Source organism: Callionymus lyra, chromosome 2, assembly GCF_982586985.1.
Source record: "Callionymus lyra chromosome 2, fCalLyr1.hap1.1, whole genome shotgun sequence".
Taxonomy (NCBI): domain Eukaryota; kingdom Metazoa; phylum Chordata; class Actinopteri; order Syngnathiformes; family Callionymidae; genus Callionymus; species Callionymus lyra.
In genome coordinates, this window is record NC_141819.1 from 15,690,725 (window position 1) to 15,760,441 (window position 69,717).

The 69,717-nt window shown below is 39.0% G+C and overlaps 6 protein-coding genes across 11 annotated transcripts in view; 4 read left to right on the forward strand and 2 right to left on the reverse strand.

Annotated features, from left to right (window-relative positions):
• Positions 1-504: 504 nt before the first annotated feature.
• LOC148085466 (nicotinamide riboside kinase 2-like) lies at positions 505-4,405 on the reverse strand. The gene is made up of 7 exons (XM_087782595.1): positions 4,180-4,405; positions 3,555-3,642; positions 3,427-3,472; positions 3,170-3,341; positions 2,508-2,579; positions 1,351-1,457; positions 505-1,264 (listed from the first exon to the last, which is right to left on the reverse strand). The coding sequence occupies exons 1-7, from the start codon at positions 4,383-4,385 to the stop codon at positions 1,179-1,181; spliced, it is 777 nt and encodes a 258-aa protein (XP_087638721.1). The 5' UTR covers positions 4,386-4,405; the 3' UTR covers positions 505-1,178.
• Positions 4,406-6,100: 1,695 nt separating this feature from the next.
• On the reverse strand, positions 6,101-15,242 carry atcaya (ATCAY kinesin light chain interacting caytaxin a). 4 transcript variants are annotated; one of them, XM_087783681.1, is made up of 13 exons: positions 14,762-15,242; positions 13,894-13,993; positions 12,048-12,106; positions 11,749-11,982; positions 10,369-10,542; positions 10,204-10,306; positions 10,008-10,139; positions 9,852-9,938; positions 8,687-8,785; positions 8,565-8,600; positions 8,262-8,333; positions 8,008-8,061; positions 6,101-7,135 (listed from the first exon to the last, which is right to left on the reverse strand). In XM_087783681.1, exons 2-12 carry the CDS (start codon positions 13,968-13,970, stop codon positions 8,028-8,030), a joined length of 1,107 nt encoding a protein of 368 aa, XP_087639807.1. In that variant the 5' UTR covers positions 13,971-13,993; positions 14,762-15,242; the 3' UTR covers positions 6,101-7,135; positions 8,008-8,027. The 4 variants fall into 4 exon arrangements, with proteins under 4 accessions (XP_087639807.1, XP_087639805.1, XP_087639808.1 ...); XM_087783679.1 differs by having other exon boundaries at positions 8,003-8,061; XM_087783682.1 differs by lacking the exon at positions 8,008-8,061.
• Positions 15,243-16,014: 772 nt separating this feature from the next.
• zfr2 (zinc finger RNA binding protein 2) lies at positions 16,015-30,319 on the forward strand. Of its 2 annotated transcripts, none has more exons than XM_087783684.1 (19): positions 16,015-16,120; positions 17,068-17,323; positions 17,432-17,552; positions 17,811-18,038; positions 19,061-19,380; positions 19,444-19,632; positions 19,732-19,942; positions 20,015-20,202; positions 20,445-20,564; positions 20,664-20,809; positions 20,930-21,056; positions 22,046-22,254; positions 22,483-22,651; positions 23,819-23,993; positions 26,583-26,671; positions 26,777-26,872; positions 27,932-28,043; positions 28,131-28,228; positions 28,304-30,319. In XM_087783684.1, exons 1-19 carry the CDS (start codon positions 16,068-16,070, stop codon positions 28,469-28,471), a joined length of 3,075 nt encoding a protein of 1,024 aa, XP_087639810.1. In that variant the 5' UTR covers positions 16,015-16,067; the 3' UTR covers positions 28,472-30,319. The 2 variants fall into 2 exon arrangements, with proteins under 2 accessions (XP_087639810.1, XP_087639811.1); XM_087783685.1 differs by having other exon boundaries at positions 17,435-17,552.
• A 12,122-nt stretch (positions 30,320-42,441) lies between these two features.
• rx1 (retinal homeobox gene 1) lies at positions 42,442-46,841 on the forward strand. The gene is made up of 3 exons (XM_087782596.1): positions 42,442-42,737; positions 45,723-45,976; positions 46,363-46,841. Exons 1-3 carry the CDS (start codon positions 42,452-42,454, stop codon positions 46,816-46,818), a joined length of 996 nt encoding a protein of 331 aa, XP_087638722.1. The 5' UTR covers positions 42,442-42,451; the 3' UTR covers positions 46,819-46,841.
• A 7,693-nt stretch (positions 46,842-54,534) lies between these two features.
• On the forward strand, positions 54,535-59,608 carry haus5 (HAUS augmin-like complex, subunit 5). Of its 2 annotated transcripts, none has more exons than XM_087782598.1 (20): positions 54,535-54,628; positions 54,736-54,834; positions 54,913-54,975; positions 55,471-55,503; positions 55,631-55,655; positions 55,722-55,854; positions 55,982-56,141; positions 56,219-56,318; positions 56,440-56,528; positions 56,599-56,653; positions 56,748-56,875; positions 56,941-57,019; positions 57,094-57,245; positions 57,385-57,550; positions 57,627-57,707; positions 57,771-57,916; positions 58,074-58,170; positions 58,539-58,677; positions 58,742-58,874; positions 59,432-59,608. In XM_087782598.1, the coding sequence occupies exons 2-20, from the start codon at positions 54,737-54,739 to the stop codon at positions 59,532-59,534; spliced, it is 1,980 nt and encodes a 659-aa protein (XP_087638724.1). In that variant the 5' UTR covers positions 54,535-54,628; position 54,736; the 3' UTR covers positions 59,535-59,608. The 2 variants fall into 2 exon arrangements, with proteins under 2 accessions (XP_087638724.1, XP_087638725.1); XM_087782599.1 differs by having other exon boundaries at positions 57,388-57,550.
• Positions 59,609-60,148: 540 nt separating this feature from the next.
• The window catches only part of sin3b (SIN3 transcription regulator family member B), a 15,799-nt gene continuing 6,230 nt past the window's right edge, over positions 60,149-69,717 (forward strand). Inside the window, exons 1-13 of the mRNA XM_087783691.1 lie at positions 60,149-60,436; positions 61,860-61,966; positions 62,027-62,180; positions 63,580-63,945; positions 64,533-64,688; positions 64,793-64,921; positions 65,458-65,547; positions 65,628-65,746; positions 65,902-66,115; positions 66,722-66,838; positions 66,922-67,160; positions 68,101-68,284; positions 69,715-69,717. The exon at positions 69,715-69,717 is cut by the window's right edge and continues 850 nt beyond it. Of these exons, the coding sequence (XP_087639817.1) occupies positions 60,326-60,436; positions 61,860-61,966; positions 62,027-62,180; positions 63,580-63,945; positions 64,533-64,688; positions 64,793-64,921; positions 65,458-65,547; positions 65,628-65,746; positions 65,902-66,115; positions 66,722-66,838; positions 66,922-67,160; positions 68,101-68,284; positions 69,715-69,717 (1,989 nt within the window). The 5' untranslated portion in view covers positions 60,149-60,325. The remainder of the gene's footprint in view (positions 60,437-61,859; positions 61,967-62,026; positions 62,181-63,579; positions 63,946-64,532; positions 64,689-64,792; positions 64,922-65,457; positions 65,548-65,627; positions 65,747-65,901; positions 66,116-66,721; positions 66,839-66,921; positions 67,161-68,100; positions 68,285-69,714) is intronic.

The window sequence follows — 69,717 nt, forward strand, 5'->3', positions numbered from 1 at the left end:
CCCGCAGCTCTTACCCAATTATGTGAGCATTCTATTTCCATATATTAGTATTTGGTCCCTGGTGTCAGGTGCATGAGGGGACACTCATATGACCACCTGGTTGATCTCGTGATGTCACACAGGTCAACCAAGAAAAGCCTGTCACGTCCCATGTTGCCAGAAGCCAAACATGGACACTTTGCTCAGTGGGTGAGTGTCTTTTCTAGTTGTGTCTGGTTTGTAGTCAGTTAGTTTTAAGTCTATTATTTTATATTCTTTCATTATATTAAAGCTGATAACGTTATTGTGTTAAGAATGTTTTAGCACCAATGGTGCCCCACATATTTCCTAAAGTTAAATATTCATACAAAATAATTCTAAATAATCATATATAATCCATGGTAAAATTCCAAATCACTGTTTTAAAAAAAACATTGCGAAATATACAATCTTTGATTATGTGACTATATGTTTTTACAACCATATACTGAAAATAAATGCAGTAAACAAATAAAATACAGAAACTATAAAAAGCAAGAATTTTATTAACAAGCTTCGGTTGACAACAGAAAATAGTTGGTGAAGGTGATGTTCGGAGTCAAACGTTAATGGTTTGAGAACAGGTGAGATTGAAGAATGGCTGATTTTGATGTATTGAGAATCTAATGATGAAACATAAGACTTTGATGTGGAAAACTGACTAAGAAATAATTTGCACAGATAATAAAATAATGAGTACAAATCAAAAAGGTTTTTGTTTCCAAGTTACATTCAGTTGGATAATTCCCCAAATCCAGATAACTAAATAAAACTGTTATCAAAAATATTAAATGTAAATATTTCAGATTAATGATACTAAGGTATATTTTTTATTTAACAATATCCTCATTATCCACATTCAGTTTTTTAACATTAGCATGTGTTTATATAAACACAATGAAATCAGCGAATAGAGTCCATTTTAGAAGCTGAATCCCTTACTTTAGATTCAACAAAACACTGTCAAAAGATATAATTTGGAAGTTTCACATACCTCTGCTGTTATTTGAGTTAAGAAATAACCATCATTTTTAAACATGGCATGTAGCTGTATGATAAAGGTCAACCATTAATGTTGAAATGTATTTTCTTAGCAAAAATGTATTTTGTGGCTGAAATCTTTCAATGTTCCACTGTGGAAAGCAATAACCTAAAAGTATTTATAACCGATTAAGCAATGTGTTCTGAATGTCTTCAAAAACTTGATTGTAGAGCTCGTCTTTCGGTTTCATCCCATCCAGGTGTTCTGCAGCAGACGTAAGAATACATGATGATCATTTTTGAATTCAACTTGATAAACGACCAAAAAGTATAAAAACAGTAAAAACCTACCCAACTCCAAGTTGCTGTCTTCCAACTTTTTTCTGTATTTTAAATACATTGGCCAAACATGTCCATCGAACAGGCCTGGGGGGTCCGGGACGATGTACTGTCTTAAACTGAAAGCATACGGATGATTTTATATGAGATACAAGTAGTAGAGCAGCCAGACAAGTCAATTCCACTCTCCTATTTATACATGAGAATGCGTCACATGGTCACAACTTTTCCCTGATTAATTCTCTTCATGGATCTCCAGATATGTATAAATCATGTTATCCAGGAGACAAAACACGAGCTTACTCTTAGGCCATAGATCCCACCTGTGTTCTTCTCTTAAAACTGGGCTTTAAGTGTCGATACATAGCTTGTCGAAAGGACAGCGATGGTCAGTCACAGCTTGAATAGTTTCTCCTAAAGTAGTCTTGCCTTCTCAATATGAAACTTGGCTCGTAGACAACACATCTCTGCCGCCTGACAACCTTGAATAATCACTATACCTTCATTGAGAGGGGTTTTAAAACAGGGGGTGACAAACTCAATCACACAAGGGGTCAAAAACTTACATCAGTCAAGGTCATAGGCTTGGAAAAAAAGGTCTGATCTAGCTTACATCTGTATTTGTCCTTTTAAAAAAATAAACAATTGTTCCTATAAAATTCCTTTCTTCTACAGTTTTATTGGTAGTCTCTGAAGGTCTTTCTTTTATGGCATCTTTATATACTATAACCTCAAAGTGAACGTTAATCTACTTTGATTGTGAGCCAACCTTCCCATGGACCACATAAGATCACCTGTCAGGCCATATTTGACCCTGAAGCATTGAGTTTGAAACATTTGCCTCAAAGATGTCATACTTTATTACCTGTGTCAAGGAGGTAATGCTTTTTGTGTGTTCAATTAATAATTTCGAACAAGTTCCTTGGCAGAGGTATGCCTTGCTCCTGTGCTTTTCTGGTTTTACTACACTTTGTTTTATAAAATAACTTCTAGGAAACACAGACTAGATTGTAACTAGTAATTTGCAATTTCAAGAAACGTGTATTATGTGTAGTACACAAAGCCAGAGATCTAAAAAGGTCTAAATTGAACTTGTTTTTTGGCTCACGATAAAGCCAAACAAAAGTGACGAGGGACAATATCAGCTGATTAAACTTTCATTTACCCACCTTCTTCTTATCAGGCACCCGTCATAGGGAATAGAGATGTAGTAGCGCTTGTCAAACAAATCCCTCAGGCCACTTCCAAGGGGTACATGAAAAATATTGACCCAATTTAACATGGATACAAACAAGTTCTCGCTTTAGGGTGAACTGAGAGACCCGCTTTCTGCTAAATCTCTTATCTTTAGTGGCAGAACAAGCCCATGTGCTACTTCTGTGTCAATGAATAGGTTTTAAAACACACATCAAAACCCATAGAAAGGCCTATTGAAAGTACCTTTAATGTGCTACCAGGAATAAATCCTTTGATTTAAATGATAGATTATAGATTATATTATTATTATTATTATAATTGAATAACTGGGGTCCAAAGGTATTCATTATTAATCATGTGGCTTTTACCATCATCCTGCATTTGAAAAAAGCTATAGATGACTATTATTTAGGAAACTTTCACAAGCAATATAAGTACAAATGTAATGTTAAAGTTTTTATATCCATACCTTTAATATATTTTCATGTCTGATGTTTTTATTTAAAGTCAAGTCCCTACAACTACAGTTTTATACAACTACAATTTAAAAATTGACCAAAATTAAATGTAAATGGTCTTTGCCTCGTTACCGTTTTGAGCAAAGTTGTAGAATTATCATACAATATATACTCACGGGTAATTGTAGATTAGGAATCCATCCACAATCAGGATGTGAAACCGCTGATGTTTGAATTTATTAAAACCAGTAGATTGGGTGACGCCCTGTGAACGGGCGAATTCCACTGGGTCGTTGATCCATCGCTTTATTGTGTTAGTCATGGCCTCCATATCTAGAGCTGATATTACTGAAGATCAAGGTTTTTAGAGAGAAGTCAGGATCAATATGTTATTCTTAAGCACTTGTAGATTCAACTTATCACCGTCACATACCGTCCCATTGTTTGAAGCCATCTGCTCCAACTTCTTCCTCTGGTTTCTAAAACGAATCGGACAATGACTCAGCACAGCACCACAGAAAATATATTTTCAGTGTATTAGAAACGAGACTCAAACTTTACCTTGTAGTAGTCATCTTGCACAACGCAGCAGTTTGGGAGCGTCTTTTTCAACCTTTTTGCAAGGGTTGTTTTACCCCCATTGGTTACCCTTTCAGTACAACAAGAAATGATTATTTGAAGAACATTTTAATAGCCATGATTTGATCTAAACTTCAGGTAAACTGTACAAGCTGATCGAGGATAATTTATTCAAACGCTTGAGCTAAATAAGTATTAAAATGTCAACTAATGCCATTCTCAAACTCTCCTGACTCACTCCCATGTTTAAAAAGTCTTCCTCTCCAAGATGGAGTAAGTCTCTCATCATGACCATGTTTTGAACTTAATAAAGTTCTCCCCTGTCTGAAATCTGGGCGAACGAGAGGTTACGAGAGCGGAGTCCATTCTGACGCAATAATGGCAGCTGGAATCACACCCCGCTCTGTTTATTCACACGTCCCTCATAAGTGAAGACTTCCTGGATTGATTACGCGAAGTGACGAACCTCAACGTTTGACCACTAACAGCAGAGTGGGTGAAGTTATTTTAAATTGGCTTTTATCTCCAGAAATATTAATAAATAAACCAACACATTAGTTGCCCTTTAAATATATTCTCACACGCTCACAAGTATTGGAACGCTCACCCTCCAATCCCTATGATGTAGTTCTTCTCGTATCTTCTTGCCCGTTGGTCGCTCATGAAGATACGGCGGAGAAGGTTGAGGGTCCAGGATGTGAATGCAGCGCAGAGTTTGAAAAGAAGTAAGTGAAGACCACTTGTTGACGACTGTCTACAAGAGGGGACTTTTCTCTCTGCATTCCTGCCTACAACCTTTTGGGTTGTCCACATCAGCTTTGAATCCTTTGCACCAGGAGCAGAGTCGAAGCTGTTTATATTAAAATAGTTGCTTTGTTGGGTCGTGGCTGTCCTTGGTTTGCTGTCACACAACAGCCAATCAGATCCAAGCGGCCTTTTTTGTGGAGGGTTCCAATTCAGTTTAAAGCTTGAACTTAAGCTACATGTTAGCATTAACTAAGGAGTGATTCCATTTCTTAGTAAAGAGGTGTGGTTGACCCTGTTGCTATGGCATGACCCTTCTTTTCAGAAGCTCAGTTTATCCTAAATTCCACTTTAGAAAAATATATACTTTGGGTGATTATAAGGTAAGGTAAGGTAAGGTAAGGTAAGGTAAGTTAAAACTTTATTGATCCCTCAGGAGGTCTCCTTTGGGAAATTGTTTTTTTCCAATAGCCAGCAATTTTTCATAAACAATTAAAAAATAATAAATAAAAAACAAAATAAGAAGAAGAACATAAAGAGAAAGAACAAGATGACACAATCTAAGTCTAAAGATAAAGATAAAGAACATAGGTCAAAGAAAAACAACAAAGACAAAGGATACAAAGACTAACAGAACAGAACATCCAGATACTCTCACTCCACTCCTGCCCCCGAACTCAGAATTGTACAATTTAATAGCCCGAGGAATGAATGAGTCCCTGAGTCTATTTGTTTTGCACCTGGGTAGGAGCATTCGTGCTTCATCTGCTTCTCTGTTCACTGATGACAGTGTTCAGAGGATGACTGTCATCATCCATGATGGACAGTAGTTTGTTCAATGATCTCCTCTCAGCAACTGTCACCAGTGAGTCCAGCTTCATTCCAACCACAGAGCCAGACCTCCTGATCAACCTGTCCAACCTGTTGACACTCCTCTTGGACACATTTCCACCCCAACACACCACAGCATAGAACAGGACACTGGCCACCACAGACTGGTAGAACATGCAGAGGAGCTTCTTGCAGATGTTAAATGATCGAAGCCTCCTTAGAAAGTACAGTCTACTCTGAACCTTCTTATATACATGGTCTGTGTTGCAGGACCAGTCCAGTTTACTGTCCATCCACACACCGAGGTACTTTGGTAGTTGTCAACTATCTCCACCTCGTCGCCTCTGATGGACACTGGACGTGGCTTTGTCCTAGGCATAGGATGGACTCTTAAATCAATCAAGTGAAACATAGAATCTAACTTTGTGAAGATGATTGTAAATAATATTTGATATACCTACAAAGAAAGGTTCCGGTGTCATCAATGGTTCGTAGAATATCTCACCTGGCTCTTCCGTCTGCCATTTTCTCTTCAGCTTACTGTCCTCCGCGAGTCCTATCGAGCGATCTCAGCTTAGGAGTAATAAGAACGAGGATTCTTTAGGAATAGTTTTGGTCTATACTAGCATCTACTTTTCACTTTAAGGGAAAATGTAAGAATTTTATTTGAATTATGCCTCTAGGAGCAACTCTTCGCAATGAGAATCTTTAGGAATATTATCTCTACTAACTGTCTTGAAGCTACGTTGAATAACCAATGACAACACATTTGTCAAAAGCTGAGAGAAAAACAAGTTGTTCCTCAGTCTTGTGGTTCTGCTCTGAATGTCACGTAGACTCTCTTCACTGGGAAGACGGCAAAGAGTGCATCTGTGGTTGGAGTCTGACATAGTTACGTTCCCTTTATAGGTGTTTAACAGTTGGAGTTGTAGATGATTAAGTCAAGAGAAACATTTGTATGAGTCATGTTTTATTTACAAGGCAGCCACGGACGTCAGCCATTTAAAGTCAACAACCTAAACAATGTTGCAACAATGCTCTCAGTCATAATTGCTTCTTGTGCTTGAGTCGAATTAATCATCATGTTTTTTAACTACTTTTTTTTCCAGATTTGACTTGATATACATATTTAACAACAGTGTGAGCAATTATTCCCTTTTTGCTGATATCACATTTTAAATGCCAATAAAACCATCATGGAACGTGTAAGATGTGATTAAGTTTTGTATTTTGATAAAGTAAATACAAGTTATTTACCTTGAAAAAGTACATTCTCCTGTAAACTCTTAGCTTAAGGCCACACATGAGCCAAACTATACATGAAACAGGCATCTTTTGTTCATTCAACATATTCTAGTGCGAGGCAACCAAACCGAATACTCATGCTGAACATGGGGAAAATAAATCATCCTTACCTTAAATATAAGAAATATAATGCAGGCTCTACCAAAGACAAACTTACAATTTTATCAATAATTGCAATTAACAATTTAAATGTAGACAATTGAGCACTTTATGTAAGAAAAACCTTATAAGGATTTGCAATTCAATAAAGATGAGACCTAACATTTTATTTGCTACATTAAACTGTTAAACAAATCGATTCAACAAAAGAAAAAATGCTCATCAAGTATATACAGCTGAGGTCTTGCTACATAATATATCTCTGTAAACTTTTTTCAGGAGATTCAGTTTGATTTATTCTGCCATCTACTTGATTGAATCCGATATAAATAAATTCAGATGAAGCGTCCTCAGCTACGTGCCCCGGAGATTGGCGTCAACAGTTCCATGTACAACAGCAACATATTAAAATAGGGCCTCTGGAAACTTCTGCTTCCTTCAAATGCACGTCTTTGCAGCACGAAACTCTCCATGGAGGTTTTTAAGGTGATTAGTTTCAGCATCGTGACTAGATGAGATGGCGTCGGATGCTTATGATACAAGCCCTCTCTGTCCCTCGGGGTCATCCAGCTTCTTATGTCACACTGCAGAAAGAAAAGAATAAAGATGCCGTAGTTAAGTGACTACACACTGTTGAGTTTGTATTATTCGTGTCAACAGCTTACTTGATATCAACATATTTTATTGTCAAAAGAGAGCAACATGTTTGTCTAAAATTAAACTGAGGATGGTAGGATTCTAACAGACCAATATCGAAATGTCCTTTGTCATACAATTCTTAATAAATAACTGCAAATTCACATATAGGAGTAGATTTACAAGTAAGTAAGTAAGTAAGTAAGTAATTTTTATTTGTATAGTGCTTTTCCAGACCAGGGTCACAAAGCGCTTAAACAATCAAAACAATATTCAATAAAGTATATATTTTAAAGATCAAGATAAAACTGATAATACAACAGGAGTTCCAGAAAATCAAGGAAAAGCCTGAACAAATAGAAACGTCTTAAGATGTTTCTTAAAGGAGTCAGTAGATCATCAAGCGCAAAGAGAGAGGAAGATCGTTCCAAAGCTTATCTGTAAAAAGTTTTGAAATACGGGTTCTATCTTCATGTTCTATTCATACGAAGTAGCTAAATGAATCCAAAACAAGTGTTGTAGGTAAACAAACTTGATGACTTCACAGATGAAGGTGCTTTTATAGCCCCAAACATGTGCTGTACACACAGTAATCAATGAAAATAGCCAGAAAAAGGTCACCAGCACACATGGCCTGTCTAGTGTCCATTTAAATATGAAATACTGGGCACATTATTATTTTGCTGTAGTACAAATATGAATTCCTTTTAATTATTAAGAAAATCTATTTATGCATTTATTTTAGTAAATAAAATGGTCCAAACAAAATTTCACAGTTTGTATGTGCACAATAGAAATCCTAAGAAAATCATTACCTCACATTTGAATCTTCTTTTGTTTTCATAATCCTCTATTTTCTATCATGGACTTTGGCCTGTAATGAAGAAAAAATGTATAGATTAACTGAAAATCGTTTTTTGTTTTTAAACATTAAGTCTAAAATGAATCCCTGTAGAATGATTCTACTAAAACATAAACATAGATAAATCAGAAGAAACCTGTTATACAAAATGAAAACTTGAACAAAGAACATTAATTTTAAGATGAACTTCCAGTTCAGACATAAATACTTACCTTTCTGATTTCTTTGTTTGATCCGGAGCGACGGACTCTTGTTGCTCCTGCTGTTTCTGCTCCTGCTCCATCCTTCCAACGCACAATACACTTGATCAATAACACCTTTGTAAATACACATCTTGAGCTTAGAGCCGTCAGAAAATGTTTCTCGTAATAGTATTTGTCACAAGGGAAGGTTCCTTGCTTCTGTTTTTCTTTTGCTTATTTTATTTGTTATCTTATTTCATTATTTTATATTTTTGTTTACAAAAGAATGAAAACAAATACACATTAATATGGAATTACAGTAACATACGATACCTCTCCCTCCTAGCTTTAATCCTTTCCTCGTCAAATCTGAAAGAGGAAAATGAATGTCAGTTTTCTACTGACAGTAAAAGAGTCTTCGGTAGAGGATCCGAAAACCTTCTGCTAGCACTTACTGGGCCACGCATTCAGGGACATGGACGTGCTCCATGGGGACCATCTCTGCAAGCTCGTCCAGACTATGAACATACTGGATCTTATTCATGAACTTCACACTGTAGGGCAGAGATACAACTGAATTATTCATCATCACAAACACAGCCGTCGTAGAAACTCAAAAGGAAATATGAACAGCTCAGCTTTATCAGGGCAGCAAACCAGCGTTTTTAGATCCCTCAACCCCTGCAACCTTAGGGTGTTGCCAAGTTGGTACCAGTAGGATTATCATTTATTATTTTCTATTGTACTTTTACATGTTTCCATCAGCATGTCACCAACTTTGAATTGAATCATGTCTTTTCATTCGCCTATATCCTTGCTCTAGAAATCCTGAATTTTGTGTTGTAGACAAAACTCTTCACATACAAACCGTAAAAACATTTTTACGTGTTAGTATTTAGGAATATGCGTCAAAACTTTTGTGGTGTTTTAACTTGACCAAGAGGGTTTTGTTACAAATAACTTGACATTTAAAACGTTTCAAAGTAAAAAAAAAATAAAAAATGAATGTTTTGTACTTTACATTCTCTGGTTGTATAATAAAGTTTATGATTTTAATATATTAATTTATAAATAATAATGGCGACCAAGGGCTACATGAAATCTGGGCCAGGCTCTGGACAAACTACACTAAAATGGTCATAATGTTATTCCCGATTATGGTAATAATGGTCATATTATATTAATCTGGCGGATCATAATTGCCTTTATTGGTTGATGACAGAGTTTTCTGGGTATCTAAAGCATACAAGAAATAAATAAATGTAACACAATTCTACAATGACTCTTGACTGGAACAGAGTTTAATACGAGTCTTTATTTGAACAACACAGGCTCCGCCTCTATAACGACTAACCACTCCCCCTTTTTCTCCTCAAAGCACAACCCTTGACCTTTCTTCCATCAGAAATACTTTTCTTTGTCTTTGAAAGACTCCAGTTTCTTGTAATCATTTAACACTGCTAAGGTCATGACTTTAACGTACATCAGAGGATCTAGATTTTTGGAAATCAAAAGCTTTTAGCACCTCATTTTGAGCCGACTATTCCACTTATCTTACGTGTTATTTTGTAGTAACGTGTGCAGATGTTGTATAGTTCATACTCGTGTGTTCATAGTCACCTGATGAAGGGTCTGGAGATGGCAAGGACCGTCCGTATGAACCAGGTGGGATGAGCGATAACCAACGATTTCAGGTTCTTTCTCAACCTGCGGTGACAAAAAAAAGAAGAATAAAACCAAATCCAGATGATTGACAGCCGTTTTCCGTCTTCCCACCGTCTGTCAATCATTTGGTAGCATTTCTTGAGCCAGCTGATCCCGGGCATCTTGTTGCGAGGAGTGGCTCCGTTCATGTAGATGATCAGGTAGTCTTCTGCCACCAGCATCTCAAGGCTGCTCACCACGTACCTGGAGGATCATGGGAGCGTCATGTGATGATTATGATCAACCATGTCAGAGAACCATCACTCACAAGAAGAGGTTCTCCATGATGTAGTGGTACTCGGAGCAGCTGCTGTCCGGCAGGTAGCAGGCCGAGAACACGATGATGGCGTTCAGTCCTTCACCGTAATAACCTGAGTTGGAGGAATGATGTGGATGAGAAGACCGTCGAGTGACGTAGGAGTGCGTTTCTGACCTCCATGAGTGATGACCCGGAGGTAGGGTCTGATGACTTGCATGTCGATACGATGCTCCCGCTCCCCGATGATCACGGTTCTCCAGAGGCGGCCATTGTTGGCGTTCCCATCCTCCTCCACCTCCGCACAACCAGCTGCCGGACCGGCTTTGGCCGAGGCCACCGGCGTGTCATCTGTGCACACGAGTCACATTCCAATCCTTATTAGACATTTCAAACATGAATGGTATGAACATTTTTCAGTAACTGGACGAATATAATTGTGTCAAAAATGTTGACAGAATGCAAGACAAGAGCTTGTGAAGCAATGACTTTATTGTTGTGATTTATAATGTAATGTTTTCTTAAATGATGAACACAAGATTCAAACATTTTTGTCCAATAGTCTGCTTTATTAATACACTGAGCTACCAAAGGACATCCAATGGAAGGCAAAATATAATTCCTTGGACTGCAGATGGCCCTTTATTTCATTTATAATCAATAGATAATTATGAATTAAATATTTATTTTAGAAAATGTGGAAAAAAATAATAAGAAATCTTCTCTCTCTTGAAAATCTTCTTTTCAATCTCTTAAAAAAGATCTTAAAGGTTAGTTAAAATAGTTTGAGTACAGTTAAAATTGTTTGTTAAAAGATCTTTGATGTATAACATTTGATTATAGTTTGATAATTGTTTGATTTCAGTTGAAAATAGTTTATTACAGTTGAAAATAGTTTATTACAGTTGAAATTTGTTTGATTACAGTTGAAAATGGTTTTATTTCAGTTGAAAATGGTTTTATTTCAGTTGAAAATTGTCTGATTACAGTTGACAAGTTTTGTTTTTGGTTGAAAATAGTTTGATTACAGTTCAAAAGTGTTTGATTACATTGAAAATGGTTTGATTTCAGTTGAAAATGGTTCGATTTCAGTTGAAAATGGTTTGATTTCAGCTGGAAGTTGTTTGATTTCATTTAAAAATTAATTGATTGCAGTTGAGAATTGTTTGATTTCGAGAGAAAATGATTTGATTATTGCTTAAAATTGTTTGATTGCGGTTAAAAATGGTTTTAATTTCAATAGAAAATGATTGGATTATAGAGAATGAATGAGGTGACTGATGTTAATTATTCATTGATTACAGTTGAAAATGTTTAACTGGTATTTCTAATTGATTAAAGAGTGTTTGTTCATAATTGGTCGAATACTATTGAAAATGTTTGACTGTAGATTAAAATTGGTGGATTATATGTGAATGATACACAAAACAAAAATCAAAAAGTGTACGATTCAAAGTGTACGATTGTATAACACGTTCAAATATACTGTTAATGATATTGAAATAAATAGATAATATATTATTTCAGGCATCTTGCAAAGGAAGCTTGACCTCTGACCTTCCCACTCCAGGTCGTTGCCGTTAGTGATGAACTCCAGCGAGTCGGTCTCGTCCGGCGTGTCGATGTCGTCCACATTGATGTCCAGGTCGTCCGGCGTGTCCAGGAAGTCGTCCGACAACAAAGAACCCTCGCTGTGATCCAGGGACAGGTTCATCTCCGGGGCGACCAGAGTTCTGCGTTTGTGGGCGGCCCCCCCGCCTGCAGGGTTGACATTCAGGGAGGCAGGGGGTGCTGGAAGGAAAGCAGAGAGTGAATCTGTCTTATAAAGTCTCCAGAGATTATTCGGGGTGACTTACAGGTCCTGTCGTCCGTGAGACCGCAGGATGGATCCATGTCTCCGTATTCTGGTAGAGGTCTGAGAGAAGAGAACGCACTTGTTTTGATGCCACATTCACGTGGATGTAGATGGTGAGAGAGAGACGTGAGTCACTGGTGTCAGGGGGGAGAGGAGGGTCGTAAACACAGACCCGGATCAGTCTCTAGAATAATGCTGCAGTGTGAAACCAACACATTCCTCTGAAATCCATCTGCGTCCTCCAGACATCTGCAGCAGAACTCTTTCCTCTAAACGCTCCATTAACCCCCTTTTTGTTGTTTCAAACATCTTGCTTTTGAATCCCGTCCTTTGAAATCTGAATTCTTACCTTGTGCGGAGTTTAGTTCAAGAATCACGTGTGACTTCTTAAATCCTGCAGCTATGAATCTGCGTATCTAACATGACGGTCGAGGGTTAAACGAGTCGATCCTTCGCTGCTGCGTCGATCCTGCTTGATCTTTGTCCTGCTCTGTGTTTTGATAAATCTGCCACCATTTTCCTGGCGATGCCTTGTTGTTGATGTGCAGCTTCTGTGGCGTCACATGACGTGGCTGATGGAGTGTGCTGCACCTGCTCTCGGCTCTCCTGCCTTCTCATTTGTCGGAGGAGGGAAGAGGAGGGGAGGAAGAGGAGGAGGAGGAGGAGGAGGAGGAGGAGGAGGAGGAGGGAGCTCCGCACTGTCATCACACTTCTCTTCTGCTCACTTTCTGCCTGTCATGCTCTTCATCGAACTTGAAGCCACAGAGGCAGTTGGATTAAAAACAGAGGAATTCATTGAGGCTATAAATGTGTTAATCTGCCACAATAGACTCACATTAATCCTATTTACTTATGTTTTCACTTTAAAGAATAATATTGCAGTCATCCCTCCATCTCTTTCATTAAATCATTTTTTAATTATTCTCTTCATAACCTTTGAATATTCACCTCATAAAACAATAAATACATATTTTATATGTATTCACGTACAGTGAGTTTAGATAAAGGTGTCGGCAAAGTATAAAGTCTGATCTGTACAATTGTTTCTATTGTCACGTAACTATTATTCTACATATATTTAGAATATTAATTGCATACAATATATATATATCCAATTGCACGTCTAACATTTTTTAGCGTTTGCTTTTCTATTCTTATTTTTTTTACCAGGTTTGTGTGCATTTTATCCAACTTTGTCACAAGTAACATTTGATTAAATGATACTTATTTCTTTGATAATTATTTTATTTATGAAATATTTAATGTCCTTCAAATGTAATCATCACTATAGATATTTTAATTTTTCTTAGAGATAATTACTAAATATATCTTCCTTTTTAATTGTATTCATCATTGAAATTGAGTTTCCCAATAATAAACTAACAATTTTGGTTTAAAAATATATTTATTTATGGGAATATTTTACAACTTAAAAGATCAACTAAATGGTACTATTTTGAAATGTAGCTGCTTTGACTGTCCCTTAGAACAAATTCTAATTTAACATTTTTCATTTAAAATTATGCTTTTTGAAGACCATCGTTCATCAACGATCAATTTAAATATTGTCTGAGGGAGTTGAAGATTGTGAAGAGACTTCTAACAAGCAGATACAATTCATCACAAGTACTGTAGGATAGTAATATTTGCAAGTGACGTCATGACCTTTTAACAACCTTTTTGTTTCAGTAAAGCATCCACTCTAGTGCTCCATGTAAAAAACACCTTTCTATCTCAAGTTGGTGTTGTTGTCAGTCAGAGCAAGTAAAGCCAGCGATCAGAACGGTTTGTTGTTCACGGCAAGGGCCAGACTCTCCATGTCAGTCAGTGTACATTCGTAGCCTCACCTGGGAAAGTCTTCATCTTGCCACTCATCTTTCACCTCCATGTTCTCCAGCCTAAGAGTTGCCTCGGTGGTTCCCATCCCTCAAACAAGACGGCATGTGCCTGAACATGAAACAATGTCCGTGAACGTCAGGATCTATTTGTCAGTTTGTTTCAACACTTTACTTCTATATGATGCACATTTCTTTGGGGGGGCTTAAACCCTTGTAAGTCACATGGCTTTCACCCTCAGCGCTCTACAAAGGCACATGTGAGAAACATGTGACTCCCTCAGAACCCATTTTCTCATCTGAGCGGTGCTCGAAGTGAAATATCAAAGACAAACGTTCATCGGAGGTGACACTTAAGAGGCCACTGAGGAGGGCCGGCCAACAGATCAAATCCCTCTTCTTTCCTCAAACTACTGTGTTGCTGCTGCGGCTGATTTAGATGCTGATGATTTTGTAACAATTAACCCGTAAACGACTGATGTGAAGCTTCATCTTCAAGCCTGTCTGACTTCGATTGAGCAAAGGAATCTCAACCAATGAACTTTTGTGTTTGCCATCGACTGTCCAAAAATCTTAGTGACAGTAAACAAATCTATACATCAATTATATCAAAAGATTGGGTCGTATATAGAACTTTTTAAATGGGGCACAAACTCAACACATTCTTGTTGGAAAGATCCACAACACAATGTCGAACCTGACTTCTAATTGTGACAAATGATGGAAATAAAAATGAGCATAACATGTGCTAGATTTAAAAATACAATCCACATCTCTTCAACACATGTTGTCATGCGATGCAGCATTCTGCATGACATCATCACAGCGCATTGATCCGAACCAAAACAATCAAATAAAAACAAAACAGATCAGGTCTTACATGAGATGAGCAGTGTGTCCCACTTAAGCGGCTCCTCCAGCTGCTCCGTTCCTGGTTTAATCTCCCTGGTGTGTCTCAGTTTCAGGGTCGTGATGGTCCACAAGTGCATCAGTCCCGCTGCAGATTTTTCCTCCCTCGCCCCAATTGACATGCATCGGCACACACTTTATCAGCAGACAGTCGTACTGTGTCCCTCCATGTCAGCTGCAAGTAAGCAGCAGGTGTCTGAAGACAGGGGGCACCTCTGTGCCGAACACCCTCCCTCTCCTTTCCCTTCGTCTCGGTCCACCTTTGTGAAGAAGAAGACCGCCTCCCTCGTTCTTGTACACCCCGCAATAACACTATGTCGCTTTATTAGAATGCATCTGCGTCGGCACCCTTGCGCTCTAGGAGAAGTAATTGCCTCAAAAATACAGAAGTGGGAGAGAAAAAAAAGGGCATCAGTGTGTGTCTTCAGTCCGTCAAATAATCCTACTGCTCCTTCTTCCACTGGTGCTCCTCTGTTCCCTGGCAACAGCCTCCCTCCCAGTCCAGAGCATCCCCACTCACACTGTATCCCAACCCCCCCCCCCCCTGGTTGTATCACAATACTTGATAATATTCTGATTCTTATGATGATGACAAACCGTTTTTATCAATTACTCCATATTATGGCACCTTTGTGATTGATTCTGTTTATCTATTGCTTATTTTGTGTTTTATCTTACTTCATTATTTTGTTCTGTACTGACACCACATTTAATATATTATATATATATTGTGTTGGCAATAAAAGCAATATAAAAGTTTCTAATTCTGATTAGTTCACTTCAAGACTTCTGCTTCAGCAAAAAATATTGCTTATACATTACGATTACACGCAGTACGAAATACAAAAATAATTTTGATTGTCAGTTTTAACAGAATAATAATAATAAAATAAAATGTTCCTGCTATTTAAATGCGTCGTTCAAATCATGTTTGTTATCGTTGTATTACTAACATGAAATCCGCTGTGTTTCATCACGATGGCATCGCTTTGGCAAAGCTTAAAAACCTCTTAAAAAATGTAAATGTTTGACTCAACATTTGTTCGTTTATCAGCGACATTCTGAATATTTTTTTTATTTTATTGTATTTTCTGTATTTTGTGTTTTTTACATACGCAAACAAATTGTCAAAGAGTAAACATGTGAAGAAAGATGGTACACTTCCTTTCTAACGTTTGCATGGACTTCACAGGGGAACGTCGTCGTGCTGAGGGATGGTCATCATCTTGACGCTCCGGTTCCAGTTGCTGCTGGTTCGCTGCAGCGGAGATGCTAAGATGGCAGCGAGCAATTATTTCGGATTTACACATGGTGCCGGTCCACAGTACAGGTAGTTCGGCTGATACCGCTTCGTGTCAGTGTGTCTATGGACCGACCTGACGTGTTTACGAGAGTTGTTCTCAAGAATCCGCTGTGTCTCTATGCAGGCACAAGCTAGCGTGACCTGCTAGGTTGCTAATGCTAACGTCGCCTTCTTGAGTTGATGTTAAAGACATATTATATTCCATTGTCAGTTTAACACTTTATATAATATTGAATTATAGTTGTTCAGTGGGCTGTTCTGACATCTGCTGTTAAGATCTACGTGGTGTCTTTTTTGCTAAAACACACAAATAACCTTTAAATGAATATAGAATGTTGCAAATCTGGGATCATGTATCTGTTTTATCTATATTTATGTTTTTAAAACCTGCCTTATAAGCCTTGTTTACCTTTTATTTATGTCGGTATGATTTGAGTCAGGTGTCAACACTTGTTAAATGTTGTCTGTTTTATTAAAGTTTTTTTTTATTTGGTGATGGAGACACATTTGTTCGTGTTACCCTTAACATTTGACTCAAAACACACCTGAATGTAATTCCTTTTTCATTTGATCTCGTAATGGAAAATAACCTAAACTGGTAACTATGAACTGGTCTTCAGTTTAATTCTCTGGGACATCAAAATAGAAAGAATAAATTACAATAAATAAAATTCACTGCTCAGGTGTAAATCCCATATGAATAGGTCACTGCATGTTTTTGCAGATTTGCACACATTTCAGACGCTTCTATGAATTCCATTAACACTGTAATAGTCTTGTAGTGCAGCCACTTCTGAGACCAAAATGTGGGTCACTAATACACTAGGTGGTAAAGTGATTAAATATATAAAGTCAAAATAACCCCCCCCCCCTCCCCAGGAGAATTATGTTGACAATAACAAGTTGCCCTTATACAAAATCGAATGTAATAGAGTTTATTTATCACTAGTTCACACTCCCTTTGTCTCTTCCAGTGCTCAGCCCCCACCAGCCTACTCCCACCCGTCTACTGCCAGCTACAATGTCCAGCAGGCTTCAGCTGTGGCCCACGCAGTGACGGCTTCTTACTCTCCGGCTCCGGTTCAGGCTTCTCGTCCTGTAGTCACTGCCGTTTATCCCGCATTTCAGAGTCACCAAGCTCCACCGGATTACTCGTACAGGCCACCGGACCCTCCCGTCCCCCCACAACCCACCACAACACCTCAGACGTACCAAGTGTACCCAGAAGCTGTGAGTGTGTGTTACCACTTTTCAACCTGATGCAAATCCTCATTTTACGTGATTTATTTCTATTCTGCAGCTAGTTGTTGTTTAACAAAGTAATGCTTATGTCCTCAGCAGCAAGACACCTACAACTATGGACCCCCAGCTGTCGTGACCACCTATGACAATAAACAATACTACCAGACGAGTATAGCTTCAGCACAGAGGACTGCAACAGAGAATTACTATCAGGCTGGTAAGGATCTATTAATGAAATGACCCGGTCAGCAGGTTAGCTTCAGCTTCAGAGGCTTTTGCTCTGGATAATTTCATTGCCTTTCACATTTAAATGTAATTATATTTTTTGGGGTTTGTATATGATGTTAATAACTAGGATAAGATAATATTAGGGGTAAATGAAGTTAGTAAACTAGTCTAGTACGGTTAGACTTTTTTTTAAAGCTGTATTAAAAGACTTCAAAACTGTATTTTGATTCGTTTTTTTCTGATGCAGTAGGTGTGAAGAGCACCTACAGTCCAACAATATCAACCGTGTATAGCCAGCCGCCGCCTCTACAAAGGCAGGTGACCGCCCTGAAACCTCTGGCCCCCTGCAGCTCAGTGTCCACCAGCTACAACATCTATCCAGCGTCCACCAGTGTGCAACAGGCCCCCACACCCATCTCATCCTACACCCTCGGTTCATCATTCAGCTCCACCGCTTCAGCCACGTCGTACCCAGGTATTATAAATATTTCTTATTTATCTAATATTTAACCTTTTTACTATTGGCTAATGAAGAATACCTCAGAGTTTGCCACATCCCAGGAGGACTCTAACAGGTTCATGACAGGCTTTCTATTTAAAATATAGAGCCAGTATCATGTTTGAATCTATGTAATAGATATTTATAGCACACATTTATAGCGTTCTTGTGACCAACGGACACCAGGGGCCTCGCTAGATTTAAACGCAGAAGTGAGACATGCATAGGGAAAGATTATGTGCTGAAGATGACACTAGTTTTGATTAGGTTGTGCACCATACACACCCTCATCATGGAAATCAAATGGAGAAATGCATATGGTGCAGCTTTTAAACAAAGAGAAACATTTGCACAAGTCTGCGAGTAAAAAGTTCCAGCAACTCCAACGGGTTTTGATAGGCTGGACTGATGCGTTTAAAACAACAGATCAATGGTGAATGTGTCTCAAGATGTGAATACATTTTGTTCTGTTAAATTAAAACAACAATGAAAAACATCTGTGCATAATCTTAATTTGTCATGTTATAACCAGATAGAACCATAGGTTTGATTTGTGGCATAAAATGTGTACTGTTGTGACCCATGGTGTGCCCAAGAAGTCTCTTTATGACCGTAAAACCATCCTTTTCTGTGTGCTATTACCCGCAAATGGACGGCAGTAACACTTCATTCATAAAGTTAATGCATTTATTAACAAAGTACTTTGATAAGAGATTGAATCCTGACGTCACAAGTGGTTATTTGCGGAAATGAAAGCCTGAGGCTTATCAGGGGAGCTTAATAGTCTAGGAATTACGGTTCTGCACATTTAGAAACATTTTGAAAATGCACTGTACGTTTGAAAAAAGATTCTTATCCTGCATTAGAGAAAACGACATGGATTCATTTTACCTTCACGGTGATGAAAGCATGATCTTGACATTTTAGCAGAACTTTTGTTCAAACACTCTATTAATTGACAGATGATTCACATTTTCTATCATCTCTCCCACAACCAGCCATCGGCTACTCTACGTACGACTCCACCGGCTACACCACGACATCCACTCCTTCCTATTACCAGCCGGCTCTCTCTCAGCCTCCACCGCATCAGCCGCAGCAGCTCCATCAACCCCAGCTCGCCGCCCAACACCCGCCCAAGCAGCTGACCAGCTCGTCTTGGAGTAATTCAGGGAGCAACATGGTGACCGCGCCGACGGTCAACGCCTACAAAAAGACCTCGTTTCACCAGAACAAGCTACAGAAGCCCAAAGGCCCCCCGAAGCAGCCTCAGCTCCACTATTGCGACATTTGCAAGATCAGCTGTGCAGGCCCACAGGTTTGTCTGTTCTTCAACAATGTGTTTATTGGAAGTTACACGTTTATTAATGGTCCATGTCAGACTTACAGGGAGCACCTGGAGGGACAGAAACACAAGAAAAAGGAAGCAGCTTTGAAGAATGGAGGACAGACGGCTGCCAGCAATGGACCCAAAGGAGTGCAGACACAGTTACGCTGTGAGCTGTGTGACGTCTCGTGCACCGGGGTGGACGCCTACGCTGCCCACATTCGAGGCTCCAAACATCAGAAGGTACCATCTTGTGATTGGTTATCATATGGTGTTCCATCAGTGCCACCAATTAGATTTGGTTTAAAGCGTTTACCGTTTCTCTCCCTCGACCCCCGGAAGGTGTTGAAGCTTCACACCAAGCTCGGGAAGCCGATTCCATCCACTGAGCCTGTGTTGGTGAATAATGCCACGATTAGCACGACGACTGCTGGGAAGCATTCCGCCTCCGTGACGACCACCTCGTCCACTGCACCCCGACAGGCTGTGACTATGAAGACTAAACCAACAGCACCAGTGAAAAAAGCGGCTCCGAATAAAATTTGTGTCATAAGTAAGTTGGTTAAAAGGCTTGTAAATGGTTCACAAAGTCGTGATTTAACACAAGGACCTTACAATTCCACAGCTAACAAAACAGTCTGCAGCGTGGATCCAGTGATCCCAGTGCTGCCTGTGGCGGCAGCTGTCAAGCCCGAGGAGCCGCCACATTTATCTCAGAAGTCAAAGATGGACACTCAAAGTGAAGATGAGGATGATGACAGATGCGGGGGACAAGGAGACGTGCAGCCTGTTGGACACGACTACATAGAAGAGGTGAGCAGGAGACGAATCTTTTCTAGTTTTTTACCAGGTTACTTAGTGATGTCAGTAGACCATGAAGTCACGATGGTTTTGTACTTCTGGGCTTTTAGGCCGAGATCTTCTAGAGCTCATGACAGAAAAATTGAATGAGAACGTAAATTACGTCAGGATTAAAATGCTTGTCAACTCTGTTTACAGTTATTCTACCAGTGATCGATATATAAAATACAAATGCATTTTCAAAAATTTTTCAGGTACGAAATGCAGAAGGAAAAGTCATTCGTTTCCATTGTAAATTGTGCGAGTGCAGCTTCAACGACCCTAATGCCAAAGACATGCACCTTAAGGGCAGGAGGCACCGGCTTCAGTACAAGGTACAAAACCCCTTTTATTTTCTGTTAAAATCTATTCTCCTCTCCAAAAATCCTAGTTTATGATTCAACCCTTTTATTTGTTTGCCCTTCACTGTGTAGAAAAAAGTCAATCCAGAACTACCAGTAGAGATCAAACCCAGTAACCGGGCGAGGAAGCTGCAGGAAACCAAGCTGCGGAAACAGAAGCAGAGGATGGTGCTGAAGAGGCAGAGGGATGACGAGCAGCGGTGGCACATGGAAATGAGGTCAGGATTAGTCTTCACCTATACGTTCCACTACAATACCTGTATTAACCATGTCAAATGTATATGGTCAACCATGGTCATAATGTTATAGCTTTGTAAAAGAATGAATATCACCTACAGGAGGTATGAAGAGGACGCATACTGGAGAAGGTTGGATGAGGAGCCGGTTTACTGGGGAGACCAGAGACGCAGATTGGCCCCTCCACCACTGATGGGACACCCAGGGATGCCAGTGCCCCCTCTATTGGTGAGTTCTGATACTGCGGTCATCATGTGTATATAAAAAGGCAGTAGTTCTCTCCAGTGGCGGCTGACCCGTAAAGGGTGCTGGGGCGCCACCCTCCTACCGATTTTTGGATGTTTTTTACATTTCTTTTAAAATTGTATCTTGTATTGTTTCAAAATAATCATCAACTCTGATTATTTTCATATGTTTGTATACTCCTCTCACTGATGAACTATATTTGCATTGATTCACGTTCTGATTATAATCTTGTTTTGTTTGTTCATCATATCCGGTGTATCTGGGTTCACTTTTCAAAGAGCCCACAAGTGACGTCACGTTTCAGTAACTCGGCAAATCCATACATGCCGACAAAGTAACTGAGAAGCTTCATCTCTGAATATGATTTTGGGCTGGAAAACGCGACCCTGATAGTAGGAATACGTAATGGTGAAAGTTTGGAGAAAACCTTAACTCGGTTAGCTCACTTGGTAGCCTGCACCATTTTCTTTTTCTTCTTTTATTTTTCTTTGAGGACGCTGAGTTTCGCCGGGTCGATTTCCGCTTTCGTCATCTTAATTTCACAAGTTTTTTAAATTACTATTACTTTGATAAGTGGGTAGAAGGTACCCTCAATGATGTTCTGGTACAGAGGTAGTATTTTTTTTTTTAATTTGGTTTATTCTGTATGATGTAAATTATATTATTGATAAAATGTCTTTTCATTTGTATCTAAATACAGTCTTAGTGAACTTTATTATTATTCATCATCAACAGTCAAAGTGTTTCTACATTACATTAATATTGTCCAAGTTTCGACTGATTCTTTCAATGGTATAGGCTGGGAAATGTACAGGAAAAGAGACGCACCTAAAAAAAAATGTCACCAGCTACCACTGAGTCTGTCTGTCTCTGCTGTGTCGGCATGTGCTAAATATCCATTTTTGATTAAATTTAAATCATATGTACAAAATCCACATGTGAATCTCTTAATCTTTTTCTTTTTTTTTAAGATGTGTGTTCGGCGGCCGGATTCCCCAGATGACCGCCACATCATGGCCAAGCACTCAACCATCTACCCTGGCGAGGAGGAGTTGCAGGCCGTTCAGAGGATTGTCTCTCACTCTGAGCGAGCCTTGAAACTGGTGTCCGACTCTCTGCTGGACGCCAACGAAACTCCTTCCATCGAGCCGGACACTGCTGAGAGCGAAGAAGAGAAAGGGTAGATTCATCTTCGCCATGCACGCTTTACTAGAACATTTTAATTTGTAAACAATTTATAAACGCATCATATTTGAATACAATAAGAACCGAGATACACTGAGATAGTGGTCTCATGTTAATGCCACGATCAACATGAGTGTAAGCTGAGAAAATTCTCTGTTCAGAAAAGGTGATTCATCTCAAGTATCTTTGTCACGCTGTAATTCACGTGTGTTGTTGTCAACAGGTCCGAGAGCTCCCCTCGGCTGCTCAAAGGCGTGATGAGGGTTGGGATCCTGGCCAAAGGCCTGCTGCTTTGTGGAGACAGAAATGTAGAACTTATCTTACTGACCGCTAAGAAGCCCACGGTCACACTGCTGAACGACATCGCGAGGCAACTGCCCAAAGAATTGGGGGTAAGTAACATCTAAAAGTAGAGTTCATTCTGAAAGTGCAAAAAAGGGAAAGGAAGGTAAAGGATTGTGGTGAATCAATTTGAATGAATAACTTGTGAAGCGACACAAACTAAATTAAATAGAATCATCCTTCAACTTTTATCTCAGTACTACAATATGATTTAGAAATGGTCCACATGAACACATTTTCAAATGTTGAATCATCCCTGTGATTTGTGAGCTAACTTGTATCTTTTTAAAATTTCCGTTTTAATAGAAAACTCTAATTTTGAAGTAACTTTGTATTTGATTGAGCTCTACTAAACAAAGGAGCTGTCGAGTAACTGCTAAAGAAAGACTGAGAGTAAATGTGTTCTGAAGAGGCCCTCAATTAATCAGTTTGAATAATCATTTAATAATATCATTGTTGTGTCACTGATATTGATTAAGTCAAACTAGAATGTTATATTAAAAGGTCAAGAAAATAGACTTTATAAATCTGTGCTGGTTCTTGGTCCACTTGAGACTCAAGGTTGACCCACACATAATTTTGTGTATTTTTGTGAAAGACAACAAAGTGTATAAGGAGTAACTTGCATAAGGATTTTATGCAAGTTATATAAGCAGATCAAAAATATTCTAAAAAGTTACAACTATGTAATCTAATAATAATAATAATAAACTTTATTTATAGAGCACTTTCCATACATAAAAAATGAAGAACAAAGTGCTTTACATGTTTAAAAAAATCGTAACATTCTCTGCGGCCCTCAGGACCTCCGGCAAATTATTCCAAAGATGTAAACAAGTTTGACCATCTTTAGGTCATAATTTTAAAGCCCACATGTCAGAGGGTATCAAGTGCTAAAACTACAGCAAAGCTTGTGAAGTTGTGTTGAATATTACTCCCTTTTCTTCCATGAGACTATGGCTGTGATGAGTGTTTAATCAAAGATGCATTTCACTGATCTTGAGATTTTCTGCCTGGTTATGACACATCAATCCTACAGAGTGAGATGGGGCTTTTTTCAGATGAATTACTTTCATTTAAGTTCACCAGCCTTTTTTAAAAGGATTAAAAACAATGATATCGTTTCATCGTAATGTAACCAAACATGGCTGCTTGTGCCCCAACGCCAGCCCTCCTCCTCTGTAGTGAGTAATCCAGTGTGTCCTTTTAACTGGCAGACTTTTTCTGAAGATCAGTATGAGGTGCAGGCTCACCCTGACGAGGCCAGCATCGTGATATTATCGAGCAAGGAGCCCAAAATGCAGGTGACCATTTCTCTCACCTCGCCGCTGATGAGGGACGACCCTGCCGCTGAGACGGACACGCAGGCAGCAGGAAAAGAGGCCGAGAAAGGTTAGAGAAGCCAAGCTTTCAGTACCAGAGATCCAAATGTTAGCGCTGTGTGTAACGATACACTTACCTACTACTGCCCACGCTTCACCCACGCCTGTGACCGGCCCCTAAGGCAAAAATATCCCCAAATCACAAGGCGGGGCATTAAACAAGTATTTAGTTTGTATCTTTTACAATATGAATCAACCTTGTGCTTTCTTTTGTCCCTGTTTTTTTATTTCCTTCATTTCTTTTGCTGATGCAAATCCCCCAATTTTATTATTGTTTTTTTTTACCACATGGGAATCAAAAGCCGGGCTCTCCGACCTTTCTGTGCCGCCAGTGTTTGTGTGTGTTTTATCTCAAGCACCTGCTCAGAACATGCAGTTAACATTCGCATAGACTGTAGATCGATGTGGAGATAATGCCCCAGAAGGTAAATGCATTGAGTGGAACCTATAAAAAAAAAAAAGCTACAGGTGTGAAACCATGGAGGAGAAACGGAGGTCCACTGACTTTTCTTCCTCTTCTGATCGTATGATGTGACATTATCAGTGTGAAGGAATTGGAGTGCAATGTCATGGTCATAATTTAATGAACATTTTGAACCAATTATCTCCATTTCAATTTAAAATCAAGCCGTTGTGTTGCACTCCTTAACCTTCTGAAACATATTGTCTACATTTTTCTTTGTAACTTTTGTTCAGGTTTGTTCTCATCGGACCCTGACCGGGAGATTGCAGACCACAGGTCCCTCATAGGCTACATTCACAAAACTACCTTTTTAATTTTTAACACAGTTGTATTGTAGAGTCATATTTATGGCTGTTATTTTCTGTGGTCGTCCTCAGCCCTGCTCTGCATAATACACTCGAGGACACTGACTTCAAATTCTAATTCAAAGACTGTCGATTACTTGACAAAATCCAACCGATTTTTCATGTTGTGGTGAAGAAATTTGCAACTCATTTGGAATGACGCCCAACAAAATTGACTTGTTGTTGGTGTCCATTGATTAGGTTTCCCAAAATCTCACCTACTTTAATGAACAAACAAATTTTATATTATCGAGCGCCTTTTAGAAGAAGCTTGAATTGTCGCATTTAAAACGGAAAGGTCAGTGTTGTGGATGTTCCCTCGGATGCGATGTAGCTGCACATGTGTGAGGTTTCTAACGCTCTGCTCTCAACATGTGAGGCCCAACAGGTGGTGTTCGACTTCAAAATGAAAAGTTAAAATACGTCTTTCGACTGTGCTGTGTCAGACTCAAGGGCCCTGGGGCCAAATCTTGGCTGCCTAGTAATTTAATGTGGCCGGTCGGAAGGTTGTCTAAAAGATAAATGATCAAGTTGACATCATGACATGCAAAGATGCATCTGTTTAAGTTATGATACAGATGATACAGAGACTTGCAATTATTTTGGCGCCTTGTGTGATTGAGTTTGACACCCTTGCCCTCAACCGTCTAGAATCTGCTGCAAGAACGCAGGTTCAGAGACGATGGTTATTCGCACAACCTTGGTTCTCTGGACATGATACCTGTAGCTCATCAGTGCTTGTGAACAGCAACAGTATTGAGAGAAAGAAAAGGTCTTGTGCTTTTCTAGAGAACCAGGGATTGGCAAGTACAATTCTGTATGATTTGTTTTGATGTCTCTGTCCCAGCCTTTTAAATGTCCAATCTTTCAGTGATGGTAACAGTATTCACAAGTTGTTAAAACACCAACAGGCTCTTCTAGCAGCACAATAACATGTTTCTATTGAACAGCAACACATTCATTATGACTTGATATATCTTAGTGATGAGATTATATGCCGACTTCAGTAGTTGGTTTCTTTTATTTTGCAAACTGACAGACAAACGCAAACGGAAGAAAACACAGACTTCTTGTATGTGCTGATGAATCTTGTTTGTGTTTCAGCTGCACTATGACTGTCGTCTGTTCACCGTGTCATGTTTGGAAAGATTACACTGTTATGTTTTTTAAGTGCAATACATTCTGAAGCCTGGAGCGACTTAAGGATACTCCATCCTGGAAGTCCAGCCCTCAGTCTGTTTCACTATATTCACCGTTTACAGTCTCTTAATGTGCAGCAGAATTGAACTTTCCAAGCGAGTTTGTCTACAAATATGTTCACATTACCTGCGGGGGGGTTAGATGGAGACATCAAAATAAATTGTGTTTTGTTTGCTCCAGCTTTACAAATGTTACCCACATTTCTAAATTCAGCATCAACACAATTTACCTGGGAGAAGGTCCACTTTGCTCCTGTATTCGATCTTATTGTGGTTAACACACTCATTGTCTTCACATTTTGATAAACCTTTTTTAAAATGTTGACTTTTATATTAGGCACAGACTCTGGTTCCCTTTTATTTCTGCATGCTTCCCCTTGTTACATTATAGGAAAAGAAGTTTTACATATTTGACTTTAGCTTCACTGAACTATCATTGATCATTACTTCTTAAAAATATCCTTTTTCTTTGAACTTCAAACATCCAAATGATCAAGACTTGAATCTTACTGTCGTGACCACTGTTGCTGGAACTCTTGGACCCGTGTGTCTTTGCTTGTGAACTTACACACCGTGTCAACAATCTTTGTCAGACGTGGCTGAGATGGATCCTCCTGATGTCCTGAACGGAGGCAAGTGTCTGGATTGCTTGGCTGCTCTGCGTCATGCCAAATGGTTTCAGGTAATTGGTTATGTTCAACAATTTAATTCAAAGATATTTTCTTTCCCCAACAGTAAAAACAAAGCAAATGTACGAGTATTAATAATTGTTATTTAATCTCTGCAGGCTCGGGCCAACGGGCTGCAGTCCTGTGTGATTATCATCCGTGTGCTCAGAGATTTATGTCAGCGGGACCCTGTCTGGGCAGAGATGCCAGCCTGGGTGAGTGACCTGACGCGCCCATGTTGTTCACTTTTATGGTCTTAATAATGGCAACATTCCCCTCTACCATGATGGTTCAAATCATTGACGGTGTTTGACAGCTCTCCAGACAGTTTAAAGCTCTCAACCGCCTCATTATATCCTTTTAATTTCCACTCATTCATTGTGTCAAGCAGGGCATTTATGTTTCCTGATTGACCACTTTATTTAATTATTATGAAATGTTAATAATGGCAAAACATTTGGACAAGATGTCTCATATTTTCTCTTGAATATCACCAGTCTTTCCTCCCACATTAATATTAATTATTTTCCCTTTATAAAAATGTGTGTCCTACATTCCCAATAAAATCTTTAGCTTCTTCATTTGTGACATATTAGAAGAATCCACCTTACCTTTAAACTGTACTTGTTAACTTTAGCCCTGTAGGCAAAATCTGGACCTCCAATTCATTTTATGTGGTTTTAGTTTTCTCAAGGTTAAATGACATTTTCCACACTGACATTTTGACCAATGTTCCAGCTAAAGCGGCAAAAAAATTGGGAGACCAATCGTTATTAAGGGATGATACGTCATATATTAGGTCAAAGTATTGCTATATATGTTGCTGTATCAATATTAACACTTCTTCATTTAGACCCTAAGAAGACGGAGTGATATTATATTCTGGTTAATGTCAAATTGTCAAAGGGCAACTAATGTCAAATTCCAACTCTCCTGACTCACTCGCATGTTTCAAATGTTGAATCTTCCTCTCCAAGATGCAGTAAGTCTCTCATCATGACCACGTTTTGAACTTATTACTTTATAAAGTTCTCCCCCGTCTGAAATCTCAGCGAACCAGAGGTTACGAGAGTGGAGTCCATTATGACGTAATAATGGTTTCACTCCTCCAGCCAGCTGTAATCACACCCCGCTTTGTTTATGCAACAAGTCCCTCTGAGGTGGAGACTTCCTAGATTGATGTTATTGTTATTGATTTTAGCTAAAGTGAGTCTTTAAGATATTTTCTAATGTAAAAATCTCCATAAACAAATTTCCTGCATATTATTTCTCAGGCTATGGAGCTGCTCGTGGAGAAGGTCATCAGCAGCACCCCAGGTCTTCTCAGTCCAGGGGAGGCGTTGCGTAGAGTTCTGGAGTCCATATCTACTGGCATCCTCCTGCCAGGTTTGTCATTTAAATATCAAATATAAATAATTTTTCTGCTTCCAAGATTCTGTGATGTCACTTTTTCCTCATTTTACCCCTTTAAAGGTGGACCTGGACTGATGGACCCCTGTGAAAAATACCCCACCGATACTTTGGAGACGATGTTGGTTCAAGCCAGAGAAGACATCACTGCGAGTGCCCAGGTGTTTTGGACGTTTGCTGGATTAGCTTCGCTGCGTGAGCTTCTTCTTCTAAATGCTTTCCATCTTTGGTTCCAGTCGGCACTTCGGCTCCTCGCTTTCCGTCAGATCAACAAGGTCCTGGGCATGGAGTCGCTTCCCGCTTCCAAGGCCGGCGCTCGCAACCGCAAGCGACGCAGAGACTTTGGCGACTCGGGGGAAGAAGAGGGGGATGGCAAGAAAGACAAGAAGGAGGAAGCGGCTTGACGACCGTCTCTGAGGAGCTGGTAGAACGTGGCCACTCTTGCAACACCGGGGGAGTGTTTATACTTGGACTGAACGATCCTGCAGCAGTGGTGAACCTCTGATCTTCCCAGTTTCTATCATCGGTTCAAACGCATGATCAATTTAATTTCATCCATTTCTAAACATGCGACTCTGCTGTTCGTGGTAAACCCTCCACTGTCGACGACATAATATAAATACCATAATCGATGACTTTAGCCTCCTTTTTGAAGGAGTTAATGTGTTTACTTGTTACCTGAAGATGGTTTGACATCGGTGTGTCGAGTGCCCTTGAGCAGTATGGTATGGATCAAAGTACTGTAACGCTGATGGTGCCTACCTAGACCTGTCAATCATGAGAGAGGTTTGTTACCGTAACTGAAGTCAAGTGGGTCTGATGGAAGCGTTTTATTTCTTGTTTTGGAGCCAAAAACTAGTGGTCTTCTTAACCGAGTTACCAGATCCCTTGGCCTTTGAGCACAGCATGGCTGCTGGCCGTGGCACTTTTTAAGCAAATGATCCCGACTAAGGAACCTTTTTAAGAGGCAATCAATTTACGGTAACTAAAAGTGTGACTGGATTGAGCAGATCCCAGAGATTTATTATTGTCCTCATATTGTGTCTTGAAGCAGCAACATTTTAATGTTTTCATCATCATCGCTGCTGTCCAAACAAACTCTAAATATAGTTTGTTTGGACAATAATCTTCACTACACAACTTGAGAGGATTCATAGAGAAACCCACCCACACAAGCCTTTCTTTCTTTGTATTTATTTTGTTGTTTAACAAATTCATACATTTCAGTTACACTCTTCAGACACCAGGGGGAGCCAGAAACGATCTTTTCAATTTATTTACTGCTTCTTTAAGAGAAACCTTGATCTGATCTGACAAAGAAAACGTGAAAGTTCATCACAAGACGTTTGGATTTGTTTGTAATCATTTTTCTTGCTCACGACTCTCCCTGCACAGCCGTAACATTTACATACTCTTTTCAGCGCCGCTTACAACCAACAAAAACATCTACTGATGTCACCCTGCTGACACAGGAACTTGATCAACAGGATGTCATCGTAGTCGACCACGATGTGAATGCTAATTGGTTTTATTTCTGGTGATTGTGGTCAATGTCTAAAGGTACTAAAGGCATAAATCACAGGTTGATTTGGATTAAAGTCATTCAGCCAATGGTAGAGAATGTAACCTGGTTACATGTGACTCCACTAGATGGTAAAAAAAGATTTCCAGGATAATGTAAAGACCTTTGTTTTATATTTGATCGACGTTTTATTCAGTCTTCAAACTCCAAAAATCCGACGTGGACCTACTGTTTGTTTGACTAATTCTACCCTCCTGTTTGCTTGTTTTACCCTTTGAAGCTTTAAAGGCACCAAAGCATCCCATCAGCTTTGTACTTGTCTGGTGTTGAAGAAACGCCATGGCGAGAAGAAACGCCATAATGACAATAACACTGTTGTGGGAAAAGAGATGCTTCAAATCATAGGAATGAAGATGGAAGTCTGACTGAAATGATTCAATTTAGTTCCCGCGTGAGTCGTGAGGAACACGCTCAAGTACTGTATCATGTATATTTAAGGACGAGACAATTGGCCTTTCTTGTTTGGCCCTGCAAAGTAAGCAATGTGCGGTTTTATTTAACATCTTAGAGGCTTATTTATTTTTGTTTGTTTGGAAGGATCCCGCATTTCTAATTTGTTTTAGTCGCACAGATTTTAAACGCCGCTGTTACACATGATTTGAATGTCTTTGTAGTGATGCATAATATAAGGAGGAAATATTCAAATAAAACTTAAAAATAACATTTATAAGCGTGATTGTGTTTTATTTCAATCCTTTTATTTGCAACTTAATTAAACTTAATTATACCTTTTGTAGGGATTAGTTTGCCTTGAACTTGTTGTAAAATTCATCCTTGAATAGTGTTGGTGGGGTTTGTTGTGTGTGTTCTTGATGATAACCTTCAGCATCTTCACAGGAAGTCATGTTGGTCTCCTGCAGGTGTAGGTGCGTGCTCAGGCCAGAGGGAGGCAGTGAAGAGCAAGAGAGGTGTCAGTCATTACGTGAGTGTCCGTCAACATCTCGTTCAATCAGAAACTGTTATTCATAGTGTTGTTGACACAAAAGAGTTTTTTTTTTCTAGTGGCAGTACAAGAGTAAAAGAATGAAAGTAGATCACACACAAAATGAGTTATTAGCTTTATTATATTACAGTTTGAAAAGTTTTATTAAATATATCAGCAGTCATTTTAAGCAGTTGTAGTTACATTCTTCTAACAGGAGAGGGAGCCAAAAAAGATATTCTGCCTAAGAGTTGCAAACTAAAAACAGCAAAGTATTTAAAATATTGAGGTAGTGGTTTCATTAAAACACAACGCTTTATTAGTCGAAGACATCATTATTTTAGAATGACGATGGACACAAAACGGTTAAAAAAAGTTAACTCAGCTGTTAGTATTGTTCAGGTTTCAACTTTTTCTACAACTCTTATATGCACCCTGAGAGCTGATATAAACATGTCGCCTCTCCTTGCGTCACTGGCTTGCACTGGTCAGCGACCGGGTCAGGATCAGAGCGCATTAAAGCGTAGGTGGTGTCTCTTTAAACGCTTGTGACCGACCTGAGGATTCCTACCTGTTTAACGCACACGCACCTTGATTAACTAGTTTGTTTTGCACTAATTAAACCGTCTGCCGGATAATTGAGCGTTTGGCAGAAACACAACTCGCCACGAAGCGTCGTGTCGACGTGACGACAACCTTCTGTGTGACAACTTTATGTTACACAATGTGTGGCTGTGTGGCCCACTTTTACACGTCGCTCCACATACGTGTGTGTCGTCGATGATGAGGTTCGTATATACATGAATTAAACCAGTGTTTTTGTCATTTTAACTTTGACTCTATTATTACAATAAACTTTTGTCTGCCTGACTGCATATCTTTGGTTATCAAAATATGTCTTCCCACCTCAATTTAATATATTAGGATCAAAATGTTGTTAGAGATTTACAGAATAAAGATTATAATCTTAATAACGGTGCGACTGGAGCTAACAGTTTGATCAACTAGCTAAGCTAGCAGGTATAGCATTCGGTTAAACATTTCCTTTACATTAAAGTTAATAACTAAAATTGATGGTGGTGACCTGTCTAACTCCGATACTATTTATATTAAATTGTTGAGTTACAGATTTACAGAATAAAGATTATAATCTTAACAGTGCGACTGCAGCTAAAAGTTTGATCAACTAGCTAAGCTAGCAGGTATAGCATTTGGTTAAATGTTTCCTTTACATTAAAGTTAATAACTCAAATTGATGGTGGTGATCTGTTTAACTCTTATACTGTTATTATTAAATTGTTGAGTTACAGATCTACAGAATTAAGATTCTAATCTTTTTAGTTCAGTGCGACTGCAGCTAACACTGTTATCAACTAGCTAAGCTAGCAGGTATAGCATTCGGTTAAATGTTTCCTTTACATTAAAGTTAATAACTCAAATTGATGGTGGTGATCTGTCTAACTCCCATATTATTATTATTATTAAGTTTTTGAGTTACAGATTTACAGAATTAAGAGTCTTATCTTTAGTTCAGTGCGACTGCAGCTAACACTGTTATCAACTAGCTGAGCTAGCAGGTATAGCATTCGGTTAAATGTTTCCTTTACATTAAAGTTAATAACTCAAATTGATGGTGGTGACCTGTTTAACTCTCATATTATTATTATTAAGATGTTGAGTTACAGATCTACAGAATTAAGATTCTAATCTTTAGTTCAGTGCGACTGCAGCTAACAGTTTGATCAACTAGCTAAACTAGCAAGTATAGCATTCAGTTAAATGTTTCCTTTACATTAAAGATAATAACTAAACATGATTCACTGTTTGGTAATATTCTATTGAACTACTATAAAGGGAAATTAAAGCATTTAAAATGGTGTAGAAATATGTTTATTATTATTATTACTTTTTTAAAATTAATATCAATAGTAATTATATTTTTTTAAATATTTATTTTTAGACATTGACAGTTGACAATAAATAATGAACTTAATAAATAAATAAAAGTAAAGTATGATTTATTTATTTGTATTACTTTGAAGTAGTTTTCTATTGTTTTCTTTGGGTCTCTTGGTAGAATCTCCTCCACATCCTAGTTCATGCCAATCAAAGTTGATGCAATGAAAATTTCCCTAAAGAAGTGTATTATTTAAAAAAAAAGCGAGTTTCAAAATTACTATTATTTATTATATGTTCATCAGCATTTTGTTTAGGATTTATAGATCCAGACAATCGAAGGGATTGTGTCTCTGCTTCGTCGGGGCCGAGGTCCTTCTAATCCGGGCGACAAATGTCTCATGTCCACACCCTTCACGTCGAATAATGAAACGTATTTCTTCATATGCTGCACCGGATTTAGCATTTTTTTTATACCGGATAAGAAAAAAAGCGGAGCTCGTGTTTTTTTGGGCCGGATTGCGTCTGTCGCAGGACTAAATTGAGGTTGTCGTTAGACTTAAATCTGCGTAAGCCTTGTTTTCGTCTCGGTCCCGGGAGACGGTGAGAAAATTGAAGGCTTGATCCTTTTTGCTCATCATCACTCCAGCTTCTCCTTTAACATGTGTTCAATCTGTTTTGTGTTTTTGTCTCTAATAAAACGAGCAGCAATTTCATCTGGATTGAATCCGAGCTCCGGCCGAAGCTGCGACGGCGGTGGACGCTCTCGCCTCCAATCTTGATCCCACAGGCCATATGTTAATGTGCTAATGAGCTAATGAGCTCTGAGAATGTTTTTCTCACAGGATCCGATGAGCTCCTGGTGCGCCCGGAGAGTAATGCAGACTGACAACTGCTCATAGAAAGTAACAGTTAGTGACTGAACCTTGTTGCTCGGTGTCTGGAAAAACAGGATTGCGGTGGCGTTAATGGCATCTCTCTGCTGGGTGTCCAAGATTTTACCCGAGTGATTGGTTTACTTTGGTCATCCGGGACAGGCTTATCCGCATCAAGTCGGCGTGCCAGGGTGCACCTTGGAAGACTCCCAGCTGATCTGGAGAGAATATTAACCCAGAGAACACATCGTGTCTCTGGGTCTGATCCCTTTTTTTTTTACTGACCATGAAAGAGTGAATTTCAACCTAATTCATTCAAAAATCACCAGTGACTTGTCGCTGATGTTTACGGTCCTGATTAAATGTAACATGCATTTGAAAAAAAAAGACAATAACATAAATATTAAATAAACATAAGGAAAGAAATTCTAGTTATTATCACAATTCAAATATTTTCTAGATAGATAGATGGATAAACTTTATTGATCCCTCTTGGAAAAAAAAAAAATCCCGAATGAGACCTCCTGAGGGATCATTAAAGTTCTACCTAACCTGCCTAACCTAACCTAGTTCTACATCAAAAAATAGTTTTTCACACAGCAACACAGATGATGGAATCATAAAAACAAGAACAAAGTGCAATAACAAGAAAGTGCAAGATGACACAATCTAAAGATGAAGAACATAGACAAAGAAAAATAACAAATAAAAGGATACAAAGATTAACATAGAATAGAATCATCTCTTCACTACACTCCTGCCCTCAAACTCAGAATTAAACAATCTAATATCACAAGGAATGAATGAGTCCCTGAGTCTATTAGTGTTGCATCATGGGTGAAGCATTCGTTAACCAACAGCCCTTAAAATAGTTTATAGGATTCTCAAATACTTACAAATATACTGTAAATCAATGCAAAGGTCATGATGAGAAGGAAATAAATTGAATTTCATTCCATACATGTAGTCCTTTGAAACTGAAACAAGACCTTAAACATTGCAACTTATTTAAGTGTGTCTTAAATAGATGTTGTACTCTATTGTATCATCAGTGTCTGACAAAACTCTCTTCATTTAAATATTTACATTAGAAAATTATCTTAAGCCCCGCCCACTGAAACTGTTTTGTTTTTCTATCAAGCCCACTCTGCTGTGATTGGTTAATCAACAAGGTTTGTCACTGCAGGTCATCAATCCCATAGGTCTCCACCTCATAGGGACCCATTGTATAAACAAAGCTGGTGTCATTACAGCTGGCTGGAGGAGGAGTGAAGCCATTATTAGGTCTCGTAACCTCTCGTTCGCCCTGATTTCAGACGGGGAAGAACTTTATAAAGTAATAAGTTGAAAACATGGTCATGATGAGAGACTTATTGCATCTTGGAGAAGAAGACTTGCCGGCTCAGCTCGGTGTCTGTTAATCATCTACAATCAGCTTTTCTCTCCACGTACGTGTTCCCTCTGCACCGCGGCGTCAGATGGTTGACTAGCAAGTCGTTTTTCTTGGAATCTTTTAAGCTCGTGATCAACTTGCAGTCCTGTAGATTATCCAAACTTTAACTAGTTGCTAATGGAGGTTTTTCAACCATCGGATCATTTATCTCTTTATTGCAGCTTATCCTGATGTATTCTCTGCATAGAGCTGTCAATCAAATATGTATTATCAAGTATAGCTTAGTATTAGTATTTTTGTTTATGTTTTACTATATTGGGCTCTATTGTATTTATCTTATTACATGTTTATTGTAGTTCATGAATAATTACTAGTTTAATAAGTGTCGGAAATTGAATGAATTAATTCAACTTTCAGTCATAACATGTTTCACAAGGGTGGTCAAGCATCAAGGTTTGTCCCCTTGTGTCATCAATCCTGGGAGTCTCCACCTCCAAGGGACTCGCTGTATAAAAAAAGCATGGGTGTGATTACAGCTGGCTGGAGAAGGAGTGAAGCCATTATTACTCCGCTCTCGTAACCTCTCGTTCGCCCAGATTTGAGACGGGGAAGAACTTTATAAAGTATTAAGTTCAAAACATGGTCATGATGAGAGACTTACTGCATCTTGGAGAAGAAACATGAGAGAGAGTCAGGAGAGTTTTTCACATGAGTTTAAGAAACAGAAGTTGTAAACTGAACACTGGTTTAGAAATAGAAACATGTGATTAAGTAATATCAAATTAAGGACTTTTTTTTAGAAATAAAACATGGAATATTTTTACATAAATCTCTGCGTCATTATTCAAGTGAAATGCCTTTTTTCACGTTAAGGGATGGTAAAAATGAAATGATCTGCCTGATGAAACAACAATATCACTGTTTAAAATATGAAAGCTGGAACCGAAAAAACAATAATTCTGGATTTTATCAGTTTGAAACGGTAACCATTGATCAAGCATGTTGCTAAAAGTCTTCATGTCTTCAGAACTGAAGAGAAATGACGACCATAATGACATCTTTGACTCTTACGCTTCCACGTCCATTAGTCTCTTTTAACTGGATTGTTGACTTCTTCCAAAGCCTCAGCTCACTTGCATGATCTGAACAAAGTGACTTAGCTGATGTACAAGCACATGCTTTACAGATAGTTTTGTGTCGATAGACGCTCGCTGTTGTCGGAATATGAAGAAATGACATGAATATACGTGAAGTTAAATATCTTTTTATTTAGATTAAAGCCCTCGGTTGCATTAAAACTATGATGTATGAACATGTGTATACTTCTACTGTATATTTTGTTAATTTAATTTGTTTGCTAGTAGTATCGGAAGATAAATGTAAACTCTAAGTTAAACAACATGAACAGAACAATAACAGTCTAATATTTTAGGGATTCAGGAAAACAGAAAAGGATTTGTCACAATAATTCTATTACTTTTTTATAAATGCTGGAAGTGATTTTGTTTGCGTCAACAGAGTCATGGCTGCTTTTTGTAACACTAAGCATGATGACCTTTGACCCCCCCCCCCCCTGCAGGATTTACAGCAGACGGGATTCGTGCTGCTGGTTGTTGAATCGATGTTACCTTCTAGTTTAAAAAAAATAGTTTTGAAAAATCAATATTGCTGATAATCCAGATGAATCACAGGCTTGTATTGATGACGTTTTATCAGTTTGAACTCATTATAATGACTTCATTATAAACATTACAACAAAACTCGCCCACACACTATTCTTAAATACTGTCTCAGAGATATTCTTTTAAATGAGCACAAATGATAAATTGCATTAGGTAAACAAGCTCAGGAGGATGCTTGTTAACTGGACCACCAACAGTAAACAAACATGAATTCGGTTTAGTCACAAGAGCCAATAAGAATCTAATGAAAAGCTTCTCTTCATTTACTGCTTCCATGCCAGCAGCATGAATCCCGTCTGCTGTAAATCCTGCAGGGGGGGGGGTCAAAGGTCATCATGCTTAGTGTTACAGAAAGCAGTCATGACTCCGAAGACGCAAACAAAATCGCTTCCGGCATTTATATAAAAAAGGAATATAATTATTATGACGAATCCTTTTCTGTTTTCGTAAATCCCTAAAATATTAGACTGTTCTTGTTCTGTTCATGTTGTTTAACATAGATTTTACATTTATCCTCTGATACTATCAGGCAGTGGCGGGGCGTGCATTTCAAACATAGGCCTTCAGTGGCGCACGTTTGAATTAATCCACCCCTCAATAACTACTTTAAGGTTCTTTATACACCACAGGGATCTGAGCGTGTACTGTTATAGGTCAATAAGACGTTTAGATCATCATCAAATGAACATCAGTGCATTATATCAAAATATTACTCCCACTGCAGTCTGTGTGGTTTGAAAATTGCTTTGCAAGTATATCCGCGACCAGATCAAGCGCTTCAGCCATTGTGTGTTGAAAAACAAACTAACTTAACTCAAATCATAGTTTCAGCTCCATGTGACGAGTCTCACTGCTATCCAATCAGAGGACGTGAACGTGTCACATGTTCAAAGTGTTCAGCATCATGAAAGCCTTGAGAAGATTTCAATGGACAAGGGCAACTTCTGAAATGACTGAAGGCCTCGGGTAACACATGACTGGCTGCTCAAATATGATTGGATGAAAGCTCCTACATGAACAATCCTGGAAGCAGTGGGCAACTTGCGCAAGCAAGAGGAAAGCTATGAAATGAAGAGAAAAGACTATGAGGAATAATTTAATACATATTCATGAAAAATCAACAATTAAAAAAAAAAAAGTAAACTTTTTTTAATAAAAATAAATAAATGTATTTTCTGATTATGCTTATTACAGCAGAGAAGGCCTTGCAGGCCCTGACGGCTGCCACTGCTTTTATGAAACAAATTAAAATATCAAAATATAGAAGTATACACATGTTCATACATCATGGTTTTAATGCCACCGAGGGCTTCAATCTAAATAAAAAGATATTTAACTTCACGTATATTAATGTAATTTCTTCATATTCCGACAACAGTGAGCGTCTATAGACACGAAACTGGCTGTAAAGCATGTGCTTGTACATCAGCTAAGAGACTTTGTTCAGATCATGCAGGTGAGCTGAGGCTTTGGTGAAGCTCACTATCATTTCTAAGAAGTCAACAATCCAGTTAAAAGAGGCTAATGGACGTGAAGACATAAAGACATTTGGCAGCATGCATGAACAGTGGTCACTGTTTCAAACTAATAAAATCCAGATTTATCGTTCTTTTGGTTCCAGCTTTCATATTTTAAACAGTGATATTATTGTTTCATCAGGAAGATTATTTCATCTTTACCATCTCAACGTAAAAAAAGGCATTTCACTTGAATAATGACGCAGAGATTTATGTAAAAATATTCCATTTTTTATTTCAAAAAACGTAATAACATGTGTCTATTTCTAAACCTGCTCTTCAAGTTATCAAGTGTTCAGTTTACAACTTCTGTTTCTTAAACTCATGTGAAAAACTCTCCTGACTCACTCTCATGTTTAATATCCAAGTCTCTCATCATGACCATGTTTTGAACTTATTACTTTATAAAGTTCTCCACTGTCTGAAATCTGGGCGAACGAGAGGTTATGAGAGCGGATTCCATTATGACGCAATAATGGCTTCACTCCTCCACCAGCCAACTGTAATCATGCCCCACTTTGTTTATACAACAAATCCCTTGGAGGTGGAGACTTCCAGGACTTCAATAAAAATATAGTTTTGTACAAACAGACTGATACAAAAAACACAAGTAGTTGAAGAGCTTAAAAGATTCCTGGAAAAACGACTTGCTAGTCAACCATCTGACGCCGCGGTGCAGAGGGAACACGTTTGTGGAGAGAAAAGCTGATTGTAGATGATTAACAGACACCGAGCTGAGCCGGCAAGTCTTCTTCTCCAAGATGCAGTAAGTCTCTCATCATGAGCATGTTTTCAACTTATACCTAATAAAGTTCACTGAAATCTGGGCGAACGAGAGGTTACGAGAGCAGAGTCCATTATGACATAATAAAAAACTATTTCCCGAAAGAGACCTAAGAGGGATCAATAAAGTTTATCAATCAATCCATCTATTCAACTATTTGAATCATGATAATAACTAGAATTTATTTACTTATATTAATTTAATATTTATCGCCTTCAGAGTCATGGCTGCTTTCTGTAACACTAAGCATGATGACCTTTGACCCCCCCTGCAGGATTTACAGCAGACGGGATTCATGCTGCTGGCATGGAAGCAGTAAATGAAGAGAAGCTTTTCATTAGATTCTTATTGGCTCTTGTGACTAAACCAAATTCATGTTTGTTTACTATTGGTGGTCCAGTTAACAAGCATCCTCCTGAGCTTGTTTACCTAATGCAATTTATCATTTGTGCTCATTTAAAAGAATATCTCTGAGACAGTATTTAAGAATAGACTCGTGTGTGTGGGTTTTGTTGTAATGTTTATAATGAAGACATTATAAACAGTTCAAACTGATAAAACTTCAACAATACAAGCCTGTGATTTATCTGGATTATCAGCAATATTGATTTTTCGTAACAATTGTTTTAAACTAAAAGGTAACATTGATTGGAACAACTTTCTTTTAGAATAGTTGCAAACGTGTCTCCGATCGAAGATGAAATTCTTCCGGAGATGTTTATTTATTTCAAGCTCTTACACCAGTAAACAAATACCTAGAGCTGTGTATTGGCAAGAATCTGGCGACACGATACGTAACACGATACATGCATGATGATAAAATATATTGTAGTACTTTAGTAACAACGATATATTGTGATATATTCCGAAATACTGCAATACTGTAGTAACAACAAAATATTGCGATATATTGCGATACTGTAGTAAAAACGATATATTGCGATGTATTGTGATACTGTAGTAATAACGATATATTGCGATACTGTAGTAACTACGATATATTGCGATATATTGCGATACTGTAGTAACAACAATATATTGCGATACTGTACTAACAATGATAAGTTGTTTCTTTTGAAGATACAATACTTTTTCTGGCTTTTACAGCAAATAAATGAGCAAATATTTCTCTAATCAAATATGAAAATGCAAAGTGTTTCTCAAAATATATTAAAAAAAAGAAGTAAACTTACATTAAAAATAAACAATGAAGTGCATGAACATCTCAAACTCACTGGAGCAACATGAAATATCCAGTATCTGTCAGTGTTTGATTGATTTACTCTAAACTCTGTTTTAAAGCCAAAATGAGGCCAAACATCAGCTGGTGTTAAATATATATTTCACTCTTTAAATAACATTTACTTCAAAAATACTTATTTATTTAGTTTTAATAATAATTTGAATTGATTTTCTATGATTTGACACAATTTAAAAGTTAGTTAGTAAAACATTAAAAGTTGTTATAACTAAACTAAACTTGTTAAATGTATTTTTGTGTCATCATTAATCGTCCTTAACTTTGTGTAATTTAAATGTTGTGCTGACGTCGCAAACACGAGACTCAGCCTTTAGTATGATGAATGAAACTATTGTGATATATAGATATTTTCTTACACCCCTACAAATAACTGAGATTGACCTTAAACCATAAATTCATGTGTACTTTAATTAAAATACTTCCAGGTAGACTTTGTACAGGGACTGAAAAAAAGAATAATTCTCATAATTTCTGCTCCTTTTTTTTCAAACATTGCTATTTAACTAACAAAATACTTTATTTACTTGCAAAAGTTAAAAAAATTGTATTGATTTTTTTAATCGTTTTTACTAACCGTGATGATGTCATTAGTGATAATTATTTTGATATTTTTATGTCTGACTGTATGTTTTTTGACCATATATGGCAATAAAAACAAGTAGTTTTTATTTTATTATTGACCGTTTTATTTCCTCTATTATATACATTATTTTTCTTCATGTTAATGTCTTATGTAACTATTGATTTTTCTTCTTGTTTCTAATGTTAAAGTGATTTATTTGTTTCATGTCCCGCCCCTCGAGCAGCTTCTTACTCTCCTGACCTCAACGCGTCCAGAATAGACCCTGGTTTGGGGAAACCTGCTGCTGCCCCCTTTAATCTGGAGCTCTTCACCTGAACTTCGCTCTTAAACCTCTCACCTCTAAATCCTGCCTCAACACTCAGGATTTGATTCTTTTTCAAACTCATTACGAATGAAGGTTATTAAGCTTTATTGAGTTAAAATAATACTAGTAACACCGTAAATGAAACCGAGTGGGTGATAAAAGAAACAGTATATTTTCACACGTGTGTTTAGCCTTGCATGTGAGATTAAGATTAGAATAATCCCAACAGTTACAGATTCTAAAAAAAGGATTTTATCAAAATCACCTGCAGGATATTTGTCACTTCTCACGCTGAACCGTCAAAAAAACGTCTCTTGCATTTGTTGAAAGTTGATTTTTTAGAAAGTGTTTTGAGAAAAACTTCTCGTGTGGATGTGAAATTGATAAATAACCCACTTTAGCCGCCAATTAATCCAGAAGGGAAGAGATTCTAATTGATAATCCTCTTGTTCCACCTCCCACGCCCCCACGACTCTGTCCACCTCTTCGCCTCCTTCTCTCCTCTTACACTCTCCTCTGATCGCCGGACTGGATGTGCTCCTTTCTTTCCCTCCTCCTCGCACCGGTCAGGACTGTAGACCCGCTGAGGGATGCAAGGACGGCAGAGAACCTCGAACCTCGGCGGACTCTTTGGATGAGGGGACGGTGGACCAGCGGGAGGAGAACTGCTTTTTGAAACTTTCCACGGCTCAACTTTTTTTCTTCTTTTTTTTTCTTCTAATAGGTATGTCCTGGATCTTTATTTCTTTTGCTTTATCTTCCTCTCTATACATTTATAAATCATATTTACAATTAATTTAAAATCTGAAACCCTTTATGCAAAGTCGCTTCTGTTTAAAACTATCTTGGACGCTATTAGTTCCAGTTTTGCAGAAGTTGCTTCACATTTAGATAAAGTTTTGAAACTGTAACTCATTATTCAACTTATTTTTTACACGATAAAGATTGTTTTCTGTCATTTTTTTTTCATTTAAGTGAAGTTAGAAATATATTTTTTACTTGATTAGTTCCTTAATTTCTTTGATCTATATTCAAAAAAAAAAATCCTTGCTGCTATTATGGGGTAAAATATCTAATTATTCTGTAAATTTTATCACATTTTTTAGTGTTTGTTGATATAGAGATTCAATTTCAGTTTAAATATTTAAAAATAAAAAATATGTACTTCTTTAACCCACAAAACCCATGTTAACCGCACTCAGAACAAGCAAGAACATTGAGTTTGTATCAGTTCTTCTCTCTTATCTGGACTTTAATCCATCTTGACTGAGTTAAGGGTCAAGTTAAGGGAAAGGTCGTGCTGTAAAAGAATGATCTTGAAGATATTTGAAGGTGTGTATCAAATATTTTAAGGGTTTTCTCTCTCGGAGGGTCCAGTAGAAAGTGGGTTCAGGGAGAGTTGCAGGAGTTGTACTGTAGCATTTCAAGTCTGGGGGGATTATGTTGTAACCTCCTGTGACTCTGCCGGGATAAGCAGGTTAAGAGGGACATAAGGGTTTTTGGAGGGTGACTTGAGTTAACCCGGTGATCTGTCACCTCACGAATTAGACCTTTTATTCCTCAGGACCTGTGACCCGACGCTCGGATGCATCTCTCGCTGGACACCATGAGCATGGTGGACGACAGCTGCCTCTCGCCCAGCAACTTCCACGAGATGGGCAAAGGCGGGGGCGTCGCCATGGGGGGCCGAGTCCACAGCATCGATGTCATCCTGGGCTTCAGCAAGGACCACGAGTCCCTCCTGGGCTCGGCCCCGGGGCCCCAGAAGGTGGACATGGACGTCCTGGAGGAGCCCGGGAAGCAGCAGGAGCACCCGTCCTACAGCGGGCACCACTCCTCGCTGAGGACCAGCGGCTCCGAGCAGTACCACGGTGAGTCACACAGAGTCATTATCTAGCCGGGTCAGGCGAGGGACACCCTGGAAAGCAAACTCAACCCGACAAAAGCAATGCAAAGAAAAGTGTGGCCGGGATTTCAGTGAAATTTTCCTTTTCTGAGTTAACCTGAGTTAACTTGAGTTATCTCAGGGTCAAGGTGACCCAGAGGCCCCAAAACAAATGTGTTTGTGGTATCCCTTGCGTTATCTAAGAGTCAATATGCAGTGGTGGAGGTAACACAAGGTTAATGATAATTCAACTTAAATATTTATCTTAAAATGTGGACCAGAAATAAGATTTCCTGACTAAATAAAGTATCATCCATCAACGCAAAACAGTAAAAAGAAATATAAATGTAAGATAAATATGAATAACATCTATAAGATTTGAATATTTATCTCTACTTGGGCTGAAACAATGATTTAGATCAACAGTTCAGTGACGGTGCAGCCCATTGCAAAATATTTAAAAACTTTGTCCATTTATCGTTTCATTATCAAATACATCTATAATTATAGTGCAGTAAAGTGAGTTTAAATTGACACATTTAATATTTGTTAAATTAGCCTCTGGTGCATCCACGACACTTGAATTTAGACTTAAACACAATTTTTTTTTTAGGTGATTTAAAATCCTCTTAGGAATGTGGAGACTTCAAAAAAGAAATATGATGTAGACGAGGTCAGTCGTTCTCTGAAGGTCGTGCAAATATAGTTATTTTAAAACCGCTTCTAAAATGTTGTCGCAAGCCTGGATAAAGCACAGGACAAGATGGTCGGGGGGGTTATGTCCCCGAGCGGATCCCATTCCCTGCTGGAATTTCCCTAATCTTCTCCCCTGCACGGATTAGATTGTACAGTCGCTGATTCTGGTGTTATTGCTATCATTTTTGTCTTGAAATCACATTTAATCTGGAGCTGTGTTCACGGACAAGGTCTGACAGGTGGTTGATTTTCACCGCGGTAAAAAAAAAACTCAAATGATAAATACGTGATAAAACCCCGGCGAGAGGATTTATGTCGTCCAGAAATTGTTTTCTGGATTTGAGTTCAGTAGCCGAGGCCGAGAGAGAACATTAGTTTTGTCAGATTAACGTACGTAAACACGGATGACATCACTCTTTTGTGTGTCGCTATCCTGTGAAGTCAGCCCAGTTCTCCATGAATGAGTGCCCCCCCCCCCCCCTCACACACACACACACACACACACACACACACACACACTGAGATGCTGATCAACAGCCTTCAGACTGGTGCCTGGTGATGGGCTGACAGGCCAAGAGCTGGTCAGTGAACCAGACCTGACCTCGGTCTTTGTCAGAGGCTGGCCTTTGTCATAGCTGGTTAATGAGAGGTGGATAAATGAACCCCCAAATCCTGCTTTGCCTTTCCCTCCGCACCCACTTACCCCTCCACAGAACACCCCCCCCCCTTTATCGCCATCAACACATCGTATACACAGAAACCAGCTCACAGTCATTTGACATCATCTTTTTTTATTGTCATTTTTTCTTTCTCTGAACGACCTCTCGTATCGTCAGTATCTGTTCAGAGAGAGCCTGAATATGACCCTAGTGTGAGTCCCATCATTATCTTTATTATTATCAACATCTTGCCTGGAAGTGAATTGTTAAAAGCTGGTTTAACTGATAAAAACATTTGCACCTGAAACACTTTCTTTATTAAACACACAGGTGTAAGATTTGCATGTGTCACATAGGGCAGGAAAAAAACTCTTTCAAAAAAACGTTTTAAAATAATTATTTTTTCTTACGTTTAGGCCTGTTTCATAAGTGATCCACAAGGTCATGTGATAACATTAATTCATGCATTATATTTTACTAAAAAATATTATAATTGTATATTGTTTTACTCATTTTGTTACGTGTTTAATAACTATATTTGAGTGTAGTTATGTTTTTTTATTTTGTTCAACACTTTCTTGTGTGTTTTTCTTCCTTTTTTTGTGTCCCAAAAACCGCTAAATAAATACGACGTTAGTTATCTTATTATTACTCATGTTTTTGTGTACAAAATTACTATTTTATGAAAAAGACTAATTGTTGTTGTTGCTAACAGAAGCTGTGTCTGATAAGCTACATGCTAACTGTTAGCACAGTTGAGAACAAAAACGTTTTTTTAAACAATATAAATCTGAAGATGATCTACATAAGTGATCACAAAATTAAATTGTTTTAATTATATTTTATTTCAGTGTTACTTTGATTATATCTACTTTTAATGTGTTTATTAAGTTGATTTGAGTCAAAAGTTGTGTTTTTAAATGTGTACAAATTTATATAATTTTTTATTTGAAACGTTTTTGTGAGCGTTTAAAGAGGAAAAGAAACTTATTATTGATCCATGTCATCAGTGTAAACCTTCAGTCTTGATATTAAGTTTAATATTTTAGTCAAATGTCACTGTTTTTTATTAACTTTACTATTTGTGTCAAATGTTTAACTCTTGTGTTATCTCTGGGTCAAAGTGACCCGGTGGCCTGAAAACAAATTTCTTCACTGTGACCCAAAGATAACACAAGGGATAAAAAATGTGTATCTTTAATATTTCATCTCTTTTAGTCCAAATAAATGACCCCAAATACTGATTCTTATTCATAAACTTAAGTCTAAAGCCCACAAAGATACACATGATGAACAAAATGTTAGATTTTTTTTTTTGAAGTTGGTTTTCACCATCCACAGAAGAATCCATCCAGTGTGTAAAACTCTAACGGAGTTTACCTTGAGAGAAGATAAACGATGGAAGAAACGTTCATAAATCCGATTAGGAATGTTTTCCGGCTCCATTGAAGTCCGCGGAGGGATTGCTTTGCTTGACTGATCTACAGTAGCCTTTTGTTGCAGGTGTCACACTAATGTCTGCTCTACTGGAAGCTCCACACATTCTTTTATTTCAAGCGACCGCTCCGACTGTTGACGTCCTGCTGACTCGCCGATATCTTGACTCTCGTCCACAGACGCCGGCGTGTACGGCAACAAGTGCGAGGAGGAGCTGAGCGAGCACCGGAAGAGCGTGGACAGCGACGACTGCAAGTCTCCGGACGCCTGCAAGGACGGTCAGCCCAAGAAGAAGCACCGACGGAACCGGACCACCTTCACCACGTACCAGCTGCACGAGCTGGAGCGGGCCTTCGAGAAGTCGCACTACCCCGACGTGTACAGCCGCGAGGAGCTCGCCATGAAGGTCAACCTGCCCGAGGTCAGAGTGCAGGTACGTTTCCCTCCGACCCTGAATCGTGTTTACCGTAACCACGCCACGCTCGGCTGTGATTGGTCAAGCATCAAGGTTTGTCACAGCGTATCATTAATCCTGGAAGTCTCAAACTCCAAGGGACTCTTTGTTTAAACAAAGCGTGGTGTGATTACAACTGGCTGGAGGAGGAGTGAAGCCATTATTATATCATAATGGACTCCGCTCTCGTAACCTCTCGTTCGCTGAGATTTCAGACGGGGGAGAACTTTATAAAGTAATAACTTAAAGATGTAAAGTATGTACTAACCAGTCAGAGCCCAGACTTTTTCAATGACGTAAACAAAGAGGAGAAATTCACCAAAAATTAAAAATAATAATTGAAACTGTCATTATCTCCTCAACAGGTTTGGTTCCAGAACCGAAGAGCCAAATGGCGTCGCCAGGAAAAGATGGACACCAACACGATGAAGCTTCACGACTCCACGATGCTGTCCTTCAACCGCCCGGCGCCGGTCCACACCAGCATGGGACCCATGTCCAACTCGCTTCCCCTGGACCCATGGCTGACCTCGCCCTTGTCCAGCGCCACGCCGGTCCACAGCATACCGGGGTTCATGGGTCCACCTCAGGGCCTGCAGCCCGGCTACTCCAGCCACGGCTTCCTCAACTCGGGTCCCCATCCTCACCAGACCATGGGTCAGGGGATGCAGAGCATGGCTCCACCACCTTACCAGTGTCCAGCGTACAATGACAAATACCCCCTGGAGGACATAGACCAGCGCAGCTCCAGCATAGCCGCCCTCAGGATGAAGGCCAAGGAACACATCCAGTCTATGGACAAGACCTGGCAACCCATGTGACTAACAAACTTGTGCGAGACGGAAGAATATTGATGTCGTTTTTTGTGTTTCATCCTCGGCAGGATGACGTTAAAAAAAACAACTTTACAATGCAATGGGAACGCATTGAATGTTTGACTTCATCCTGTGTGGCCTCGTCTCAAGGCCCGTCGTGTTTTCGGTTCGTCGTGAGTCAAAATTATCTCCAAAGTTGCAGCTATTAACGTCCAGTTTAAGGTTCAACAAATCGCTTGGAAATATCAGTTTATTCGAAATTTGCTCCTTAACCTTTCTTTAAAAAAATTTAAAAAAAAAAATGTCTTATGTCTAAAGGCTAACAGCTAATAATGCTAACTGTTAGCGTCGCTTTCCGTCCAGTCGGAGTCCATTTTTCTTTATGTTAACTGTTTGCAACTCAGTCCTCTTAAAGTTTTCAACGATGTATGTGAGTATTTTACACTTTGAATTGATATTTTTTTTATGAAAGAGACTTACATTTATTGTTGCTAGCAGAAGCACTGTTGTATGAGACTTCAGATAAGCTACATGCTAACGGTTAGCACGGTAGCATTATTACAAGACCAAAAACTTTTTTCTTTTTTTTAATCAAAACAATAAAAAACTACAGATGATCTACATCAGTGATCGTAATCTTGCAGCCATTTGCAGCCTGTGATGTTAAATTCTGCGTTGTCTAAGTTTTTAACGTCGGATGTTTAAGGAATAAAGATAATAACATAAAATTTTATCATTCATAGAACGCATGGGTAAAATATAATAACAATAAAATTGCGAGAATTCAAAGTGAAACCAAACAAAAATCCATAAAACAATAAACAAAAAAAATATAAAATCAGATTTCTTAAAGCAAATAATTGACCCCGTGATCTACAAGCTTCATTTTTTAAATATTTTTAAAGATTAAAAAAAAATAGTAAAGGACTGAAGGAAGCTGCTCAAGCAGATTTCAAGTCTCGTGTAAATGTAGGTATGAACCAAAAATGTACAGATGTTTTTTGTCGCCGTGTCGGTCAACATATGGACGAGAGCAGACGCGACGAGTGGACAAACTATAAGCCTGTTTGTGCTTGAGTGGCTGCTGGAGGATAAAACCTTGTTGGCAGCTCAGTGTTGGGAGGCTGCGTGTACGTGCGGAGCAGCAGAAAGAGGCCTGTGTGATGCATCACCCCACATAGTTTCGTCTTTGTTCGGCACAATTGATCCAAGTGTATCCTCTTTGTCTGGAACTGAAGGGGGGAAACGGTCTCAGGCTGCACTAAATAGGCCCTTGTAACCATTTTGCTGTTTTTCTTCTCAATCAAAGCAGGAGGAACATCGATTGTCGCTGCTTCCATCATTAGTGACACAATGTCTTAAACCATCTGTTGCACTCAAAGGTTTCAACAAAAAAAAAATCATGTTCATGTTATAAATGCATTAATTGTTCCCACTTTACACAACATAACAACCTTTTTTTTTACCGCGAGAACAATCAATCAATCGACTCGTTGCCGGGGAATCGTCTTTATAATGTTTTCGTAACGATGATGTCAGAAAGTATTTGCGAGCAAATATTTCCGACCAAGAATAAGCCAAAGTTTATGAATAAAGCTGCACTAGACGTCAGACAATTGTGAAAGGAGACTTTTTTTTTTTTCCTACATGTCCTAGTTTCTCAAGTGATGTTGTGATTTTTCTTTTTTGTTTTGTTGTATGTCGTATGACGGAAAATGAAAGCGATTGAATAAATATAGTTTGATAGAATCTCCTTCTCTCTCTGCTTTCATGTCTAACCTCTGCACTCGTTCCCACACGGTCCACACGTTCAGAGACTGAGGAAGGAAATCCAAGATTACTCCAGTATAATCGTTATCATCTGACATACATGGGCAGAAACATTCTTCTTTCTTCTGCTGTAACGCTCCGTCATACAAGTCCTCTTTTCCTCTTCCGACCCCCCTCCCAACACCACCACCAACCACCACCGCCCGACCCGGTTCTGGGGTCTGATGGCAGGGTGCCAGCCTGTTAGGAAGATGAGACTCCAATCAATCAGAGCTTTCCAGGGGGGGCCTCTGACCACAGGGTCCGGATCCCTAATTGCCCCGGGCAGCCAGGCAGGCCGAGGGATTCAGCCGCTGCAACACATGTTGTTGGAGGCTAACAGGTCCGCGTGTGATTCACTTTCAGGGACAGATGGGGGGGGCACATATGGACGGACCACTGACTGTACTCTGACAGAGGAATGTTTGTTTGTGCGTTTACGTTGACTTTCAACGCCTCGATGACGTCACAGTCGCTCTAGAAAGTATCGGATCCTATTGAAAACTATTTTGACAGATGGTTTTTACACTGGGTTTTATCCACGAGAGGTCATATGACGTCGGCCCACATTCTTTCAAGGCCGAGACTGAAGCACGAAGAGAGCCGATCAGATCCAGGTCCAGCAACTTCTCTCACAATCTACTCAAGTATGAAGTAGTTCATTAGGTGTAAGACAACAAAGTCGTTCTTGGTCGTATGAGATGCATACGTTTTTTTCCTTATGTAGAAACGTATATCGACTAGAAAAAAAACTAGTCAAGCCACTTATTTCTATTGTAATGCTCAGTATTATCCCCTTACATTTGTTTTATTGATTAAATTAAATTAAATTTAAAGTGTCTTATAGTAACAAAGTTATCTCAAGACACTTACAGTTTAGGTGAGACTATAGTGGAGAAAAAAGAAAAACAGATCCCAGCAACTCAACATTGAGTGCCATTCCTTTTAGAAGGCAGAAACCTCGAGCAGAACCAGACTCAGTGTTGACGGCCTCCTGCTGCGACCGGCTGTGAGGGTGGAGGGCGGGGTAGACAACAGGTTCCAACCTTAAGGCAAGAGGACGGTCAAGAGATTTGGGAAACCATAGGAATTTTTTGGAACCAGTTCTTATGGTCTTCATATTTGGAGGTTCATTGATCCAGTACTTTATGTCCATGTAGTTACTCATTCATCAGGATCATGGTTGTTCAAGGGAGAGGCACTGGACTCTCCCAAAACTCTTCACTGTCCAGTTGCCTTGTTTCGGAACCTCTTGGAAATTAATCTACTTCTTGTCCCATTGAGGAAATTTCCTGATAATAACATTTGTTTTTCCATTTTTTTTATTTTGTAGCCCCTGAGGTAACATGGATTTAATATTTTTTTCATCACGATATGATTGCATGTCGTGATACTTTTATCTGGTGATATTTCATGACATTCACGTCGAGACATATTTTGACGCACGAGTTCACGAAACTTAATCTTAAAAAGACCAGTAATATTCTCCAGTGGTGATGGCGAAGCAGTTGTTTTTAGTGGGTTATTTTCAGATCACGCTGTAAATATTTGTAACTGTAGTTCTTTAATTTAACCACTGTTCATAACAAATATAATCTAACAATCACAAATCGAGGTAAAACACGAGTGTTAAATATTAAGAATCCGTGATCATCTTCTCAGAACCAAGTTCATGTTTATCCTAAACACAGCCATTTTTTCACTCATGTTTCTTCAACCTTAATCTTGCCTTAAACGTTTGTAATTTTTTGTGTGTATTTGTGATATTCATTCTAAGTTTCTCATCATTAATCTGCTTCACGGTAGGAGCTCCAACTAGTCGTGTTTTTCATATCTGTTTTCAGTGAGTTCCAATTTCTTCCTCGGACTATTGTAAGGATCATATTTGGAGCTGGAGCAGAACTTTTCTCTTCTTCTGTCTTCATCTTCATCAGATGTTATTTGAAATAGTTCTGTACGGTTTATGTAATTGGTACATTTCTTCCTCTGTACAGCACCAGCATCTTGTTCTTATTTTATTTTGATTTATTTTTTGTGAAAAGATGCTGTATTTCCTGTGGCTATTCGAAAAAAACAATTTTCCGAAGGAGACCTCCTGAGTTCTACCTTACCTTACCTTACCTTACCAACAGTGTCTATTATATGATGTAGTTTTATTACTTTGCACTTTGACGTGTGAGTCGTGTGTCATCAGAAGTCCTAACGATTTACTGAAGAAAATCTAGTTTGCGTCAATATTCTGACGATAAATGCGTCACCAAACGCATCCTTTAGGTTATTTCCTGTCTGTCTCTGAACGTCCCGTCGTCTGGATAATGACTGATCGTCGCATTGATCGGCTCCTTCGTTTAAAACATCGTCTGGTTGTCGTCGAAAACCTTGGTGTGGATCCGACATGTTCTCCCTCCGACTGTGCCCCGGATCCAAACGCTGGCATGTTAGCTTAATTGGATAGTGTTCTAAAATGCGACACTTGGATAATCTGGCAAACTTTCAAACTTTCATCCTGGACCGACTCCAGAGCACAACCTCCTCACTCAGGGTGCGCAGTAGTGAACGACTGCATGGATGGAAGACGAATGATGTTCGCGTTCAATTGTCCTTTTAACTGTTGAGGAATAAAACATGATAAGTTACACTATTAATGGACCTGTATGTTCAAGGCTTCTGCCACATATGTGGCGTTTAAGGCTCGGTTAAGACTCATTGATGGACAGAGATTATAAAATAGGTAAATAAAAAGCAGCAGAAAGGTGTGAAGGAGAAAGTGAGGGTGGGGTGGACGACCGGGGGGGTAGGGGGGTGGCTGCTCATCAGGGTTAATGATGTAGAAAATCCCCCAATTAGAGCGCTTTCCTGTGTTGCAGGATGAGTTCAGAGCAGGGTCCTCTGACAGGCCCGGGGATTAGTCCCTAGGCTGAGTAGCGCCGAGCTCGGGCCTGAACAGACACTAACTAACTGCTGGCACCGCTCAGCCAGGGGGCCGGGTCGGGGCTTCAGCCGCGGCCAGGGGGCCGGGGTAGGCATGCGTTGAGTCGGGGGGGGAGTGAGTGGCACCAAGACGAGCTTGGGAAAAGAGCAGCACATGGTTTTTAAATATATATATATATATATTCAGGAGAAACTTAAGTGGCATTGATGATCAAATCATAATCTGCTTTAAATCATCAATAACTTTCTTACTAGTGAGTTATTAAGTGAATCTGACTCATTATTCTAGTTGTATGTGTAGACTGGTAAGAAGCAGATGATAAGGTATAGATTGTAAGTATGTCACGAGTTAAGAAAGCAAGAGTAAATGTTTCTTTACTGTTAATTATCAGCACAAAACAGTCCATTAAACCATCTTATTATGATATAAGTGTTTTAATTATTTAAGTATCACTTCTGAGATATATTATTGTAACAATGTTATCACCAGAGCCCCAAAGAAATAAATGTTTTACATCTGCAAGGTCAACTTCTGACCAAAATACTTATGTGGGTTTTCAGATTAACATCTGGTTTCTAAAGCTCTTAATGTGCTGGCTGTGTGTCTGCCTTTCTTTAACCATCATCAACTCTCTCAGACCTACTGGTCCTCGAGCAGCGGTTCCTTCGTTAAAAACACTTTAGCTATTACATCCCAGATCTGTAGAACCAACATCTTTTATAAACTTGTATTTTAGTCTTGTTTTTACATAATATTCTTCCTGTAACCACTTTTTTTCTTTTTCTCTTTCTGAACTTTAACAGTTTGTTCTTCAATTTAAAAGTGGTTGATAGCAATGGTTGCTGGGAAACAAGTTTTGTAAAGGCAAAGCTTGAACACTGCGATCTGTATTCATAATGAGAATAAATCAGAGGCGGTCTTGTTTTTATTGCACTTTAACTGACTATTTAATTCATTGTTTTACTCAAACCTGTTGGTGAGTTTTACTTATTTAGAAAAAAAACCCAAGTAGTTTAACAAAGTAGTCGATAGCCTGGGACCACTACTCATGGTTAGTCGTCTAACATGTTTTGTTTCATAAGTTTGCGATGTTTAAGTTTTGTTTTAAATTGATTTATAGTGGGAATTACCATTGTTATTTGGATGGGACCTGTTTTTATTGTATCCTATATAATCTTGCTTAAACTCTAAAGTGTCTTGAGATAACTTGGTTATGATTTGACAATTGAATAAATTGAATAAATATTATGTTATTCCAATTTTTTTTTTTTTAATTTCTGTTTTCTGGAAGCTGCTTAAATGTGTGACTTTAAATCACCATTTACAGCTGGTCAGTAAGAACAACCGAACCATGATGACTAATTGATTAATTGTGAGGTCCATTATTTCGCTCCTCAGAACGGGCCTCGGCTGGAGTTAACAGTCTTATTGGAAAGACGCGACCCTTTCCAAGGATAATAAGGGAAAATAGCGGAATTAATTGGGTTTGATTAAGCGAGCTTTTCAGTAGGACACAGCTTTTTCGCATGACATAATTGGAGGTCAACGAGGGGGGGGTAACCGGGCGACTTGGTTGGCGCCAGTCTTGTGTGGGTGTGTCTGGTGACACACAGAAAGAGGGGGATGCTTCCTTAACACTTGTGCAAAACTATGTCTGATGGGGTGAATTTCTATGCGCTCAGTCAGCAGAAAAACACCCACTGAAGCTCATTTAGGTCTTTTGTGCGACGACGAGTGTGTGATTGTTGTCATCACACAACACAGTTGAAGGCAGAGAAGTCAACACCATGTCGCGAACAAGAAGCTACACAATGAAGACTCTTGTGTGACAATAAGAACAGGTTGAACACATTGAACATCACTTGGTTTAGTGTTTGTAGATCAGTGACTACACAAGACCTGGTCCTCAAAAGAACATCCTACACATTGTGTGACAGGCAGTGATAACATCAGGAATTTAATATTGATGTACATGAAAGAATATAATTAAATTAAGTTCATTATGTTGTAAATATGGACATTATTTATCTACTTTTTGGAATATTTATAAGAGTAGATTCATTATATTTGGTGTATACACGTAAAAAAAAACCCTGCTTATATTATTTTTATTAAAAATAGAATTTTTAAATACACATTTACATGTAAAGATTTTAAACCCACACCGATGACTGACCATTGAACGCTGGCATTTGGTTACAATGTTGTCCGAGTACGCCCTCGTTGGTCCAGATCGAGACATTACAATAAACTTTATTTTCACACGAGTAATAAAACATCAAGGTTCGAATCCAGCTCGAAGGAAATCAATAAATATGGGTCATGTCTGTGTAACGATTCTTCTCCTGTTTTTCTTGTGTAATAGATAGATATATGGATTACTAGAAACTCACATTTCCTCCCACAGTCCCACAGTGTGGTTAAATGGTGACTCGATATTATCAATCATTGTAAGTGTGTGTGTGTGTGTGTGTGTGTGTGTGTGTGTGTGTGTGTGTGTGTGTGTGTGTGTGTGTGTGTGTGTGTGTGTGTGTGTGTGTGTGTGTGTGTGTGTGTGTGTGTGTGTGTATAATGAGCATGAAGAGTTTTCCAGGGTGTCCCCGCAACTCTTAACCAACGTCTTTGGAATAATTAAAAAATAGGTTTTAAAACAGAAAAAACTGTCATTAACCTACAGTACGTAAAAATGTTTTTTTTAAACATAAATAAATGTTTAAACCGAAACGACACACACTTCACGACGTTTTTTCTTATAAAATGTAAGACTCAATTCTAAAACCACAACAAGAAAAAATACCACTCGGGTCTTTCAAAATCGATTGGTAATTCACCTCGTTTAAAATAAAAAATATAATGTCAATCGAAAATATATAATAACACTATTAAGGAGATTCGAATAACCCGTGCTAGGGGTCATCCAGCCCACTAGAAGGCGCTACTCATCTGGAAGTTTGAGAAGAGCCGGAAGTGTCTGAAACGCCCGCGAATTTAGATTTTCCATCACTTTCAAGTAAACAAGACTTATTAACACAACAGCGGAAATACTTTTTTTTAAAACTGACTGGCGGAGACTGGGTAAAACATGTGCATTTATACCAATACGATGACACTCCTGATTGAAACGGAGATATTTAGCACTGCGAGCTAGCATGGTGGCTAACACTGTTTACGTCTTTTCTCAGGATGGCGGACAAGAACCTGGTCCAGCAGTTGAAGCGATGGGCGACTGAAGAGTTTAAACTTCCCCCAGACAGGCTTCCGAATGACGGCTATATGAAAACGTCAGTATCTGTTGAGCAGTTTTCGTCTTTGTTGGTGTTTTATCTTCGCTGTTATAACGATTGACATTTATTTGACAGCCTGTGCGTTGGTCCTGGAAAGTCAATATGGACGTATGTCATCCATCACGTCTACCGACAAAGGTATGATCATATCTTGTATAGAGTTATATTTGTGGATATATTAAATTATATTTTCCAAATAGGACGGTTAGTGTCAGTATCACGTGATCACTGTGTAGCAGGATGATGTGAATAATGTGTTTATCGTTCCATTAAAAAAAAAAAAAAAATCACTATTAACTGCCACTTTTGACCATCTTTATAAAAAAAGATGATGATACAGTTCTGGGTCATAGAGCATCCTCTCGCCACAATCTTGACTAAAAACCAAAAGGAAGAATATTTAAAAGAAGAGACCAGAGGTTAATGATGGTCCGTATTGAATGCCTGTATCAGAAAAACCTTTAAAATCTTGTCCTAACTTAGGATTTATCTTTGCAATGTTGTGTTCACGTAAACTAGGTTCTATGTAGTAGTAACACGAGTCTAAAAGCTGCACATTCACTATTTTAAACAATCTAAATACCAATGAAAATGTTTTTTAAATAGATCTAAATTTTTGATTTATTTCTACAGGAATGTTCAGATGATGCGTGGGAATCTTCAGTGGTATCCTGGCAAAAAACACTATCATCTGATTAATTTTACCCTTCAATAAATTGATTTGTAACGATATATTATTCAGTAGTAATTGTATTCCAATGTTGCAGTTTTCCTTCACAAAATGAACCTTAAGGTACAAAGTTCTTCAAGACAAAGAGGTATGCATCTTTACTTTTATAAAAATCAGTTTCAGAATGATCGAGAACTGATCCAAGTATTCTCAGTCAAAACAGAAGGAGGGGCAGAGTACGATGGAGAAGCAGAATGAGCTTCAAAAGAAAATTGAGCAGCTGCGTGCTGAAATTGGTTACCTGGACACTCAGATTGGTGCAACAGAGGAACAGATGGCCACTCAAGGTTTGTACATTAGAAGAGTTCTTGAAGCTTCTTTAGTCGGTCAGGTAGTGTGTTTTAACATGCCTATGTAATCGTACTTGGATAATGAATACAATTTTTAATCACTTGTGTGGCTGTATGATTACAGAACAGTCAATAAACTCCACCTGGGCTCAGGTGCAAGACAGCCGGGCCAGAGATCTGCTTCTACAGGCTTTTAGACAGCGCTGCGTCTCTAGCCACAAGGTACTGGCTGATGATATACAACAAATAAATGGATACTGCAAGACACTGGAGCAAATGAAAAGGTACATCAATGTTCTGGAGCTTCTGTATACTCGTATAATTCTTATTTTGAAAATAACTATTCTATTCTATTCTCCAGAAAAGCTGGTGTCGAAGTGATGTTTGAAAACCAGTCGCCCGTCAACAACAACGATGGCGACGGGTTGAACAGCAAAGCTGCAACAGAAGCTCAAGTCCTGGTAAGATATCTTTATGTACTTAACACACAGTCACAACATGCAAATCCTTGAGAACTTCAACTAGTTGTGGCAGTTTAGAACTCTACCAGAACTAATTGAAGGGTTTGTTTCTGCTGTCAAGTGTGAAGTCCGGGAGCTGTGTCAGGACCGAGTCCAATTTTTTCAGTCGTTACAAGAGACTGAACTGAAAACGGACTCCGCAACAAATCAGTAAGATTCATCAACTTTTTCACTATGACTTTTGTTGTTAACCTTCATTAACGTTAAACGCTTGTCCCAGTATGACGGAGGGACAGAGGACGGCCATGTTTCATTACTGGTTAAGTGCAGTGGAGGTGAGAGCATTTTAAATCAATCAGGACCAGATTTATTTATTATGTGAAATCTCTGAAATCACACAACGTTTTCTATTTATAACCTGATGATCAGAATCTGTTGGCTGCTCATCCACCGACGCAAATAATCTCAGCACTGCAATACCTGGCATCACAAGAGCAGAATGAACTGGAAGAAAAGCTTTCATCTCTGGATGTATCAAAAGATATTTCAGCTCTCGGGTAGGTCAAAACATTTAACGTATAATTACAGTGAGACTGTTGAATAACTGCTCGAATCCTTTCAGGTTCCGTTATGAAAGTGATCACCTGCATGACATTGCAGGAGAAGAAAAGAAGTTGCCGTCTGTAAAGGCCCTTTTACGGGTGAGACACAGGTGTAGTTGGATTATATATTTGTTTGATTTTTATGGATTTTTTTGCTGCGTGTTTAATTTCAGGATGCTTGGCGAGATATGGAGAGTAGTTATGTTGAGCTTGCGCAGACTCGTATTCGAGTTCAGCAACTTCGGAAGCAGCTGCTCGCCGGCAGGAAAGAGGATGATTTGTCTGGTGTTTCAAGTGAGGTGAACGAAGACTCCGCCGTGGGGCTGTAAGTTCTTAAGACACTTGTTTAAATAAATGATTCATCATTGTTATATAGGGTCAGAAGTATAGTGTTAATGAATTACCAGCCTTTGAAAAACATGAGAAGGACTTTGAGGGATTTACCGTTTCATTGATTGACCTAGAAGATCCTCTCCGGACCTGGAGCTGCAGTGCGTGATGCAGACTGCTGCTCGAGATTACATCAGAGATTGGTGCATCCAGCTGGACCACCAGGTCAGAAGCCGACAGGAGACTCTTAAAAGTCTCAAGAAAGAAGAGAAGAATATTCTGGATTTCAGGAAACTAGTGGTGGGCATAAATATCAATCATAACGTGCCAATAAAATGTGATGATTATCATTACGTTTGTTCTGTGTGTCCCTCAGCTCCTCAGACAGGATCATATCAAAGGTCTGATTCAAGGAAACTCGACGGCTAAGAAAGAATTAATCCGTTTGCACAAAGAGGTGTCTTGACCTTTATTTACAAATCTCTTGTCAGGCTTCGTATCATGACACTTTTGCTTCTAGCTCCAGGACTTCCGCCAGGATAAAGTGGTGCCACAGTTTGATGATGTCACCGCCACAGCCAGGACTCTCAGAAACTGCATTTCAAAAGAAACGAGGCAGTTTGGAACCATCTCTTTCTCTGCTCTGGATCGCAGGATTGTCGACGGGTGAGCTCTACCAAAATCTCTGTGGTGTGTGTGAAAAAAACGAGACCACATGCACATGTGACCCATTGATGCGGATTTAATTACGCCTCTTACAACCACTGACCACGTAAGAGCAAAAATAGAATAATTGATCCGGATATACTGTATCTCATTTCAGAGCGCAGCGAATCCCTGCGTCGCGGTTGTCCATCCATCGCCTGAAGGACCCAACTTTTAGCAGTTTGTGTCATAGGTTGGATTTCCCCATTTGCAAGGTGAGGATGCTGTGGCCAAAAATATGCCTCAAATTATTCCTGTATAAACTATATTTGAGATGCAGATGCACTTGAAGTATGAGGTATTTTATTTACTTTTGGAAAATCCCATGCTTGTGTTTGTTGGCTGACTTATTATTGATATTAAATTTGTGTTTGTTGAGTTTCCCGGTCCAGCTTCATAGAGCCTCAGTCATGCCATACAAAGCATTCACGCTGTGTTTTAGAAATGTTTGAACATCTCCATAGAAGTTCAGTGCAGCGACGCAACCAGCCAAACTCAGTCTGCTGACCTACTTCTTCAGATTAGCGTGTCCACCGTTTGTATCCAAACCCTTTGCTTTTCTGGTCTTTGTGAACTTTTCCAGGCGCCAGAGGAGTTGGTCTACCAGGCCTGCTCCAAACGTCTGGAGTTGCGTTTCCTCCGTCAGCTGCTGCAGCTTCACTCGGTCACGCTGCAGGGAACACAGAAGGACACCAAGCGTCTGCGTGCGGCCGATCACAAAGGTAACGGGAATGAGAATAACATGCGTGACGATGAGAAGCGCTGACGGTCGGTGTCGATTCCTAGCTCTACTGGCACGGGTCGCAGAAGAGGACCAGGAGCTGCTGAATTCCCTGATACCGAGGGTTCAAACCCTCGTCAAACGCACTTTACACGGCTTGTCTTACGGGGATCAGATCCAAACTGCCATCTCTTACTGGTAAGATCATTTAATGTCTTAATACTGTGAAGCTCTCTTGGATAAGTGGGGAGGATCAGCACGTCAGTAGAGAAACATGAAGCTTCTCAGCTCAGATTTACACAGTAGCTTTTATCAAACACTTGTTTATATTTATCTTCTTCCACTTGAACTACTTCATCAATGTATGTTCCTACAAAGCAGCAGGTGTGTGATGTCGTATGAGTATTTATGAGTCTTTTATTTAAGTTAAAGCTTCTTTTTTTTTGTTGGTCCAAACAGGGCATAAAAACCTCCTTGACTCCCAATCTTTAGTTATCTTTGATTGTGATTTTTAATATTAATTAAGATAAATATAAGCCGTCATTGAAACTGTCTCTAAATGTTAATAAAAAAGGATAAAGATTAGTTTATTCTGGCATTCATCTAAATCCTAGAAGTGAGAATTTCCGAATCAACTTTCTCTAAATCGAGAAAAAACAACAACTGCAGACTACACTCGTTTTATCCCCGTCTGTCTCTCTCTCTCCATCATTCTCTGTGACATGTTCATTTAGTTTGCATCTTTTCGATTGTAGGTGGGATCAACCTGTGCAGCATGTCCTACCAGAGGTCACGAAAGGAGGATTGACCTTTCAACAGTGGCTGCAGAGATGGAGACTCGCAACACAAAACCCCTAAAAAAAGATGTCAGAGAATAAAACTACTAAAATGTCTGTATAATCACTTTACCTAATAAATGTTTTGAAAAAAAACCTTACATGTCGATGATGCCTGACGATGGAATGACGAGACGAACATTTCAGCTCGTGTTTGACGACATCCGGCGCTAGGATCAGCAACACTTCATACATGTTTTTTTTTGTTTATTTCTGGTCGATTGTCACAGTGTTGAGTGGCGTTTCTTTGTAGCAATGCAGGGGGCGTGTCGCAATCCAGAGTCTTGTGAACAAGCTGGGCTCCTCCCATCACTGCGCCTGCGCACTCGAATTTTTTTCTCCTCTCCCCCCCGCCCCTCCCCTTCAGTTTTTCACTCCTACTCTGGCTTCCGGACGCCAAGATAGACCCGCTGCCGCCGAATTTAAAGAGACAGGAGATAGTTATTTAAAAAAAAAAAAAAAAAACGATAACGGCAACCATTGTCCTTTTTTTTTCGTGTGTGTTTCCCGACGCTTCCTGCCTCGATGGCGACGTTGAACCAAAGTCGCTGTGACTAGCAGTTTGTCAGTCATCCACTCTCTGCTCGTTTTTTTTTTTTTTTTCCACGACCCCTTTTTGTGTGTGTGTGTGTGTGTGTGTGTGTGTTCCGAGACTGTCCAGTCAAGCAAAGTAGTGTCGCTCTCGCTTCGCTCGCTCGACAGGCTGGCTTCCCGACCGAGGAGAGGAAGGTTCGTCGGCTACGAGGCTAACAACCGTCGACGCGTCTCTCCTCAAGTTGCGGCTCCCAAGAAGCCTCCCGTTCGCCGGGGGTAATGGCGAAGATTCAGGCGCACAGCACCGCCAAGCAGATCAGCCAAATGCAGGACAAGCCTTACGTTATCACGCAGAAGCAAGTGCAGCAGCAGCACTTCCAGAAGCTGAAGGTAAGAGAAGAGAGAGGGAGAGAGAGAAAAAAAAAAGTCCCCAAGAGTCAGAACCATTTTGTTGCTTCTCGACTCTGGTTGCTGAGGCTCACGAGTGGGTCTGGCTGGCTAACCCCACGTTAGCTCTTCGCTGGCCCTGTTAAAAAGTATCGCCCCGCAGTCCCAAGAATGACATTTCATTATTCAATGCAACAAAAAAAAAAAAGCGACCACAGCCCAACACAAGTGGGAAAACTACGACCGACGTTTTTTTTTCGCAGATACAAGTCGATCGGTTAATGGATCCTGAGAGTAAACTCGGGGCTTGTGGGAAGTTCCTCCTTGTTCGGGTTTTTTTTCTTCAGCCTGAACAAAGTGTAGGACGTGAGCCAAACGACGGCGACTTTCACCTCCATTTAGACTCTCTTTTGTTGTGAGGTCGTGTCAGTATTGTGGGTGAAGATATGTGGACTTTATTGTCGTCAGTTCTGGCTCGTGTTGGCGCAGATTCTTCTGGTCAACCGACGTGCTTTTGTTGTGCAGTTTCTTTCTTCACGGTAACACTAACCTTCACTCGACTGCTGTGAATGAAACGCAACCACTGTCGACACAACACGGTTTGTGTTTGTATTTACGAATGTATTTTTACTCGGTCAGTACCTTCCGTGTTACTTGTGCATTTGTTGATACACCAGTCGAGAGAGAGACAATGAAGAGAGAGGTTCTCAGAACATTACTCTGCCTCGAATAAACACAAATACACACCTAGTATCATGGTTATCTAGATATTATGTTGTTTTAATGGAGGGATCCGTGGTACCTAAAGGTTCAAGGATCTTTTTTTTTTAAAGTGCACGAAAATCATGTTGTCGACATGCCAAGTAAAAATAATAGAAATAGAATCAAGTGTTCTGTTCATCATTGGCCCCCAAAGCCCTGGATTATTGCTACCAACTGATGTTTTGTTTTGAAAAATATTCTATTTTCTATACATTAGCCTATTTATATTTAAGTAAGTAATTTTTATTTGTACAGTGCTTTTCCAGACCAGGGTCACAAAGCGCTTAAACAATCACAATAAAGTATATATTTTAAAGGTCAAGATAATACTGATAACACAACAGGAGTTCCAGAAAATCAAGGAAAAATCTGAACAAATAAAACCGTTTTAAGATGTTTCTTGAAGGTGTCAGTAGTGCAACAAAGGTTGGAGATATATTGATTAAATGTATGTTACATTGTCAAGTTCCGCAGGTTTCTTTTTGTCATGATGTAGTCGATTAATTTGAAACGTATGCTTTGACTCCATTGTCAATATGAAGTACAAACATGACCCAGTTTTTTTTTTAAATGAGAAGAAATTAATTAAACCCCCTTGTACTGTACCTGAATAACACTTTTGTGTATTAACATGTATGCATTTCTGTTTCAATCCTCGTCCAAGGTTGAAGATGCCCTGTCATATTTGGACCAGGTCAAGATCCGGTTCGCCAATGACCCCGGCATATACAACAAGTTTCTGGACATCATGAAGGAGTTCAAGTCCCAAAGGTATATATTTGATTATTGTTAGTCACTGCTTATCTTTCATGACTTTTATTTTTCCACCAGCATCGATACACCTGGTGTAATAAACCGTGTGTCTCAACTCTTCCATGGACATCCAGACCTTGTGCTGGGCTTCAATGCTTTCTTACCACCAGGGTATCGGATAGAAGTCCCAAAAAATGGAATAGCATTTCTCCAGTCTCCATTTTCCACACAGGTAAGATGTTGCCCACACGTCCAAATAGAATTCAATATTGTAATATTTATTTAACTAAATTGCTTACATAGTTTTAGTCTGGCTTATTTCATTCCAGATTGATAAGCTTGTCTAGAACTATCTATTGTAGTATCAGTATTTGGATCAATGGATTGAATACATTAGGGATGTTTTAATTCCACAAGGATAGCTTCACGTTTCTGATGTAAAAATGTATGATTTGAGATATTTTCAATAGCTCATTAAGCCAAGGAATTAATTGTTTTTTTAAAATAAATTCTATCAAGCTTTATAGGTTATATGTACATGATGGTGTAAACTTTGCATAGGAGTCTGTTTCAGTCACTGGTTTAATGCAGTCAATCCTCTCCTTCTTGTACTTGTAATGGCAGTGAGTGCTCTCAGTTGATCACCTCAGACTGATTCTAGCTTGAAATCCATTCATCATAGAGCAAAGTAGTTTCCACCGCACACCCAGAATTCCCTACATAAGCTAGATATAGCAAGAATATTTGTCCAAAAGTTAAGAGACTTCAGTTTAAAGTGATGTAGTTATATTTAAGATACAGTAAATCAATTTATTTTTGCTCTTCACCCCTCATGCCTGCCTCCGCCAAGAAGCTTAGGTGGTCGTAGGTTATATCAATCCATATCTGAAACTTTTATTGCCAGTGTTGTCCGTACAGAATAAAATAGTTAAATAAGATAACACACAAAATAAGCAATAGAAAAACAGAACGGAAGCCTTCATAATAGCACAAGGAGCAGATGGTTACATTTTGGCGTTTGATCCGGATCCACAAAGGTTTTGAAGGATCTGATATTCACTTCTATGTCACAGGCTTAAAAACTAGCTTAACGTTCAAATCATACCTTTGTTTTAAAAAAAAAAGTAGAAAACTAGTATAAAAGCAAAATTGTGTTAGTAGAAGAAACAAAATTGTTTTGGCGTTTATTTCACGTTTGTTAAAGGTTGTTGATATGTTTGTAAGAGTGTTGACATCACGAATGTTTAAAAGGACGTCACAAGTGGTCCTATTGTGAGGATTCAATGCTTTTAGCGTGGTGTCATGGTTTAATTCCTGGTTTGGATGTTTCCTTCTTCTCACAGACAACTTCTTCAAACACTTTCAATACGTTATATAATGCAGATGTGTCTCTAAAATTTCACATACTTATCATAGCCTTTAGTTAAGTTAACGGCAACAGATTTAAAGGTTTTGAATCGGCTCAAATTCCTATTTAAAAGGGATGTTATGTAGACTTTAAAACAGAGGACACAGTATATTTGCAATGAATTTATAACAAAGCACAGGCGACGATACCTCCTCTGATTTAGATTAACTTAAACATTAAGTTTATTTCAATCTGATATGTACATAATGTTTCGCCACACCAGGTCTCTCCTGGACCGCAGGGGAAGAGTGTGGCCACACCTGGAGTACCTGCAGCCTCAGGTAGTACCTCAGCTCAAAGCACGGACACGGCGCCGCCGCAGACCGGCGAAGTGAAAGCAGCCTCGACGGAGTCCCCCTCATCTTTAAACTCGGTCGGCCCTCCAGAAACCCCGAGCAGACTCTCTCTTCCCCTGACGAGCAGAGAGAACCAGAACCAGACGGCCGCCTCGTCTGTATCTCCCCCTGCCTCTGAAACAAGCCCGGTAGAGTTTGACAGCGCCATTAGCTACGTGAACAAGATCAAGAACCGTTTTCTAGATCACCCCGAGATCTACAGAGCCTTCCTAGAGATCCTTCACACTTATCAGGTATGGGCTGCTTTAAAAACATGTGTGTATGAGTTAGATGTGTGACTAACCAATATTTATTAAGGCAGTTGGGAAGCAAGAGTTTTAGATGATATCTTGGTGAACGTGTACAACGGTCTGACTGCCTGGTGTATGAATACGACACATTCTGTTTTATAACATAAACAAATGTTGTCCAAAATACATAACCTGAGTCTAATATACCTAAATTACTAAAATAAGGTGGTGGTTTGTTATCGTCTGGCGGGAAAACATGCCCAAAATTATTCTGAAGGTGAAGTTTGGAGTTCATTATGAAATGCTTACTCATTTCTTACTTACTAACCTCAGAACCTCTTGTATTAAGTGTCATCAATCAACACATTCACTATAAAATAAAACGTATTTTTGTATGTCGTCTACAAATGTTTGCTTCTTGATGCCATCGCTTTACTGCTAAATAATAATGGGCTTGATTAATGTTTTTTAAAAGGCTGAATATAGGCCTTACATTTCCAGATTAACTCATCAGTAGACGATAGCCTGTGATTCAGCTTCTACTCGGTGAGGATTTAAGATGTTTTTTTTTTCATTTCTTCAAATTTCAGAAGGAGCAGCTGGAGGTGAAGGAGAGCCGCGGGAGCAGAGGTACCAGTGGAATGACTGAAGACGAGGTGTTCTCTAAAGTCGCCAGTCTTTTCAAAGGACAGGAAGACCTGCTGGCCGAGTTCGGGCAGTTTTTGCCAGATGCTAAGAGATCACTGGTCAGTCACAACGTTGACGTCGAGTCAAACGACCCTAATGTTTCTCCACTTTCAACTGGAAATATATTTGAAAAATATGTGAAAATGTTGTGTTTCTTGTATAGTTTACAGGAAGCTCCTTGACAGGAGGCAAGGAGCCTATGAAGAGACCAGAGGAGGAGGACTCGGGGTCCAAACAGAATAAGAAGAGGCCCAGACCCATACTACTGCAGCACATGTCTCCACTTCTTAAGGTATTGGATCGATGTGGGATCTGTGAGCAATGAGGAGACATTTATCTGGATGTTTGAAATGGGGCTTCTTGATGACTAACATTGTTTGACTATAGAATACAGAGTTTGGCTATGAATCTATTTTCTAAAAGTGACAAATATAATTAAAAGGTTGCTTTAAAATGAAAAAACAAATGTTGTATTCATATATTATCATCATTTTTGTATGCATTACAGTGTAATCTTTTGGTTTAATTATTATATCCAATATACCATACAAAACTCATTTTTTGTTGTACTTTTAAAAATCCTTCTTATTCGATGTTGAGGTTGTGCGTAAAAAAACATTTTTACAACTTTAAACTAAAACAGCCTGACATTTCAGAAATACTTGAGCTGTACACAGTTGTATTGTATTTCATAAATAAAAAATGATGTGCGTTATAAAATAAAGTAATTCATCATTTATTTTTTCAAGCATTTCCAAAACGTCAGTTTTAATTTGTGCGTTCAACGATCACTCCTGACTTTCATTCATTTTTGTATCAATGATTCAGAAGAAAATGAAGTATTCCTGCACCAAAGATCAGTCTTTTGCCTCGGTTGGAAAACACGGAGTCTTGCGAGAATTCTCTTTCTTCGATAAGGTGAGCGATCAATTTTCCCGTCGTCTTGTTTTCACTGACTCTATTCATCACTGAATGTCTCCGCCTTTGCTCCACTCAAGGTTCGACGTCTGTTTAAAAGTCAAGAAGTATATGAAAACTTTCTGCGGTGCATTGCCTTGTTTAACCAGGAAGTCGTCTCCGGCGCGGAGCTGCTGCAGTTAGTTACTCCATTCCTGGGGTGAGTTACTGTCATGATGCGTGATCTAGTTTGAGCTGGTTCTTAATGGATTTACATTTAAATGAGGTTTTGAAGTGAGACCTTGAAGGTGGTACACTTGAGTCATTTGTTTTTAAATTTATGTGTCACAAAAGATATGCTCCATCTACTTCCAGGAAGTTTCCTGAACTGTACACACAGTTCAAGTCGTTTCTGGGGGACAAAGAGCTCTCTCATGCTGTGTCAGGGCTCTCGGATCGCTACATGGAGGGAGGCGGGGGCAGGGAGGTGGATTACGCCTCCTGCAAACGCCTCGGGTCCAGCTACAGAGCCCTGCCCAAGACCTACCAGCAGCCGAAGTGCAGCGGGCGGACGGCCCTGTGCAAGGAGGTTCGTCTTAAGATCCCTCTTTATTTATAATAACTCTTAGAATGTGTTTTTTTTTTCATAAGCTTGGATTGAATCGTTGCCGGAAAAGGTTAAAAGTGACAAATCTTATCCCAGCACAGACGTGACAAAAGAAAATTGGATTTTGTTCTGAAATTGAACATTTAATTGAACCATTTTCTGAATACCCTGGCAACCTATTCTTAAATGTAGATGTTAACACTCAGTAAATGACATATTTCAGAAGCAAACAGAAATGACCAAAGTTTGTTTGTAATTGTTGATTGAAATCAAATCAGGCACTGATTCCACAACATAGAATATACTTTTTTTCTACTCAAAATGTCACGATGGTATGTTTTCTGCTGTGGTTTACAAATGTGTTTGCACGCTAGCAATTATTATTGCTTCTCTTGTTGTCATTGTTGTTCCAGTAAACAAGAGCTCTCCCACTGTAACTTCTTTTAGTGCATCAGACGGACAATAAATGTAGCTTCTCCAAACATTCGTTTGTTGCTAGAATCTGTGAAGATACTCAAAGTATAGTTTGTGCTTTTCTTACTAAACATCTCAATTGAATGTTAAAGTCCCGTGTCTGTGTTCTTGTAGGTTTTAAATGACACATGGGTGTCCTTCCCCTCCTGGTCGGAAGACTCGACGTTTGTCAGCTCGAAGAAAACTCCATATGAGGAGCAGCTTCATCGCTGTGAGGATGAAAGATTTGAGGTAAGACTTGAGAAAGGTTGTACAAATATTAAACCTGCCCTCTTTTTGTGTCAGACTTAAAGTCGTTACCAATCTTCTTATAGTTGGACGTCGTCCTTGAGACGAACTTGGCCACTATTCGGGTGCTGGAAAGTGTCCAGAAGAAGCTGTCCCGCCTCTCACCTGAGGACCAGGACCGGTTCAGATTGGACGACTGCCTGGGTGGGACCTCTGAGGTCATCCAGCGGCGAGCCGTCTACCGTATCTATGGCGACAAGGCCCCCGAGATCATCGAGGGACTGAAGAGAAGTCCAGCTTCCGCTGTGCCTGTTGTACTCAAGAGGTAGGACTCTCTTTGGAATATGCTTGATACAGTTTAGGAGAAAAAGTTGGTTCTGACATCAACATTCTAATAATGGTAACACAAAACACAAACATTTTTGACTAATGGCACAATTTCAAAAGTACTTTTGTCTTGTAACCAAAATGATATTCATTCCTAATAAAACTGACCAGGAAAATTTGAAGCACCAATACAGAGGATTAACAACATTGTTTCTGGCGCCTCTTGTGTAATATTTATTATTATTATTTTAGTTTTTCAGCACTGCCTTGTGCACATTAGTTTACAAAACCCACAGAATGGATTTTTTTGTTTAGGTTTTTACCTTTTAACCTTGATGGTAACTTTCATAAAATCTTTTCATACTTCATTTGGAAGCACTGTGTCTAATGTAAAGCAGTCAGGTGGTCACGTGAAGATGCGTTGTAAAGAGTACCGTGAGGCATGAATGTTCAAAATAAACCAACATTACAGAAAATGTGAAAGATTTTCACTGAACCATTTGAAGAGCTTTGTCTGCCGAGCTCATGTCACACAGTCTTGGCTGTTGCTGGTGTTACAGTCTTCGACGTGCATTACTGTGTTTGTAGCAGGAGTGTTGAACTCTGAGAGTTCATGGCTGTAAAAAATGCAACTTTAAAAGGTAATTGAATAGAATTAAATTGAACCCTTTATATCTAGTTCACTAAATTAAAGCAATCATTCAAAAGGGCTAAACGGTTGTGGTTACCTGTTAAATGAAGAAAATAAAACAAGTTCCTTCTCCGTGTTAACACGCCATCAGTCATTGAATCTCTTAGTGTTAATGTTCAAGTCTCTGTTTTCTTCTTTTATTTGTGTTAATAAACATATTATTTGCAGAAATAAAAAAATTGCAACAATACTCAGACATTCTCATGCACATTGTAAGAGCTGTCCTCTGTAAAAAATCTTTCTCCAGATTGAAAGCTAAAGAAGAAGAGTGGAGAGAGGCTCAGCAGGGCTTCAATAAGATCTGGAGGGAGCAGTACGAGAAGGCCTATCTCAAGTCGCTCGACCATCAAGGAGTCAACTTTAAACAGAACGACATGAAGGCTCTGCGATCCAAGAGCCTTCTCAATGAGATTGAAAGCGTCTATGACGAGGTAAGAACTCGCATCTTTCAGCCAGATTATTCTCAACAAGGGTCCTCAGTATTGATGATGAAAAAAGATGAAGGCCCAATGAAGCCAACAAGACCAAGGCATCTGCAAAAAGCAGCCTGATATAAAATAACAGACACGGCGGCCCTGGACGAGTCCAACCCTCACTTGAAATGAGTCAGACTTTCTACAGGCGATGTGGACCAAGCTCTGACATGGATTATAGCGGGAACAGGCAGCCCTTATCGGGGTATCCGATACCCCATATTCCTGTAGCAGCCCCCACAGGACTCCCCAGGCCAGAAGGTCGAATTCCTTTCTCAAAATCCCAATAACATTCCCATTTCAATCCTTTACTTTTCAACTGTGCAACGTATTTATTAGTTCTTTTACCTGCTTATCTCAAACCCATTTTATGTGGTGCACGGCACATAAGCTGTAGTATTGGTTCACAAGGCTGAATAAATAATATTGTAGTGATAAATTAATTTAACGGGAAACTAATGTAAAACTCCAGCACTGACATGTTTCAAATGTTGAAGTCCTCATGACCATGTTTTGAACTTATTTCTTTATCAAGTTCCTCTGAAATCTGGGTGAACAAGAGGTTAAGAGAGAGTCCATTATGACGTAAAAATGTCTTCACTTCTCCTCCAGCCAGCTGTAATCACACCCTGCTTTGTTTATACAATGAGTCCCTTGAAGGTAGAGACTTCTGGGGTTGATGACATGCAGTGACAAACGTTGATGTTTGACCAATCACAGCAGAGAGTGAACTCTAAAAGGAAAAGTGTTTTAAGTGGGCGCGGCTCAATATCATTTTCTATTGTAAATATTTCAATGAAAAGAGTTTTGTACAAAGAGACACTGATGATACAATAGAGTCTAACATCTATTTAAGACACACTTAAATAAACACATTAGTTTAACTTTAATAAAGTTAAAAGAACTCAAACATGTTGAGTCTCTTTGGAGTCGCTTGTATTGATCAATGAGCTCCTAATGTGATTAGAGTCACAACATTATACAAACATTTGTGTAAACAAAAGATTCGAACCCCTGGTTTCTATAAGAATAAATCTTTTGTCATCAATGGGGATCTTGAGAGGATTGGAAGTGCAAGTAAACGATGGCAGGTTTGCGATGGAGTCATCCTGATGAAAATGGTTTGAAGTGAGGCCTCAAGAAAAGCTCTGACCTTCAACTTATTAAGATGCTTTTGCATGAGATGGTCCAAAGTTCCATCTTCTCGCTACAGAAAATCTTAGGCTACCAGTTTTATGAATAAAATATCAACTGAAATCATGGCAAACAAATCTTCTTCTTCTCCAAAGGGATAACTTGCAATAAGGAGACAATTTAAGTGTTTTTTTTACGATCTTGAATATGTTAAATGTAATTTTAAATGTTTATTCTCCGTGTCCGTCTCATAGCGA

What these genes read in the sequence shown, in the direction of transcription:
- LOC148085466 (XM_087782595.1), bottom strand. Translation starts at nt 4,385, where the DNA reads ATGTGGACAACCCAAAAGGTTGTAGGCAGGAATGCAGAGAGAAAAGTC. An exon ending in TGGCTTCAAACAATGGGACG is followed by an intron (nt 3,342 to 3,426) that starts GTATGTGACGGT and finishes CTTGATCTTCAG; the next exon opens with TAATATCAGCTCTAGATATG. An exon ending in AGACAGCAACTTGGAGTTGG is followed by an intron (nt 1,265 to 1,350) that starts GTAGGTTTTTAC and finishes CGTCTGCTGCAG; the next exon opens with AACACCTGGATGGGATGAAA.
- atcaya (XM_087783681.1), bottom strand. Translation starts at nt 13,970, where the DNA reads ATGGGAACCACCGAGGCAACTCTTAGGCTGGAGAACATGGAGGTGAAA. An exon ending in CAAGATGAAGACTTTCCCAG is followed by an intron (nt 12,107 to 13,893) that starts GTGAGGCTACGA and finishes CTCTTCTCTCAG; the next exon opens with ACCTCTACCAGAATACGGAG. An exon ending in CAAACAAAGAAATCAGAAAG is followed by an intron (nt 8,062 to 8,261) that starts GTAAGTATTTAT and finishes TCTTCATTACAG; the next exon opens with GCCAAAGTCCATGATAGAAA.
- zfr2 (XM_087783684.1), top strand. Translation starts at nt 16,068, where the DNA reads ATGGCAGCGAGCAATTATTTCGGATTTACACATGGTGCCGGTCCACAG. An exon ending in GAATAAAATTTGTGTCATAA is followed by an intron (nt 19,943 to 20,014) that starts GTAAGTTGGTTA and finishes ACAATTCCACAG; the next exon opens with CTAACAAAACAGTCTGCAGC. An exon ending in AGGAAAAGAGGCCGAGAAAG is followed by an intron (nt 23,994 to 26,582) that starts GTTAGAGAAGCC and finishes AATCTTTGTCAG; the next exon opens with ACGTGGCTGAGATGGATCCT.
- rx1 (XM_087782596.1), top strand. Translation starts at nt 42,452, where the DNA reads ATGCATCTCTCGCTGGACACCATGAGCATGGTGGACGACAGCTGCCTC. An exon ending in CGGCTCCGAGCAGTACCACG is followed by an intron (nt 42,738 to 45,722) that starts GTGAGTCACACA and finishes TCTCGTCCACAG; the next exon opens with ACGCCGGCGTGTACGGCAAC. An exon ending in TGCCCGAGGTCAGAGTGCAG is followed by an intron (nt 45,977 to 46,362) that starts GTACGTTTCCCT and finishes TCTCCTCAACAG; the next exon opens with GTTTGGTTCCAGAACCGAAG.
- haus5 (XM_087782598.1), top strand. Translation starts at nt 54,737, where the DNA reads ATGGCGGACAAGAACCTGGTCCAGCAGTTGAAGCGATGGGCGACTGAA. An exon ending in GGAACAGATGGCCACTCAAG is followed by an intron (nt 55,855 to 55,981) that starts GTTTGTACATTA and finishes GTATGATTACAG; the next exon opens with AACAGTCAATAAACTCCACC. An exon ending in GAAGACTCCGCCGTGGGGCT is followed by an intron (nt 57,246 to 57,384) that starts GTAAGTTCTTAA and finishes TGATTGACCTAG; the next exon opens with AAGATCCTCTCCGGACCTGG.